At 41.0% G+C, this 60,948-nt stretch overlaps 2 protein-coding genes across 6 annotated transcripts in view; one reads left to right on the top strand and one right to left on the bottom strand.

Annotated features, from left to right (window-relative positions):
- Positions 1–3,372: 3,372 nt before the first annotated feature.
- On the bottom strand, positions 3,373–38,096 carry LOC127583506 (myo-inositol 2-dehydrogenase-like). Of its 4 annotated transcripts, none has more exons than XM_052039564.1 (10): positions 36,430–38,096; positions 29,710–29,775; positions 19,671–20,255; positions 16,050–16,120; positions 14,794–14,902; positions 14,031–14,158; positions 11,960–12,067; positions 9,350–9,468; positions 8,024–8,180; positions 3,373–6,365 (listed from the first exon to the last, which is right to left on the bottom strand). In XM_052039564.1, the coding sequence occupies exons 3-10, from the start codon at positions 20,225–20,227 to the stop codon at positions 6,217–6,219; spliced, it is 1,398 nt and encodes a 465-aa protein (XP_051895524.1). In that variant the 5' UTR covers positions 20,228–20,255; positions 29,710–29,775; positions 36,430–38,096; the 3' UTR covers positions 3,373–6,216. The 4 variants fall into 4 exon arrangements, with proteins under 4 accessions (XP_051895524.1, XP_051895520.1, XP_051895521.1 ...); XM_052039560.1 differs by lacking the exon at positions 36,430–38,096 and adding an exon at positions 33,580–35,315; XM_052039561.1 differs by lacking the exon at positions 36,430–38,096 and adding an exon at positions 33,580–35,315 and having other exon boundaries at positions 29,710–29,772.
- Positions 38,097–47,020: 8,924 nt separating this feature from the next.
- Positions 47,021–60,948, top strand: part of prkcz (protein kinase C, zeta) — a 303,127-nt gene continuing 289,199 nt past the window's right edge. For both annotated transcript variants that reach the window (XM_052039280.1, XM_052039279.1), the window contains exon 1: positions 47,021–47,442. In XM_052039280.1, coding sequence (XP_051895240.1) covers positions 47,369–47,442 — 74 coding nt within the window. In that variant the 5' untranslated portion in view covers positions 47,021–47,368. The remainder of the gene's footprint in view (positions 47,443–60,948) is intronic.

The following is a 60,948-nucleotide window of genomic DNA, read 5'->3' as shown; positions in this document are numbered from 1 at the left end:
CTTCTCATGGCACTTTCCCCGTAACCACAGGAGATGCAACACCTGTTCTTTTACCTCTTGCATTCCCACTTCCAGAGACCCAAGCAGTCCTTCCAGGTGAAACAGTGATTCCCGAACACCTCTTCAAAACTAGCATTTATTCCTCACGATGTGATCTCTTCTACACTGGAGAAACCAACAGCAGGTAGGGCGACCACTTTGCGGAGTACCTCCATTCAGTCTGCAAAGGCCACCCTGAGCTGCCAGTCACCTGTGACTTTAATTCTCCAACCCACTCCCACCTACTTGTCTGCGGCCTCCTGCACTGTTATAACAAGTCCCAACATAAAGTTGACGAAAACACCCCATTTTCTATCCAGGCACATTGCAGCCTTCTGAACTCGATATCAAATTCATCAACTTCAGATAATTCATTTTCTCTGCCTCAAAACCAGCCAGTTCTGCTGCAAGTCATCCATCTGTAATATTAACTCAGATTTTCTCACTCCATTTCCTGAATTTGACTGCCATTACAGCTCTGCATTTCACTGCTAATTACATTTCCATTTTCTTTCTCTGAACTCCTTCGGTAACTCTCTCGGGTACCTTCAACAGACGAAACCACATTTCAGGTTTGATGCCATCTCAGGTGCAAAATCTACTCAATGATAAAGCTTACATAATTTTTTGTTCAAACTCCTTTGAAATCCAGATTGGGACTCATGAAACAGCAGATGAGAGAGGGCCACAGTAAGGAGGTGTATTATTAAGTGGTTATACTAACCAGGTAATGCCATAACAAGAGCATTCTCAGAGGAAGCCAACTTTTTCTAACAATCGTAACTTTCAGGCATGTTTCTTTGTATGCGGTAATTAATTGTTCCAATAAATTATTTAACTGATTGAGGTTCTGCAAAATTTATATAATTTACAAGACTAACGAACTTGTAAAAAAAAAACAAAATAATCAATAATTGACAGACAATTTTAACACATTTAAAATGATCTTATGTGGGCTGAATTGTATGAATTCTTGTGTATAACCCTTAAACTCAGTAAGGACTCTGACAGTATAGAAGTCTATATAAACAGAAGGTTTCCAGGTTCCACCCTGATTAGACCTTAGCAGAAATAACCCTGGATTAATTAAAACCAAAGGAAACAAATGTGTCAAGTGGTCAAATTCTTCATTACTATCCAGTGATCCATGTTGGTTAAAGAGAAGGAAGCAAGGGGACAACAGGAAGAGAAACAGAACTGACTTTAGCTGTAATGCTCACTACCCTTTGACAGCTCAATCACTCTATGGGTTCATGTAGAAAATTTTACAACTTAAGCAAGCGCTGTGGGAGCAAACAGCGAGATGGAGCTTTTCACCTGAGTGGATGGAAAGGATGGACAAGGAAGTGGCTGGGTCACTTCAGGCAATGAGTGGCAGTTGCCAGGTTTGTAAATCCTGCAAGTTCCTCCCTTGCTACTAATAATACCTCTAGAATCCTAGCTCAAATCAATATCCGTTAAAGAAATATAACGGCGTAATTAGGTATACAAGCACAAAAATGAAGAACACTGATCTTTTAACACACAAATATACTCTGTGACAGTACATAAGAAAATAACTCAGCCTGGACATGGGATCAGATAATTAAGATGCCGATTTGATCTGGTTCAGACTAAAAAGACGATCACAGCAGGTTACAACACAAGCAGCCATTTGGCCAACCATATGGACATGCCAAATTGGGCCACAAGCAAAACTTCAATCAAAAGGCTTGGAGGAAAATTAAAATTATAAAATATAAAATAAAAGGAAAATGGTTTTTGATAGTAGATTGGAGGAGAAAAGATTATGGTTGGAAGAACCAGCCTGATGGAGTAGGGAACAGTTGTACAAGATTTTTTAAAAGAAATTGGATAAATGTTTGAACAAAAACATAGCAAAAATACAGGGAAAGAGCCAGACTGGATGGTGGGTCAAACAGGCCCCTTTTGCTAATCTGTGATTCTAATGTGGATTAAATAGAAGCACATATTGAAACATCTTAGTACATGGTGTAGTGCCTGGTGACAAATGATAAATCCGTTCAATATTTCACAAAGTCAATACACTTATAGAACCTACACCTAAAGTTGCTGAAACTCAGGCTAAAGTAACCTCAACAGATATAACAAGGAATATTTTGGAGGCAACCATGCTCATGGCTATAACATTTCTGTTACTATTAAACAATTTATTTTGAGCATTATTAATTAAAAAAAAACAATTTTTTTTTAAAGTGACCTCAAACTAGCTTTGTGAACTCCAAAGTGCTTACAGCTACAAAACATGAGTAAAAACAGATCCACATGACTTTAGCGCCTGGCAGCTGCTATACACTAAACAATGGCATGTTTACACTAGATTCCATTTTCCCTTCCTTATCTTCAGATTCAACTCTGAAATCAGATGAAAGTATACTGACTGGTTGCATCATGGTCTGGTACGGCAATCTGAATGCACAGGAACATAAGCAGCTGCAGAGAATAGTGGACTCCGCCCAATACATCACAGGCACATCCCTCCCCACCATCAGTAGTATCTACAGGAGGCGCTGCCTCGAGAGGGCAACATCCATCATCAAAGATCCCCACCATCCAGACCATGCCATCTTTTTGCAGCTACCATCGGGCAGGAGGTACAGAAGCCTTAAGTCCCACACCACCAGGTTCAAGAACAGCTACTTCCCTTCAACCACTTGTTTCTTGAACCAACCTGCAAAACCCTAATCACTACAGTTTAACACTACGATCATTTTGCACTAAAATGGACTTTGTTTTTTTGTTCTAATTGTGTTCTTTCTTGTAAAAAATTGTGTATAATTTATGTCTAATTTATGTTTTTCTTGTGAATGCTGCTTATGATGCTATGTGCCTGTGACAGCTGCAAGTAAGTTTCTCATTGCACCTGTGCACAAATGTACTTGTGCATTTGACAATAAACTCGACTGTGACTATGATCACAACTTTCCCCATTTACTTTATCTCTTCGCTTTCAACGGAGCTGCTTTCTGATATAAGGGAACCAGACTGCACCTCAAAGAACATCAGCCTGCGTACTTCTTCCCTTCGTCTCAAATGCCGTATACAAAAATGGGACAGTCAGCTTGGCAGCCCCACTCCAAACTATGTGAACTACGTGCAGAAGCAGAAATATCACAGCTCAACCATACCTGGTATTTCCCTTCAATAGCACTTTCTGAACTCATACAGCACGTCCACAGTAGAAATAGATGCTAGCAAAATTTGGTAACAGCTTCCCAGAGATGCTATTTTTCTGGATTTACTTACAACTAAAATCCAGACACACATACCCCACCTCCCACCTCCCCCCCCCCGCCCCCCCGAGATGCCCGATTGAAAAATCAGCCAACATTTGATCACCTTTAGACCTCCAACTGTGTCAGGTGTTAGTATCTTCAACATTGAGTGAACTGTTCTGCTCCATCAGTGCAGCTGCCTCATGCAATAAGAAAATGTATAACACAGGCACCAGTCAGCCCAAAACATCCATGGTGTTCATTAAATAAGTCTCCTGTGTGTCACAGCACTTCAAGAACTCATCCAAGTATTTTTTTTAAAGTGCGTTGAAGATTTCTGCCTCTACTACTCTTTCTGACAGTGAGCTCGTAACTCTTGCCACACCAGGTTGAAAACATTTTCCTCCCCTCTTATCTATTAATTACTTTAAATCTGTTTTTTCATCTCTCTGCTAATGGTGATAGGTCCTTCTCTTTTACTCTCGTCCCCTCATTACTTTTATACACATCGATTAAAAGCCTCCCATCCCAAAGAAAATGGCAGAAGCTTATTCGATTTTTCCTCATTGAAACAATTTTCCACTCCCAGTAACTTCCTTGTAATTCTCCTCTGCACCCTCTCCAGTGCAATCCCATTCTTGTAACGTGATGGCCAGAAATGAACACATTACTTAAACTGTGGTCTAAGCAGCATTGTCTGATTCCAGCAAAATCCCCCATGCTTATGTTCGACACCTTGACTCAGAAAGGATTGCATCCTATCTGCCTCTTCAACCACCTTAATGAGCAGTTCGACTATAAGAATCTGTGCACATTCACTCCAAGGTCACTCTGTTCCTTCACTGCCCTAAATATCCTCTCACTTACTGTACATTCCCTTGCCTTTCTGCACCTCCCCAAATGTATTCTCTCTCACTTTGCTGGATTAAATTCCATTTTTCCACCTGACCATCTATATTTTCCTCAGGCAACCAAATGGCCAACTTCTGTATCACCTGCCAATGTTTTTTCATCATGTTCCCTACAGACCAAATCATTACTATTACAGAGGCAAGGGACCAAGCACTGAATGTTGTGTAACCCCCACTTGTAACTGCCTTCTAGTCCCAAAAACATCCATCAATTATTCCCTCTGCTTCCTGCCAATGAACAATTTTGCCTTTCCCAGGATTTTACCTTTTTGACCAGCCAGCCACGTAGGACCTTGCCAAAAGCCTTCCCAAAATCCATGTGGACCAGATCAAACACACTTCTCTCATTGACCCTCCTTGTTAACTCCTCAAAGAATGCAATCACATTTGTCAGACATGAGATTCTGACAAAAAGTCCATGTTAAATGTCTCTGAATTACCTGTGCCCATACACCATCCCTCAGAATGGATTTGCCCACCACTAACTTGCCTATAGTTACTTATTCTACCTTTTAAAGAATGGTACAACGTCAGCAGTTCTCCAATCCTCTGGCATCAATCCTGCAGCCAGAAAGGACTGAAAAATTATAATCAAGGCATCCACAATTTCCTCCCTTGCTTCATTTAACTCACACACAGTATTGTGAAGATTCAAGGCAACTCTGCAATGTGTTGTGGGTCAGCCCCACGTTCTTCATCTTCCTTTTGTCAGCCATACAGTTTTGCTTTATCAAGGTTAAATGCTAATGTGTAGTCAGTGTTTTTGCACTTGAACAGAAACTTGGGTTGTTGCTGCCATAAACCTTGGCCAGAAAACAGGGACTTCTCTCTTCTCTTCTTATGCCCAATGAACTGTATGAACAGTGATCTAACACAAAGGGTGAAATTAATACTCAATGCATTGACAAAACGGTGAAACTATATGCATTTCACATAAGTGTGGCTGTCAAAAACAGGAGACAATGCAGTGCACATAATTACATCCATTAAAATGTTTACATTCTTTAAATAAAAATTGACTATTCTATTACAAAAGGGGTAACTTTCAAACTGTCCATCATCCCAACTCTACATTGTTGCTTCTTCACTATCAAAATGGATCTAGCAAGTATAATATTTATAAGCAATCCTAAATTGTCCAATTATTGCAAATATAAAAGCACATATTTCTAAATAAATTACTTCTTTGAAACTACAGCACACATTAGACCTAATTCAATTCAATAGAATTAAATGATTGTAACAAAGAATCAAACATCATTTCATGTAGAAGACAGCAAAAAAAATACATGTGCAATCTGAGCCATATTGGTTATACATACTGGTGCTGACCCACTGTCAACAAGCCACAAAATCAAATGTACATATTCTTCCATTTCACAGACAGAAAACTTTTATCACACTTCAGGGTAGTCTGAAAAATAGACACTTAACCCGACCCTTCAAACTCCTGATACATCATTGGGAGAGCCTCACCTACATCAGATCTAACTGAGTGCTTCACCCAGGTCGTTCGAGAGTTCAACACCTTGATAGGCAATAGCAGACAGAACAGCTGTTGATTGCACATGAAAAGGACAAGTGGTATACAATTTGAGGGGTAGGAACGGAGGGAGAGACAGTTTTTTTTTACCAATTCCTATGCCAGATACTTACAAGTACTTCTGTACGCAGGTTCCTGTGTTTCTTCCGCTAAACCGTTCACAATATTAGGCTCCACCAACTGCTGACTGTTGGTAGAGCATCAGGTTCTCAGTAGGATGGTACAGAACTGTACCACACAGTGGGTTAATTTACTCCTCCCACCCACCACCAAACCCCTCCCCTTACCAGACTATTATATTTGCTACCACTCTAACCCTACTTAGAATAAAATTCTTCCTTTACAAGTATCTGTCTTCTGTCCAAAAGAATACAAGTAGTATGTAGAACAGCTCTCTGCTCACTTCATTTCCTCTCTGCACCCTGGCAAGTTACTGTCACATTTTGTGATTAAACATGGTCCTCACTTCCCGCCACTTGTCTCTTTATCAGGGAACCTCAGTTTTAATAACAATGCCATCGAGTGGTTCATTCCGCAGGTCCACTGCCGAACCATTCCTCCAAGACTGCTCTGCAGCCGCAGCAACTTGAATCGTCCACAGGAAGTTCTCCTTTGTGATAAAGGGCTGTTCCTTCCCTGAGTGAGGAAGATCAGACAATTACTCAAAAGTAACAAAGCACTGCCTCCAACGTTTAAAAAAAAGCTGACAATTATTAAATCCAGTGTTCCACCTTAGTTCACACCTTCATTGGTATTTCTCCTTCCTACTCTCTCAGAAGCAGCAGACTCGTACTAGATATGGTTCCATGGGTGAAGGCAGCCCTCTGGACCCCAGAACTGTTCCTCTGTTAACTGTGATTCAGTTGCTGGCACTGAGTGAGAAGGTTGTTGACCTCAGTCCAACTCTGACAAATTGAACACTGAGGGAGTGCTGCACAGCAGGGGTGATGGCCTTTGAGAAGCTAATGTTAAATTGAGGAACTGTCCTTTTAAGTGGAAATGAAAGTTCTCATAGCATCAATTCAATGTAGGGCAAGGGAATTATCCCTGGTTTTGAGACACCATTTGTTCCCTCACAGCTTCAGTAAAACAGATGTCATTGAAACACACAGCATGGAAACAGGCCCTTTGACCCACCGAATCTGACCAACCATTAACCATTCATTCACACCCAGCCTACATTGAAATAGTGTCATCGTTGTCGGATTCATTGATTGCCACATTCCTACATTACAACACTGTTAACACTTCAAAAAAAACCTTCATTGGCTGTGAAGCACTTTGGGATGTCCAAAGGATATGAAGGGCATTGTGGAAATGCAAGGTTTTATTTCTTTTCTCTCCCAGTGGTACAGGTGGTTAAAAGGTAAATAGGTATAATCCCAAGGATGAAAGCAACACCTGTTCTTAATGTGAGAATTTAAACAGGGAGCATCAAAGAATATATAACTGATGTAGTGGGATTAATTACATCACCCAAGACAATTATTCCAATCAAGGGCAATGGATCCAGGATTCCCTGGACTATAGGAAGCGTGTGCACAATGCAGCAATCTGGGATTTTGGTAATGCAAGTAAGATTTGTGATCCGCTTGAAACTTTGGAAACTGCATGAAAGTAGTGGTACAAAGCTCAGCTGTGATGCTTTCCTGGCACTTAAAAAAAATCATTCCCTAATGCCACAGCTTGCAGGACTCAACATTTACAAGGACAAGGGAGAAAAAAATTGGGAATCAAGCGTGAGGGGTGGGGTGGTAAGGTGAGAACAACAAGAATTTTAAAATTCAGACATATTTACTCAACATTCCCCACATCCTAAGGAAACCTCAAGAGCTTCAAAGCCAATTACATCCTATATTGTACTCAACATTCTTTTGGCAAAAAGAATGGAACATTTTAATCATAGAAAGGTCCCTCAGTGAGATGACTGACCAGTTAATCTACTTGTTATGACTGTTACCCAGGGTGAATTCTTAATCTTCTTTGAAAATGAATGAAAGTATCTTCATCCATCTAAACCACAGTTTTAGACCTCAAAAGTACCTCTTAAAAAAAAAGTAACACTTCCTCTGAATATCACACAAGTCGTGTCATGGGCCTTGGTATGACAAACTGAAACCAAACAGTCAGCTAATACAGTTTCTGTAAATGGCAATCGAGTCAGCACCAACCCTACCACAGCCCCTGACCTTCGGATAATTGGTGAGCTAACCATATTCCAATGCAATATTTTAAAAATCCAAAATGGAAATGTCGATCCAAAGCATCTGCAACATTTCTTCCCTTTTACTAACCTTTCAGAGTCTTGAGGAAGTGTTTCAGCAGCTCTCTGTAAGCATCTCTATATCTGTCATTATGCAAGTGGGAGCAGACTGGCCTGGGTGTGCCCTGTTCAGTTATTCCCAATGCATTTTGATTGTCCATCTTTAGTGTTCCCTCAGACCCGTGAACCTTGAAGGATTTAGGAACAAAAATGTGAATGTACAAGTACTGGGAATACAGATCCATAATTCCTTGAAAGTGGCATCACAGGTAGATAGGGTTGTAAAGAGCACTTTGGCACATTGGCCTTCATAAATCATGGCATTGAGTACAGGAGTTGGGATGTTATGTTGAAGTTGTATAAGACATTGGTGAGGCCAAATTTAGAGTATTGTGTGCAGTTCTGGTCACCTAACTACAGGAAAGATATCGATAAGCTTGAAAGAGTGCAGAGAAAATTTACACGGATGTTGCCGGGACTTGAGGATCCGAGTTACAGGGATAGGTTGAATAGGTTTGGACTTCATTCCCTGGAGCGCAGGAGAATGAGGGGAGATCTCATAGAGATACACAAAATTACGAGGGGTATAAATCAGGTGAACGCATGCAGGCTTTTTCCCCTCAGGTTGGGTGAGACGAGAACTGGAGGTCATAGGCTTAGGGTGAAAGGTGAAATATTTAAGAGGAATCTGAGGGGAACTACTTCACTCAGAGGGTGGTACAAGTGTGGAATGAGCTGCCAGTGGAAGTGGTGGATGCAAGTTCAATTGTAACATTTAAGAGAAGTTTGGACAGGTACATGAATGAGAGAGATATGGGGGGCTATGGTCTGGGTGCAGGTAGATGGGGCTAGGCAGAAAATCAGGCCAGCATGAACTAGATAGGCCAAAGGGTCTGTTTCTATGCTGCAGTGCTCTATGACCCTAATACTTGAACACACTTGAAGGAGAAATTGGTTTTTGGACAGTATATATAGAAACAAAAGTGACAAACAGATCAGCCATTCTAAACACCTCGAAACTTTCAAAGGAGATTTCTCATGTTTTCTATAAGCAGTCGCAACCCATCTCTTAATACCAGTGTCTGAATGTCAGGGTAGGCCAAGCAAAGAACCGATATGTGGCATTTCCACTAAGCCAGAAGTACATTGGGGAGGCTGGTGTTATGGAATTTTTACCCCAGGAGGAGCCAGTGGTTTCAGAAGTGGAATTGTGGAAATAGATAAAGCTGATAGAAAAGGGAGTTGATGGGAAAAAAGGATCTGTAGAGGATAGAGAGCGAGAACAAAGGGAAACAACTGGGGGTTAAAAAAAGCATAAAATGATCACTATTAATTAAGTTGTACTCTGGACACTTACCTCTAACCTCTGGTCACTGCTCCGTGTACAGTGCTGACTGACATCAAGCGTGACTATAGCCCCACTGGCAAATTTCATACTAACGGAGACAGCATCAGCATCTTTGAGGGCTGCAATTTCTGTCAGTAGAGAATAGGTGAGGGGGCACAATTTACAAAACTGTACTAACGTCAACTTTCTTCCCTCTTGAAAAAATAGTTGCATTCTCTTTGATTCATTTCCTGGTAAGAATTTAGAGTTATTTGATGATTTACTTTTAATGCTTTCCTTGACCAGATGTGGCAGATGCAGCACACATGAAAAACACGTGCACAGAGGAATTTAAGAAAATGCTACAAATGTTGCAACTTTATGGAATATGGGATTTGAAGGATCATGCACAAAACCTACTGTCTGAGTTTAGTGCCAAAGCAATGTGCAGTAATTCACTTTAACCAATACCAGCAATATTCCCATTGTCCCTCCTGAAAACGTTGATTCTCACTATAAGTCAAGATCCAAGGGCTGCAGGCACCAGATGTCAACTTACACCCATGGCAATTCTTCTGTACCCTCAACCTAACCGATAAGCACCAGCAGGCTATATCCCTGTGGGGAACTCACACCCATGTCCAAATCTGTTCTCTCTCGATGTCTGTACACATCAATGCCAGTGAGGGCAAGCTGTAAGTGATCAGCATCAAAGCCCTGAGTGTTTCTCCTTTGGTAATAGTAATAGCTCTATCAAATCTTTATTTTATCAGTGATTCACTGGGTCCAGAGATAAGAGCACAAAATCTAGGCTGATTCAGTACTGAACGAGGGCTGCATTGTCAATGGCACCTTCATTCAGATAAGACTAGAACTCGCACAAACAGATATAAAAGATCCTAAGGTACCATTTCAATCAAGAACAGAGGCATTCTCCACAAAGACTTGACCAATATTTAAGCTTCAATCAATTTAATTTTATAATCTGATCAAAATGACATTGCTGTTTGTGTCTGCTGTGGCTCAGGTGATAACACTTTTGCATGAGTAATTGATTGCAGGTTCAAATCACAATTTAAAGGAGTGGGGGGAGGGGTGCTTAAAATCTCTGCTGGGACTCCAGTACAGTGCTGAGGTGGTGCTAGATGTTGGAGGTGGCATCTTCAGGACAAGATGCTGAACCAAAATCTTGTATGTGGATATACTGATCCCACAAGATTATTTCAAAGAGCAGGGGAATTATCTCTGGTGACTTGACCAATACTTATTCTTCATTCAACATGACTAAAAACAGATTGAATCCACCTTGGCAAATTTATAGAAGGTACCAAATAAATACAAATTATTTCTCTTACTGGTTTTAATGTCAGGATATAGTCAGGTTAGTTAAATAACCTCTCTCTATGTTGAGGATTAAATCATTGTAGTGGCTTCATGTCCAAAATCCAGCACTTTTGGGACTGAGACTGTGCCAGATTTTTGATTTTGCCATATTGTGAATAATGTATACATAAAGCCTTGGGGGTAGAGGAAGACAATCTATTTTGTACTTAAATAAATAAACAGCAGATTCTGCTTGATGGATATAGAGATGGCAGAGGTCAGGTTATTCAGGCTGGGTTGGATTGACTCAAGAGCTTGAGAAATCGATCAACAAGCCATGTAAACGAAATGCCCAGCCAATAACTAATCTGGGACACCACAAATAACTAGCCAGATTGCTCTGGTATTTGGATATTGTCCAAATTTCATTTAACTTATGGAACATTAAACAAAAATGTCTGTTTTTTTCCAATGGCCAGATTTTGGATAAGCATCTTGTCCTTAAATAACACTCAAAGGACATTCTTGCAGAAGTGCCCAACATTTTTCTGGTTCAGAGAGTATAATAACTGCCAGTTTCCTCCATTTGTTTGTCATGTTCCATGAACACTGTATTTACTGTCTATCCCATGTTCTTCCAAGGGCAATAGAAATGAAGCTCACCAATGATTAGCTCACTAATGGGCCAGATTGAGCTCATTTTCATGAAGGGAATTGGTGAACCAGTTGGGTTTTTATTGAGAAAACCAATGGCTTTGTTTTTTGGCCCCAGGCCTCCAGTTGCCTGATGTATTAAAGGATTTAAGATCAACATGTACATTCATAGTTCAACCACTAGGTTGCTGTGACACATCTATTCTATAATTTTACATGTGAGATTTGATCAAAGAGAAATATGATAAGAAACACACCTACAAAGTATACCTTCCTAAACTGAGGGAGGCAGGGAATGCACAACGGGGACAATAGAGGGTCAAACATATTATTCTTCAATGAAAAAACTTAGCATGTCAGGCAGCATCTTTGACTTGAAACACGAACAGTTTCTTTTTCCACAGATGCGGCTAAGTTTCTCCAGCATTTTCTGTTTTTATTTCAGATTTCCAGCATCTGCAGTTTTTAACAATTTTCATATTATTTTGATTTTCATATATTCTTCAAATTCCCATCCACACCACTGGTATATTCAATATTAAATCAGAAGTTTATTGGCTAGATTCAGAGGTGTGAGGTTTTCTACTAAGATTTACTAACCCTTGTCACCTGCAGATATGGTCTTTGTTACAAGCACTAACTAAATATTCATTTTGTTTCTACCTTGGCAGAAGGCATGGCCCAAGGAGAATATGGTATCTGGAGCATTTTCTCCAAGTATCCAGCAGACTGTATCCAAGTCATGTACCACGCCATCATAGAATATTCCACCTGTTTAAAAGAGAACATTTCAGACAGTTTTGCATATATGAAACAGCATAATCAGGGAGCTGCAATTATATTACAATGCAAGAGACAGTGAACAGATTCAACAACATTCAAAACATCCAAGCATATTCTAAACTTTACAGTACACATTAACTTGTATAAGAAAAATCATGAAATATAAGCAAGCTCATTAAGCCTGTTCTACATCTATGATGGCTATAGCATCATGAGTAAACTCCTGCAGCCTTGTAGCCTTGAAAGGCCAAATTAATGAGAAGGAGAAAAACTCCTTTGAATACCTCAGAAGTACTATCTAAGGGATTACATGAGTGAATGGTTTACAATCTGGTCATCCATTTACCTTTAAATGATTAGATCTTTGTCCCCAACATGTTTCAGCTCAGTTATTGTACAAAACGTAAAGGCAATAGCTCTCACTTTTCATTACTCTCCAATTTAGTTTTATTTTATTGGTGAGCATTGCAATCGATAGTGATAACCAACATGGTACTGTACCACGAGAACAGAATTTAACAGAAGCACCTTCACACTCACTGCATTCTGCATGACAGGGATTTTCAAAGCCTGCATGCATTATTCCAAAACTTATTGGGGTAAGTAGATATTTATAAACACTATGAAGCACTATACTATTGCAACATTGCACCTCAGGCTGTATGTTAGGCCACCAACAAGACTGGTACTGCACATTTCCTATCCTATTTTTAGCTGGGAACTTAAACTATCATGGATCCTAGAAATCTTAATGTTTTGTCAATTTTAATGATGACTCAACCACACTGAGCTGCAAGCTAACAGAGACATTAATGGACAGCATAAGATAAAAATAACTAGTGGCCAAGGTAAATCTTGGGTTACCATGGATTGAGCAAGTCTGGCAGGCACAACCTTACGATAAGCTTAGAAACCGGGACATTAGTGGACATTGCATGTCAGACAAAGGCAGCTGGCAGGCAGGGATAAGGCTTTAGCTGCCACAGAATGAGGAGGACAGGCAGGCACCGTCAAGTGATCCAGCATCTACTGAACTTCAACAAACTTCAATAAGTGAACCCACTGAACTTTCAACCAATCAAGAACAGCACAAATATGACCATGCTTCAAAGGATAATTCATTAAGTTGGGCATGTGAGAAACATGAAGGACTCTAACTACAAAACTAATTAATTTCTAGTTCTTTCACTCCAGTCAACTTGGACCAAAGTGGAATGATTTTAACAGACTTCAGGTGATGATCAGTTCTGTCAACTATGAACTTGAAGACTTCAGGACAGGGCAAATTACATTCTAATAGTGGTTAAATGTAGGTTATCTCTGCACAACATTGGGAATCTGCACATTCTTCATCAAGGTGTATTCAGGTCCACGAATCTCACAAATAATTCTTACATTAACACTTGATAACTGGAACATGCAGCTCCCCAGCTATTATAATTGCTATGAACACACCAAAATCTAATTAAGTAGAGTGAGATCATGATGTAACAGAATAACGCAATAAAGGTGACAAAGGCAATCCACAACAGAATGATTTCTGTAATAATGGAGGAAATATTCCACCTGAAATAGTTGTCCAACATCAGGTGAAAACTGATTATTTAAGTTTGTACAGACACGTTTACCAAAACTCAGGTTTCAGAAGTGTTCTGATGAAGGGTCACCAATTTGAAACTTTTAAACATGTTTTTCTCGCTTATAGATGCTTTCTGAAATGCTGAGTACTTCCAGCTTTTTGTGTTTTATTTCAGATTTCCAGCAGTGGCAATATATTGATTTTAGAAGTTTCTCTTTTTAAATGTTGACACACTTCCTCTACATCTAATATTCTTTATTTTTATTTCCAACCTTTTTTTTAGCCTCAACTTGACTCTCCAAATCACCTATGCACATAAAGTGACTCTAAATATCAAATCAGTAAACCAAATTTGCTTTTGAGAGGTCATACCTGTCTTTTTAATATAGCTTAGAGACGGAGAGGGGTAGGTCTTACTGACACTGACAATTCGCTGAATTCTTCCCAGAGCCTTATTGTGAACCTTTTTGTATAAGAACTGCACAGCAGGATCAAAACGTCTGCATGGAAACAGAAAATGATCAAATATATTAACTAGCAGAATTTTGTTTTATTGTGAAATGCAATAGATAATAATACCAAAAGAAATTTATCCTGGCATAAGAGAATCATTGTTCAAATTGGGATTTTGGAAATAGGGAATCTATATAGACTCCCAAGTAGATGGCATTCCAAAACTGGACTCAAGGGCTTCACGATGGAAAAGATGTTGTATCACCCATACCATGTGTTTTTTGTACGTTTAGTAAAATATAACACTCGACCCCTTGCTGTATTTATTTTTTAATTTTCTCCCATCTCCATCCAAAATATTTTTCAAATGACATAGCTGCTCAGCCAAATGGGAGCGAAATAAATGCAAGGTAACAATCAAATTCAACCAAGTGTTTCGGCTGAACCTGTTCATTAGATTCAAATGCAAACAATTCCCAGCTGTGGGCAGATTCAGGATTCTTCGCTGATTTTGCTTTCCCTCTCTCTTCAGCCAGCTGAGATGAAATAGCGACAGAGGATCAAACACAAGGCCTTCCTAGTCTGTACTAAATCAAACAGTACATTTACTCTGACAGAAAGCAAAATATGTTACCAATGTAATATTCTAGACCTCTAATTGCACCCAGAAGATTCTACTCACTTATACAGTCCACAGACCAGAGGTTTCCCAACTCTTGCAGCTTCATCAAAGCATGATTCAGCAACATGTTTGTCTAAACTCAGTAACTTTTCACAAAATACTCCTTTACCTAAAACATAAAGAAAATAATTGATTCATCTCAAAGTACCAGATACAAAGAAAAACATTTTTATTCAGTATCTTGGTAAATGCTTTGGAGTAGAATATCTGTTTTAGGGTGCAATTAGGAAATTAGGGTCTTCAACCTGAAATGCTGACTCTGTTTCTCTTTATACAGATGATCTGTGACCTGAGTGTTTCCAGCATTTTCTGTTTTTATTTTCTGTTTTTATTTCAGATTTCTAACATCTGTAAAATGTTTATTTTCAACCTATTTATTACACCACAATCTGGAAGATAAATGTGCAGCTCTATAAGCCAACTAAGTCTAACTAATATTAAACAAATATTTAGTTAAGTGAACATTGAATCATTCCAGCTGGGGTTGAGAGACCCTAGTTGTTTGTGACAGGATCAATTAAGCTGACAGGGGCATCTTGGCTTTGGTATTTTCAAAATATGACGTGTACTTCTGCATTTTGAAAATACCTTTTCTTGATCCAATGGGCAGCATGAACAGGAACAATGCACCTTTTAAAAAAATAATGATCCAAGGCACAGTTACTTCCTTCTGTAATCTCGATTTACGAACCTACTTAACTTCGACTTTACTAACTGCACAAGAACGTAACTCAACACTAAGACTTAAATATAGAAGCCATTCAAACTATGTTTGTTTCCACTTGCCACCCCTCTGATTCTTCCTCCCCTCCGTGACAATGCTGATGAACAGTTTGCTGCAGCCACACAGGTGACAGCAATTATTCCAGAGTCCCATTTAGTTGGTTACCCTTTACAATGAAGCCAAATGCTTCACCATCCAGAGCATCACTGAGAATCTTGATCCTTAAGAAACATCCAGAGGAAAAAAATCCCAACAGAATTCACTCATTTGCAATTTAGAAAAACTGACTAATTGCTTCCAACTTCCTAGTCCAAGAATGTTTACAGAACTCACTGTTGTTCCACTGGTTGAAATAAACTGAGGCAACATATAATTGGCAAAATACATGATATTTGATTTGGAATGCATAACCATATCACACAATGTATACTCATGTAACCTTTATAGCAAACTGTCAGAAATTAGACTTTCAACACCATTCTTCCCTGTCCCACCAATTCCCATCAGCATTTATCCAAAGTGCACACTATACCTGCGCGTAAAGCATCCAGAACTACTTCTGAGCCTTCTTCTGCCAGCGAGCAAATAATGACTCCTGAAACACTATACAAATGGAAAAGGAAATGATTAGTAACTTTTATTGGTTAACTTGAAAAGCATGATGATCACAATACAAGATTATCACTGCTAATCATGTCAAAATATGAAACCTAAATCTTCTAATGTACAAAGGGAGACCATTGCAAGAAAATTTCAGCTAAACCAAATATCAGTTGTAGTAAACAAAGACCAAGAAATAAAATAATACAATACATGCTGGTTTTAAACATTACCAATAGTATTTTTATTGTTCAACCCGATTAAAGAAAAGGATCTTCCTCATACAAGAAAGAAGAAAATCTTCAAATTTAGAAAATTCAAACTTAAGAGTATCCGGACTAATTATTACAATGAACCCAAAACATTAACTCCCATCCATTTCAAGTGTTTTGTCTTCTTCAATAAGCCAGTCCTTCCTGTCTATGCTTTTTGACCTTGAACTAAGTGTCTTCCAAGGACATCTCAAAAAGGCAATTAAGAACCAACACATTCTCGTGGGTCCAGGAATCGCGTCTCAATCAGTCCAAGTAAAAGAGATTTCCATCCTCAGCAGGAATTAACAAACTGGAAAGGTTTTTATGACCATCCAGTATTTCATTATCATCCTTATTTATATGAGCTTTTTATTCCACATTACTTATTTAACTGAATGCTTAATTCCCTATGTACTGCAGTGGGATTTGATCAAGCCTCCCAACTTCGTGTAAACCCATGGATTGCTTGTCCAGTAATTTAACCACAATGCTAGCGTACCTGTTTGATATCTAACACCATTTTTGTTTAAATCAGAAATGTTCACAAATCTATAACTCCTGAAACAAGCAAATGTTGTAAATGAATAAACAATATGATATACAAATGGTGATAACATCCATCTTGACATTCACCCATTTGGATTGAGCAACTGCAACCGATACAACTAGTGTGCTGCAATTTAAGTTAAATAGATAATGATACTGGTCAAGGTACCTTCTAATGTTCAAATAGTACATCTCGTTGAAGATTGATGTTGCTGTAGAGAAAATACCCAATTATGCTGACTGGTGGCTTTCATTTATTGATCCATTAACAAAACTACAGCATAAAAAAGAATCTGCTGAAGAACCCCATCAGACACAAACTACAGGTTCCAATGGTATTATGCAGAAAAAATACATCAGATGGAACTCCCTCTCAAGAAAAGGTTTTGACTTAGTCATTGAGTGAAAGAAAACATGGATGACTTTGCCAGTTTTTCCTCATTCTCGTTAGACCACTGAGCCTGCATTTGCAAAAGGCAAATAACCCGGGTTTTTGCTTCATTCTGCTCCATTGATACGTGGATGGATGCCAGGCAGAGAGGCAAAGACAACCTCTTCACCAGCAGCTCCCTAATACTGACATTCTGGACTTGTAGATGATGAATGGCTACTTAAACAAAGATTTAAGCACAGCGGTCTGCAGAGGAGCCTTCCCTTAAAGGGAGGTTAATGAAAAAAAAATTATAGGCAATAGTATTCAAATGAATATACAAAAGAAAGGTAACATAAAGGTCATCTATTATCATCTTTTCCATCAGATGATGCATCTCCTTTCTGCACCACCAGAACACCAAACCATGCAAAAGGGTAAATAAAATAAACTGTAACCAATTTAAAGGGAACAAACTCTGGGAAAGTCTTCTGTGAGCCGTTCAGCAAACCGCGGTGCATTTACTGAACCTATTCCAACAATCCTGCAGGCTCAATAAAAGGCAGATGCTTATTAATCAAAGTTATGACATAAATAAGCAATAGCTGACATTTAAAGAATACATAGTTTGCAAATAATGTATCTAACTGAGTCATAAAAACTCATCAGAGAAAGTGGTTTAGCATGTCTTTCAAGAGAAATTAAAGATAGTATTAATTTCAAAATAAAAAGCTTTCAATGATAGAAAGAAAAAAAACAGTAAGGCTACTTGGGAAAATATCAGAATTTAACAAAGGCAATGACAAAGACAATGAAAGTAGAAATGAGAGTTACCCAACGAGAAACAAAATCAGATTACATAATCTATAGATGCAACCAAGTCAAAAGGAAAAGACTAAGGCTACTGTGACCTTACAGACCAAGTCAGGAAAAATTTACATTGGAGAATATAAGAGAATGGCAGAGAAATTAAGCATATATTTTATATCTGTCACAAGAAAACCCTCATAAATAGTGGAAAACTACAGGTCTGGAGTAAATAAATTCAAAGAAATTAACATCAGGAAAAAAGATTAGTTCTGGAGAAATTAATGGGCATAAAAGGAGATATATGCCCAGAATCCAATGAAAATCATTTTATGATGCTGGCTATGGAGATCGTGGATTCACAGGTGGTCATTTTCCAAAATTCCACACATTTTAGTAAGATTCCTACAACTTAGAAGAAAGCAAATTAAGAAAGGAAGGAGAGAGAAATTGGGAGGCTGTGACTTGTGGGATGCTACAGGGATCAGTGCTGGGGCTTCAGCTGGTCACAATCTATATCAATGATTGGAATGCGGGGATCAAGTGTAATGTATCCAGGTTTGTTGATGACACTAAACTGGGTAGCAAGGTGGGCTGTGAGGAGGATGCAGAGAGGCTTCAGGGGAAGATATGCAGGTTAGATGAATGGGCCAGGGCTTGGAAGATGGAATATGTGCAAAAATAAGGTCATCCACTGAGAGATTAACTAGAAACTGGTATTTTTTAAAAATATATAGCAAGACATAGAAAGGCGTTGCTGCTGGGTATCTTTGTACATGAAGCAAAAAGTTAACGTGCACGTAAAAGTAAGCAATTTTGAGGCAAATTATATGTTGGCCTTATTCTAAGAGGAACTGTTAACAAGGAAAGGACATCTTGCTCCAATAATTCAGCAATCTGGTAAGACTACATCAGGAATGTTGTACACAGGTCTAGTCTCCCTACCCAAGGGAAGATACTTGCATTAGAGGGAATGCAGCGAAGCTTCATCAGATTGATATGGCAGGTGTGTAGTATGAAAAGAGATAAAGCAAACTGGTCCTAAAATCTCTATAGTTTAGAAGAATGAGAGGCAATCTCACTAAAACATACAAAATTCTTTCAGGCTCGACAAAATAGAAGTAGGAATGATGTTTTCCTTAGCTTGCGTATCAAGAACTAGGAGTTGATCAGAACAGAGATGAGAAGAAAATTGTTTCACCCGGAGGGTAGTGAATCTTTGGAATTCTCAACCCAAGAGGGCTTTGGAGATTCAGTTGCTAACTATATTCAAGGCATATATCAATACATCTTTAGGCATTAAGGGAATCACAAAATACGAAGTTAGTGCAGGTAAGTGGGGTTGAGGTAAATTTGAGAACCATGATCTGAAAGAATAGCAGAGCTGGCTCTAGAGGCCACATGGCCAACTCCTGCTTTTATTTCTTATGTTCTTATAATGACTTTGAGCCTTCGGACAGCTGTGGAACTGCACAGAATATCTACCATGGAAAGCAAATAGGTAAATTCCCCAAAATACACACAGCTCCAATGCAGGAAATTCTGTGAAGAATTGATAAAAGGCTTATAACCATACCATTGGTCATTGAGCACAATGTCAGCGTCCTGCCCACGTACCACCCTGGTACTTGCAAGAACATCTGCGCTGAAGGCACATTCCACATCCTGAATGCAGTCCTCCACAATGTAAAGCAAGCTGCAGCCGCTCTCCTCTTGGATGCTTTTAAACAAAGCTCTGTTGCCACTGCAAATGCCAAAAAGTGCCAATCCGATGCGACTGCCCATCAAAGCACCGTTCCCATATTGCCCCATTGTCACATTGGAAACAATATTATTAGAAGTTTCTGGAATTATGTGCCTTTGGCCACTAGATCTCGAAGAGTGGGAATGACCGAGGACTTGAAGGCCGTTGAATGGAGGTGTCGAACCTGAGGGAGAGTTTGAGGTAGCCATGTCATGGCGAATAGTCACTGTGTTGGTAATGGAGTTGGATACACTTGTTCTGAATGAGATCATGTTCTGATTATGAGACACTGGAGAAGAAGCATTATTGTTGAAGCTGGTGGGACATGGGTTGGGTCGGAATACAAAAGATGACGACTGTGGTAGAACAGATTGATCGAGCATAGACATCCCAGCAGAGAGATCCGTAGGGGGAGACCTAGGAAAGAGCAAGTATCAAATAAGAATAGATAATTAGGTGTGAACAAAAAATCTTCAGACTTCTATTACTTTTGTCTCTTCCAAATTCATTCAATAAATGAACAGCTTTAAAAGAAAGCTACTTAAGAAGGTACCAGATATTCACTGTCATTTCCCAGTTCAACAAAATGGAATTATTCCATGGCATTGTCAAATAAAAACAACACCTTTTACAAACTCAATGTGGCCCAAACTACTCTACAGCCAAGAAGTATTTTTGTTGTGTGGTCACTGTTGCAGTTTTGAGAGAAGACTCAATTTGATGCCCCAATCCTACATTAGTACATTCAGTTACATCCCCAGATGCTAATGGGTGATTTATTTCTGAAGCCTTGCTGTTATATGAACATTCAGAGCCATTGTCTCTCCCAAACACTGCAACTACTGAGAAAGAAAAATATAAAATCAGATTGTGAAACTCAACTTCAGACTGCATTTAACAGAAATGAGATCAATCCTTCTACTGCATAAATGTGCAGCAGTTAGTGCTGCTGCCTTCACAGACCCGGACTAGATCCTGACCTTGTATGGTGTCTATCGACACAATAGAACACCGAACAGTACAGCACAGGAATAGGCCCTTCAGAAGTTGTGCTGAACTAATTAAACTAATAATTAAATGACTACTCGTCTCTTCTGCCGACACAAGTCCATATCCCTCCATTCTCTGCATATTCATGTGCCTATCTAAGAACCTCTTAAATGCCTCGAACGCACTTGCCTCCACTAGCACATCTCCTTTGAACTTACCCTCTCTGACCTTAAATGCACACCCTCTAGTACTAGACATTTTGACCTTGGGATACCGGCTGTCTATCTATGCCCCTCATAGTCTTATAAACCTCTATCAGGTCTCCCCTCAGCCTCAACCCCAACCCAAAGATACACTGGTTGATAGTTAAATTGGCTACTGTAATATTAGATGGGGGCAGTTAATTGGTATGTGAGAGTCAAAATGGGATCAGTGTAGGACTGGTGTAAATGAGAACTTGATATTCAGTGTGGATGCAGTGGGCGAAGTGGCCTATTTTTATGCTGTATATTAACCAAACCAGACCTTCCAAGAAAACTATTGGATAATACCAATTGGGGATTGGGAAAACAGTGAAACTATTGGTCAGCAGCTTAGCTCAACCAATAACATTTCTCCTTTGGTCAACAGATTCAAGCTTCCAACGTCATGGCACGACCGTAGCATATACATTAGACTGATATTCAATGGAGATGGAATACACCATTATGCTATTCCTCAAATGAGAAGTTAAACCAAGGTCCCTCATACCTAACCTATTGGTTCAGGCGTATATTAAAGATACTGTGGAACTACTGGAAGAAAAGGAATTTTCCTTGTGTCCTGGCCATAATTTTCTCCTTGACCCATCATCACTAAATAAACAAAAAGTAATAAATCATCTTTAATGTCCTCAGGGTATTCCAAATTGCTTAAAAACTGACCAACTGTTTGGTCAGTTTCCACCACAATGTTGGAAACTGACCAAACTGAAATCTGTGGTACTACATGTTCCTGTGTAATTTATTCATAAATTAGTGAACTCATTATTGCATGTGGACTCTTGATAAACAGCTGTTATACTTACCCACATAGCAACTATCACTGCTCTTCAAAATATTTTCATCATATCTGAAATATTTTACAAAGTTTCGAGGAGATAGAAAACAATAGAACAAATTTAAGCCTTTGTTTCTTCTCTTTTTTACCTTTGTAACATCGTGCTCAGGAAAAACTACCATGCTAGGTTGATCCTTTACTATAGTGGGTCTATCTTTAAACATCAAATGAGCAAGTTCCACATTATACAAATTATATTAGCAAATTGCCCAGTCATTTCTCCTCCTCGGTTAATGAAAAGATTATAAAAGTCTGTGAAAGTTGTAAGAACCATTCTGCTAAGTCAACCACTGATCAGAGTCCAGAACTACATTGCAAAAGTTAACAATCGCAAAACTTAAAGAAAACCTTACACTGCAATGCACAATATTGTATGTTAGCTCGAGTGATTTTCAAATGTGACAACAGGAAGCAAAAATTGTGTGTATGTGGACAGAATTTTTAACAATAGCTTTTATTATGATACTGTAACATATTTCACAAGTTCACAATAGATGCCCAAGCCTAACACGTATTAAGTAAACTGCACTGGGATGTTTTCACATAATTAAAGACACAGTATGTGCAAACAAAATATTGAAAGCTATTAAGAAATACACCATAAAAGCACTGGTGACTAACAGGAGACAACAGAAACTGCAGATGCTGGAATTCTGGAGCAACACACAAAAAATGCTGGAGGAACTCAGCAGGTCAGGAAGCATCCATGGAGGGAAATGAACAGTCGACATTTCGGGCCGAGATCCTTCATCAGGACTGGAAAGAAAGAGGGCAGACACCAGAATAAAAGGGTGGGGGGGGGGGGGGGGGGGGGGGGGGGGGGGGGGGGGAAGGAGCATGAGCTAGTGGGTGATAGGTGAAACCAGGTGAAGGGGGAAGATAGCTGGGAGAAGGGGAATAGAAGTGGGAATGCGAGAGCTGGGAGGTGATGGCTCAATAAGATGGAAGCTGATAGGAAAGGACAGTGGACCATGCAATAAAGGGAAGTAAGTGGGGAACCACACACGAAGTGCTGGAGGAACTCAGCAGGTCAGGCAGCACCTATGGAGGAAAATGAACAGTTGACATTTCGGGTCGAGACCCTTCATCAAGACTGTAAAGGAAGAGGGCAGAAGCCAGAATGAAAAGCTGGAGGGAGGGGGAGGAGCTAAACCATGTGTTATTCCATGGTCCAGTAACCTCTCCCATCAGATTCCATCTTCTTCAGCCCTTTGCCTCTTCCACCTATCACCTCCCAGCCTCTCACATCATTCCCACTTGCCCCCCTCCTCCACCTACCTAACTTCCCCCTCTCACCTGGATTCACGTATATTTTATTCTTCCTACTTTTTCAGAGCAAAACCCCAACCCAATTCCACCACCCACCTAAATTAGGGACAATTTACGGAGGCACGTCTTTGGGATGTGGGAAGAAACTGGCGCACCTGGAGAAAACCATGGGAGAGCATGCAAACTCCACAGAGATGGCATCTGAGGTCAGGATTGAATCCAGGTTAGTGGCACTGTGAGGCAGTGACCCCACGAGCTGCACTAACCATATCACTCCATGCTGATAAGGTGAAATGCAGCAAAATGGGAGATGACTTGTGGAACTAACAAATGGACATGGACTACCTGGTTTGAGTCACCCACTTACTTTCCTGTGTAATTAATTTCCTAATATAAAAGACAGCCACAACTTCTATTTGATCTTTCAGCTACTAAAAATGTTATGATTTGATCTCCTCTCAAGCTGAGCTGATAGGCGTTCATTTCTACAAGTGCTACCTTTACCTTTGTCACCTCTTTCCAAAATGCATCAATCCAGAACTCCATGACCTTACCCAGTTAATCATTCGCAGCATTCCCACTTTCTCAAAGCCTCACATCCTGTTTGTGCTTCCGAGCAACTCAGTAGTTTTATAAGCTGCAACCTTAAAAACTGCAATTACAGTGGATCCTTGGCCACTACATTTTATCATTACGAGCCTTATAAAAAGTTTTATAACCCAACACTTGGATACTCTTAGACTTCGAGATTTACAGCACAAAAAGAAGCCATTCAAAACTTATGTCTATGGCAGTCAAAAATGAACTTAGGTTAATCCAACTTCTTAGCTCCTGGCACATTGCCCTGCAGGTCACGGCTCTTCAAACACTCATCTGGGTACTTTTAAAGAGAAAGATTTCTGTATCTGTTTGGACCACCAAGTTCCACACCCCATCTTTATTGAGTGAAACAGATTCTTCTCACTTCTCCTCAAGTCCTTCTACCAATTAAAGTCAATGCTCCCAAGTTACTGATTTCTTTGCAAAGAGAAATATTGGTCTTTTCTACTTACACTGCCAAAGCCTTAGAATATGGACCATGGGGGAAAAACCTGCTGATGAAGAGTAAGATCAAAAGACAGAATGGCCTACTCCTGTTGCTATGATGTCAACTCGAACTGGTCCCTGTATCAAACAGCTCTACTGTGTTAAGTGAACCCTGAAACCAGTAACATCTGAGTGATTGAAGACACTGAAAGGAACACTAAGTACATCACAAAACAAGGTCTATGCCAGACTAAATCAATTAAATGTAATAAAAAGAAATTGAATCAACACAAATTGATAACTGTCCTGGATAAGGTCAGTGCCAACATACAAGGAAAAGCAGTGTACATAGATTTTATCAATGCAGCCCCAGAAACTGATCTGCAAAACAAATTAAACCAATTCTCTTTTATTTTTAGTCATTTGTTTGTTAGTCAGTTATCTCATCTCATATACTGGAACTGATATTGTCACTGTCAATCACAACCCATGAGTATCTGCATAGTTCGTGGTCAACACTGATATAAACATTAGGTTTTTACAAAATGTCATATAGTCATAGCTGGACCTTGATGTCAGCACTATGATGGTGGGGGGATAATTCTTTTTTATATAGAGATTCTGCCCAGAACAGTTTCGAGCTCTCAGAGCATTCCCACCCTTCATAATCCCCCCACTCATTTCCCTGTAATCTATTCTCGCTCTCCTGCCCTCAACTCTCCAGCCACCCTCTTGTGATAATTTATAGTAGCAGCCCAATCTTGGTCTTAGTTTTCATGCAAGACCCAAAGGAGCTTTCGATTAATCACCTCAGTCCTAAGGGGGCTATCAGATTAGCAACTATACTCACACAATACTCCATATGTAACTAGGAATGAATTCAGATAAACTTTTTTTTAACCATTTTGCTGCCCAGAAAATTCTTGTTTCTTTTTCTTATGGCAAAGGAGGAGGCCATTTGCCGCATTGAGTCTACGCCAGCTTTCAGAGAAATCCCATTAAACATATTCCCCCACTTACTTCCCTATAACCTATTCTTTCTCAGGTGCCCATTACTCTACTTAATACTCCTACCAGCCACCTACACCAGGGATAATTTACAGTGGCCAATTAACCTACCTGCCAGTGAATCTTTGGGATCTGGGAGGAAACTCGGGGTGGATGAATTGGGGGAACCCATGTGGTCACAGGAAGAACGTGTAAACTCCACAGACATAACATGGAGGTCAGGATCAAACCCCAGCCAATGGAACTGAGAGGAAGCAGCACCACCTGCTGCAGCCCTGCAACACCCAGTGAAAATCATTAAAAATGAACTATAATTATAGAACATAGAACAGTACAGCACAGAATAGGCCCTTCAGCCCACAATGTTGTGCCGACAGAGCTAATCCCTCCAAGCTACAGAATACTCATATCCCTCCATTTTCCTCTGATGCATATGCCCATCCAAGCCCCTCTTGAAAGCCCCCAATGAATTTGCCTCCACCACCCTATCAGGCAATGCACTCCAGGCATCCACCACCCCGAGTAAAAAAATTTACCCTTCATGTCTCTTCTGAACCTACCCCTTCACCTTAAATGCATGCCCTCTGGTATTGGATCGCTCAATAATGGGGAAAAGATATTGCTTGTCCACTCTATCTATGCCCCTCATAATTTTATACACTTCCAACAGATCACCCCTCAGCCTCCACCACTCCAGAGAAAAGAGGCCAAGTTTGTCCAGCCTCTCTTGATAGTACATGCCCTCTAATCCAGGCAGCATCCTAGTAAACCTCCTCTGCACCCTCTCTAAAACCTCAACATCCTTCCAAAAGTGAGGTGACCGGAATTGCACGCAATACTCTAAATGCAGCCTAACCAGAGTTCTATAGAGATGCATCATAACTTCTTGATTTCTATACTGAGTACCTCGATTAATGAAAGCAAGCATTCCATAAGCCTTCTTAACCACCCTATCTACCTGTGTAGCCACTTTCAATGAGCCATGGACTTGCACCACAAGGTCTCTCTGCTCTTCAACACTGTTAAGGCTCTTGCCCTTAAGAATGTACTGCCTCTTGACATTATTCCTACCAAGGAGCAACACCTCACATTTATCTGGGTTAAATGCCATCTGCCATTTCTCTGCCCACACCTACAACTGATCTATATCACACTGTATCCGTCGCCAGTCTTCTACACTATTCACAACTCCACCAATCTTGGTATCGTCTGCAAACTTACTAACCCACCCATCAACATACTCATCCAGGTCATTTATGTACATCACAAACAGCAAAGGTCCCAGTACAGATCTCTGCGGAACGACTCACAGGCCTCCAGCCCAAATAAGTCCCTTCAACCACCACCGTCTTCTATGGGCAAGCCAGTTCTGGATCCGCACAGCCAATTTTCCACTGACCCCATGCATCCGAACTTTCTTGATTCACCTATTATGTGGGACCTTGTCAAATGCCTTACTGAAGTCCATATAGATGACATCCACAGTTCTACCTTCATCAGTCTCTCTCGTCACCTTGTCAAAAAAACTCAGCCAGGTTAGTAAGACACGACTTGCCCCGCACAAAGCCATGCTGGCTTTCCCTAAATCAAGCCATTAGATTCCAGATGCTCGTATATCCTATCTCTAGAATTTTCTCCAGCAATTTCCCTGCAACTGACGTGAGACTCACTGGTCTATAGTTCCCTGATTTTCCCTTATTCCTTTCTTAAATAGAGGAATGACATTAGCTACTCACCAGTCCTCTGAGACCTCACCTGTGGTCAAAGAGGACACAAAGATACTTGTCAAGGCCCCTGCAATTTCCTCTCTCGTCTCCCTCAGTAACCTGGGGTATATCCCATCGGGCCCTGGGGACTTATCCACCTTAATACTGTTTAGGAGACCTAACACTATCTCCTCCTTGACCTCTAAATGCCCCTAACATGTTTCTGCCCTCAGTTCCAATTTCTGCGTCCTGCATGTCCCCTTCCTGGGTAAGTACTGAAGAGAAATACTCATTCAGAACCTCACCTACATCCTCCGCATCTAAACATAGATTCCCTTCTTTATCCTTAAGTGGTCCTACCCTTTCCCTCGCTATCCTCTTATTCCTTACGTAGGTATAGACTGCCTTTGGATTCTCCTTAATCCTACTTGCTAAGGACTTTTCATGGCCCCTCCTGGCTTTCCTAATTCCTTTCTTGCGTTCATTTCTAGCTTCTTTATAGTCCTCACGTGCTCTTTGTGATCCTAACTTCCAAAGCTCTACATATTTGCCCTTTTTCTTCTTGACTAAGTTCATCACTTCTCTGGACATCCAAGGTTCCCTTACTTTGCCATTCATGTCCTTCCTTTTAATCGGGACATACCTATCCTGTACCCTATGTATTTGATCCTTAAATACTTTCCACATGTTCAATGTGGGCTTGCCAGCAAAAAGGTGTTCCCAGTTTACTCTACCTAGTTCCTGCCTTACTCCTTCAAAATTAGCCCTGCTCCAATTGAAAACCCTCCTGCTAGCCCCATACCTATCCTTATCGATAGCTATCCTGAAAGTTAATGAGCTGTGGTTACTGTTCCCCAATTGCTCACCCACTGATAAGTGAGTCACCTGGCCAGGTTCATTACTCAACACCAGGTCCAGAATAGCCTCTCCCTTTGTTGGACTGTCAACATATTGATTTAAGAACCCCTCCTGGATACACCCAACAAATTCTGCCACATCTAACCCCCTTGAACTAAAAGGGTCCCAATTTATATTAGGAAAGTTGAAGTCTCCCATGACCACAACACTGTAAATTTTACACATTTCCCTAATCCGTTTGCATATCCGTTCCTCAATGTCCCAGTGGTTATTGGGAAGTCTATAGTACATCCCCAAAGGAGTGATTGCACCTTTCCTATTCCCGAGTTCTACCCATACAGACTCTGTATCCAAGCCCTCCATTATATCTCCCAGGAGTGCAGCTGATATATTATCTCTAATTAGTATTGCAACTCCTCCCCCTCTTTCACCTCTCTCTATTCTTCCTAAAACTTTGAAACCCTGGCACATCGATCACTCATTCTTGTCCCTCCCTCAACCAAGTCTCTGTAATGGCCACACCATCATAGTTCCATGTACTGATCCATGCTCTAAGTTCATCACTCTTGCCCATAATACTCCGAGCATTAAAGTACAAACACTTCAAACCATTCGTACCATCATGTCTGTTATTAGGAATCTGCCGAATACGATATTCCCTGACATCAGTCCTCCTGCCCATTCCCTCACTTACTGACCTGTTGTTCCAGTTCCTATCCCCCTGTGAAGCTAGCTTAAACCTTCCCCAGTAGCATGAGCAAATCTCCCTGCCAGGATATTGGTTCCCCTCCAGTTCAGGTGCAACCCATCCCTCTTGTACAGGTTACCCCTTCCCCAGAAAAGGTTCCAATGATCCAAGAACTTAAAACCCTGCCCCCTGCACCGTCTCCCCAGCCACCCATTTGTCTATGCCATCATCCTGTTCTTTCTTTCACTAGCTTGTGACACCAGGAGTAATCTGGAGATTACTACTTTGGAGGTCCTGCTCTTCAGCCTCATTCCTAACTCCCTATACTCATTGCACAGGACCTCTACCCCTCTCCTGCCTAAGTCAATGGTACTAATATGCACCACAACCTCTGGCTGCTCGCCCTCCCCCTTAAGAATATTCTGCAACCACTCCGAGACCTCCCTAGCACCCGGGACGCAACACACCATCCTGGCATCTCTTTTGAGGTTGCAGAATCTCCTGTCTGTGCCCTTGACTATCGAGTACCCTATGACTACCACTCTGCCTGACTTCACCCTTCCCTTCTGAGCCTCAGTGCTGACCACAGTGCTACTGGCCTGGCTGCTGCTGCTGCCTTGCCCAGATAAGTCATCCCCTTTAGCAGTATCCAAAGAGGTATACTTGTTGCTGAGAGGAATAGCCACAGGGGGATCCTGCACTGACTTCTTTTTCCCCGACCTCCCTCAGTGCTCACCCATCCACTACCCGAATCCTGCACTCTGGGTGTAACCACCTGCTCAAAAGTCCAATCGATGATTTGCTCAACATCCCGGAGAATCCTTATTTCATCCAACTCCAGCTCCTTAATCCGGTCTTTCAGGAGCTGAAGTTGGCTGCTCTATCCGCAGGTGTAGTCCTCAGTGAGACCATTAAATTCCATGAATTCTCACTTCCCACAGGAGGAGCCATTGCCGTATCTGCCATCCTGCCTACACTGTACTAAGGGAATCTAAGACCAAAGCAGCAATAATAAAAGGACAAACTTACCCTTCTTACCTGTTCTTTTGCCTCGGCCTCTTTTCATCGAAGCCTCTCGAGTCAAAGCCTCTCGAGTCAAAGCCTCTCGAGTCAAAGCCTCTAATTTCCCACTCTGACTCCAGCCCACTCCAACGATAGCCACTCCGCTAGACCCTACCTCTCATTTTATGGTTAAGGACCCCAAGCAAGGAGAGAGAAAATAACTCACCGGGTCAGGTGACTCTCCACTCTCTTCCCGCTGCTGCCACTTCCTGCACCTGCGCACTGGCTTCTGCTGAGGGGAAAGGAAAACTGTAATTATCCCATATTATTCTCACCTGATGTTAGAGGGTTGCAGATTCAATAATATGAGCAGATAATCTACGGCTAACGTCTCCCTCCAGGATTTGAAAATTGAGTGCCATACTATTGGTAGCCCCAGTGAAATGGCTAACATTTCCACCACAAGCATTGCTAATAGAAAACAGCATTTTTAACACTGCCACGGTCTGTAAGATCTTGCAGTATACCAAACAAAACTTCCACGTTTTCCCACATTTTAATAACTGTTGTATTTCAAATTCAGCGGACAGCACTTTGGGAGGTTTCTAGAAGATCTCTGGCAGGTATTTACCAGCACTATTCAACCATGGACATCATTGTGATAAGACTCAAATCCCTTACTGTGATTTTCATACACTGCTGGTCTCTAGTGGCTCCTACTAAAAAACATCTAGAACAAGATATGACAGCTGTTTTATTCCCTGCCTTTCACTTTCAAACACAGAGGGCAAATGCCATTTCTGTACTGGTGCTCCAGCTGAACTTCACGCACACTCGAGGAGGCATCGGGGCTCCATTTGGTTTATTCAGTTCCACTTGTCACTAACAGACATTTTATCTTAAGGTCCTAAGTCTACACACCTCCAAATGAGACAGAGCTCCAAGAACAACAGAGGACTGCAGTGATCAGAATGCGAGACTTTGAATTATTCTCCTCGCAAAGATAATTCTAGATATGTCCAAAGGTAGTGGTTTCACAAGCTATTGCTGACACTTGAGCACACAACTCAACACTCCAAAGCAGTACCCTGATGGAGACATTGGCTTCCAAATGAGATACCAAACAGAAGTCCCCTCTGCCATTTCATTTTAATGTACAAGGATCCATGCCATTAATCAAGACAAAGCAAAGGAGTTCTTCCCCCAGTACCTAGCCTATCTTTACTCCTAAATTACTAAACCTGATACAAGAAAGAAAATACTGATGGTATTCAGCAGGTCAGGAAACTTATGTGGAAAAAAATTAACATTTCAGCTCAATGAGGTCTCATCAGAACTGGAAGATTACAGTACCTTGGATGGTTTTAAGGTGCCGAGAAAGGGAGGAAAAGAGGAGAGAACAGAAGAGGAAGTCTGTGGAGGACTTGCAGGAGGAGATAACTAACAAAAGAGATAGGGCAAGGCAAGAGTTCTAATGGAACAAGAAACAAAGGAGTGGTCCAGAGGAGACGCAAATAGGAGAAGCACAAACTTCTGACCTCCTAAATACTGCAGATGTGGAAAGTCTGAAAAAACAATGTGAAATTACCAAATTTTGCTGTTAGCTTGATAGAAGACAGACATTTTCACACCACACACAAAGAAAAGCAAAAGCAGTCATTCAAGACATTCTGATTCCTGGGTTTCTTGCAAGCTGTCCAAATGTGATCTCATTCCCAGCTGACATCGGCCCACTCAATACAGACTAAAAATTCAATCTGGGTTGTTGAATAGTCCCTTAACAAACTCAGTACTAGTGTAAGTAAACCATATGTTTGATAGCACTGGCATAGAGTCAGAGTCATACAGCAAAGAAATGTCTCTTCAGCCCACCGTGTCCATACAAGCAATCAGGTACCTATCAACACTAATTCCATTTTCCAGTACTCAGTCCATAGCCTTACGTGCCTTGGCATTACAGGTGCTCACCCAACTGTTGAGAAAATACCTGTCTCCACCACCCTCTTAGCAGTGCATTCCAGATTTCAACAACCCTCTGGGTGAAAAAATTATTCCTCAAATCTCCTACCCCTAGAGTTAAGCAGAGGACATAGGTTTATAAACACCTCTGTTAAGGGGAAAAGTTTCTCACTGTCTGTCCTATCTGGGTTCTTCGTAATTTTGTAAACATCAATCAGGTCCCCATTGGTTTCCTCTACTCCAAGGAATACAAGCCCAGCCTATCGAGTCCTTCGCCATAGCTGAAATATTCCCTCCCTGGCAACATCTCCTCTTCATCCCCTCCGCTGTCTGTTCCAGAAAGGTGGTGACCAGAACACAGTAATCCAGCTGTAGCTTAACTAAAGTTTAACTTAATTCTACCATAACATCCCTGTTTTTATTTTCTGTACCACAGCTAATGAAGGCAAGTATACAGTATGACTAAGTACAACTACTTAGGTTGTATTCAGGAATCCCTGGATACATACACCAGGATCCATTTCTCAGTACAACTAAGAGTCCTACCATTCATTGTGCACATCCTTGCCTTTAGTCCTCCCAAAAATGCAGCAGTTCATATGTTTTGAGATGAAATTCCATCTGCCTACCCCATGCCCCTTTTACCAACTCATCAATATCTTTCTGCCACCGAAGACTAGCTTCCTCACTAGCAGCAAAACCTCCAGCACGTCACAGGCTTCCAATTGCAAAAAAATCAAACCATAACCATCATCTACCTCCTATCACCAAGTCATTTTCGGATCCAATTTGTCAAATTGATCCAGATCCCATGGGCTCTTACCTTTTGAAATTGAAACAGGTTTCTTCAAAAATTCATACTATTTTCATCCTGCTCACATCTTAGAATCTTCATTTTGATGTTGGCAAATTTCCACGGGCTTTTTATCTGAAGAGATTTTATTTCTCTGCAAACACTCCTTCAGTGATAGTTCAAAGCCTCATTGTGCGATCTTTCTTACCTCAATTCTGTTCTCAGTCTGAAGGTGAGACTATGGCTAAAATGCAAAAGCCACCCCTCCCTCCTTCCACCCCGCACCCCCACCCCCCAGTTCACCTAACTGGTCATTCTCAGAAGACAAGATAGCAAACACAGATGGAGCATTCAACCATAAAGTGGATGATTGGGGGGGGGCTGGAATTCATAGTTGAGCGTCAAGTACAGTAACTAATTAGGAAGGCTGATAGAGTGTTGCCCTTTATTGCAAGAGGTATGCAGTATAAATGCAGGGAAGTTTTGACTCAACTATACAGGGCATTGATAAGATCACACCTGGAGTACCGTTTCTTCGTATGCAAGGAAGAAAGCATACAATTGCATTGGAGGCAGTGCAGACAAGGTTCACTTGGTTGATTCCAAGGCTGAAGAGGTTGACATATGCAAAAGGTTGAGCAGGTTGGGTCTATATACATTGGAGTACACAAGAATGAGAGGCAATCTTATTTAAACATGCAAGATTCTGAGAGGGATTGACAGAGTGGATACTGTGAGGATAACCTTAGACAGCCTTGTTTGGGTATCTGAAACTAGGGGGAATCATTTCAGAATAATGGGTTACCCACTTCAGACAGAGTTGAGGAAAAATTTATCACAGAGTTGAACCTTTAAGATTCCCTCGCTCGGAGAGCGATGGGGGCACTCATTAAATGTCTGTTAGTCACTGTGCAATATAGTCAAAAGTTCAAGTAGTATGGATAGAAAGTAGGAAATTGGTGTTAAGGCCAAAATTGGATCAGCCATGATCTTCTTGAATGGAGAAGCAGGCTCATGGAGTTGACTGGCCTGCCCCTGCTTTTTCTGTTCTTAAGTTCAATTTCATTCTGCACTCACTGCTTGCTTTTACTCCAGGTGCTACTTTGCTGTCAGACTGGAGGGTCATGCCTAAGAATAGGACCCTGCTCAGATCACTGAACTGAATGAGATCAAACTCAGGACTTTACAGTTCCAATTCTCATTGAAGTACTTATAGATATCTAAAAATAATGATCAATCCAGTTTTAATATTCCCTCATTTCAAATCAGCCTGACTCATCCCACCCGACACCACTGCGAAGCTGCTGTACTTTGCACCATCTCTCAAGCCTTTGTTTCACTTACATGAGTAAGGTGGTTGCATGAAGTCTGGCTGAAGTATGCTTCTCCAACCGTTTGTTGCGATAGTGCCTGGCCGACCCCAGATGCTCTAAAATGCGATCCCTCCGAGCGCTCATTGGAATCTCACAGGACTTGCAGTACAAAATCTCCACCAAACCCCTCTCCCCACCTTCCTTTTGCTCGACAATGTGTCTTTTTACCGACAGGTCACAAAATTCAGCTGCATAATCATGCAGTGATTTTTTCTTCCTCCCCATGCTGGAGATACTATTTTCTTTCTTAACTTCAAGATATTTCCCCTATTACTATTTCTGTCCAACCACTTTCTTCCACTAACTCTCAATCATCCTAAATATGACTCATTTTTAAACTTCATTCTCCATGTGTTTTCTGTTACTGATATCTATTTGTTGCTTTCAATTTACAGTATTTTCTACACAAATTGTCGTCTTCTTGGTATTTTATGACTTTACTCCAAATGTTTATTTCTTCTTTTTATAGTTCTGCATTAGCTACCCTACATTAAATTTCATTTGTCCACCTATTGTCTCAAACCACTTTGTTTTACCCTCCTATACGCTAACTTAATTCTGCTTATTCCACAACAAGCATCCTCTTTATGTGTTCATTTCTACAGCTGCTCTTCAGTCTTCAATTTCTATAATACGTTTACAATTCACTCCCCTAGTGTCTTTCCCACCCTTGTTCCTTTCCCTGCAACGACGGCAATATATCTTCCTTTCACAAGGTGAATTTCTGTGCCTAGTTCTCCAGTCAGTTATTCTGGAGATTGTGTTTGTTCCGTCTTTTAGCCATTCATTCTTCCCCTGCAATTTATGCTAGTCCTTTTCCCCTCTTTATTATTTGCTATTTCTACAAGATTCCCCTTTTCCCCTACTTGTATTTCTCTCATCAGTTTCTGCTGTCCTCACTCTCAGGTACTTAATATTCCCTCCCCGTTTAGTTTGTTATAATCCCTTCCAAGTCTGTTGTTCTCACTTTGCAATCTTCTCTCTTGCTTATCTTTATCAGGTCTCCCTGCATTAATCCTCAATTTACATCTCACTCCTTCCCTGATATCTCATTTCCCTTATCCCTTCTGTATTCTCTCCCTCCTCCCCCTTCCTTTTGATTTAATACCCGCTGCCTATCTCCCTCTTTCGCTGGCGTCCATGTCCATCTCCTTCAATGTTTGCTGGTTCACCTCCTGTCCCCTCTTCCCTGTCTCCCACCTGTTACTGGCCCCCTTCTCTCTCTCTTACTCGTTCCAGCCCCTGTTTACCTTCTCCTATGCCTGATGTTGATGTGTTCTCTCCCCCTGCCTCTTCCCCCAATGTTTTCCTCTCAGGGGCTGACTTCCCTCTTGCAGCCTGTTCTATTCCTGCCTCTCGGTTACCTGGTTTATTCCTGCCTCCTTGCAGCCCGCTATCTCCCTGCGCTGGTCCTCCACTCCCTGAGAACTCAGCCCCAGTCCTACCTCCAACTTCCTGCTGCCCCGCCGCCAGCACATTAACAACCAAAGCAGCTGAAGGCCTCGGGAGCTGCCGTGACCCGCCCGTCAGCTCCTCAGCCAGAGGCACACATTGCCGGGCTCCCAAAGCACATCAGCCCCCCTCAACCTGCTCCCGGATGTGAACCCGGCCACAGGAAACACAGCCGCTCCTTCGCAGCACCGCCCGCCGGCGGGGAGGGCCAGCCGCAGCGCCGCCCGCCGGCGGGGAGGGCCAGGCTGACCTGGGCCGCCGATTTGCACCCGCCCGCCCCGTCCCTCCATAGGAGATTGCAGCCGCCTAGCGGATGGGAGGACTGGTCTGCCCTCCGCTCTGGAGGGAATTACAGCCGCCGGAGACACAAGAGAGACTGCAGATAGAGCAACACACAAAATGCTGGAGGAATACAGCGGGTCAGGCAGCCTCTATGGAGGGAAATGGACAGTCGACGGTTCGGGTCGAGACCCTTCCTCAGGACTGAAGTCCTCTGGACTTCCTCAGGAATTACAGCCACCCGTCGGATGGGAGGACCGGTCTGCACTGAGGGAAATGCTGCCACCCGTCGGATGGGAGGACCGGTCTGCACTGAGGGAAATGCTGCCACCCGTCGGATGGGAGGACCGGTCTGCAGTGAAGGGACGAGTCTGGGCCCCCGCCGGGGACGGAGAGCAGCGCCGCCTGCCAACAAGGGGGTCTCATTAACGTCTGAGCGGCGGGCGCAGAGTCCACCGCAGTCCCCGGCGGCGGGATGGTCCCTCACCTTGGGGAATAAATGGCACTGCCATCGCCGCCCTGGGGCACAGGTTCTCAGGTTACCTGAAAATAGCTCCCGTTAACCCTGTGCCGTTTTGGCGCGACCGGCCGCAGAAATGCGGTCATTTTTGGAAATCCTTGGGAAATCCTGAGTTTTAAATCGTGCTGAATATGTCTGTTTTACATCTTAGATCTTTATACATCGACCTGTCGCTGAAAGGGACGGCGGTAATTGCTGCTGTTAATTTGCAGGCTGCGGGCACTGCAGCGTTTGCCGTCCACCCCGAATGGTCCCCGGGGAAGGGGGTGGCGGGTCCCCGCCTTGTTTTGCGATGGTAGGTTTGCTGAAGGCAACACCCGCGATGCTGTTGGACGGGGAAGTTCGGGATCCAGATCCATGAAGGAACTGTTATATTTTCAAGACACGGGAGACGACAGATGCTGAAAATCTGGAGCAACACACAAAGGAACTCAGCGGATCAGGCAGCATTTGTGGAGGGTCGAGACCCCTTCATCCAGACCCAGTCCAGGTGCCTGACCCGCTGAGTTCCTCCAGCGACTTTGTGCGTTGTTATATTTTCAAGTCAGGATGGTGCGTGACTTCCAGTACCTGTTCCTCTGTTTCTGATGTACTTGTCCTTCTGGGTGGTTGGGTGGAGTTGCTGGACAAACCCCAAGTTGCCACAGTGCATTTTGAAGCTGGCACACCGTGCAGAAGTCTTATGCCAAGGACGGAGTGAAAACTTAGGGTGTTGGACTCTGTGCCAGTCAAGCTGTGTGCTTTCTCCTGAATGGAGTCAAGCTTCTTGGATGTGGTTAGAAGCTATGCACATCCAAGCAAATGGAGCGTATTCCATTACATTCCCGGCTTCTGCTTTGCAAATAGTTAAAGTGTTTGGGAAGTCAGGAGGATTTGGCTGATCTTTGGCATCAGCTCGAAGATCCAACAGCTCTGATGTCATTAGGGTGGCTGAGCAGCCAATCATATTAAAGACGTCTAAGATAGCAAACAAGGAAAAACCACGATTTTTATTCAAGGTTTTTTTTAAAAACACTTTACATTGTGCCAAATAAAGATCAAAATGTACAACAACGATTAAGCTGAAGTATAATAATAAAATAATTGAAGAAATATATTTTAAAATCCAATCCAATCCATGACAGGCAAGGAAATCACAACCCACATGTAAAGTTAAGACTTTTAGGGCAGAGAGTTTGATCTGTGGTAACTATGTATGCTATTAAAAATCTTATACACCACACGCATGACAATTTCAGTTTTAAAAGGGTGGGACTGGTTCGTGTGTCAGTACCATAAGTTCATGTAAATTGAACTGATTCTTCCTGTTCTTGGGAGAAGGCTACAAAACAGTGCAACATTGTGATTTCTTTGATAAACTACAGAGGCGTGGAAATTCCAAAGTTGATGTTCACTTCAGTGTGTGATAATAGTGTGCTGATGATTTCATCATTGTAAGATTCAAGCATTTGACATCCAGAATGCCCTTCACAAGGTCTTTCTAAATGTTCACCGGATTAAGGGAAGAGATTGCCAATTGAATAGAAAATTGTTTTGGCACAAAAAGTCATCAGTCTTCATTGGGAATTACATAACTTTCTGCAGCAGCATCTGAGATTGTCTCACAGGGGATCTGTGGGTGCCCTTTCCTGCTCTTTGTACTATTTAGTCATTAACTTTGATAAGAGGACTATAAACAGGTGACAAAGGTTGCCAGTCCAAGAAATCGCAATGAAGGATGTCCAAAAGGAATTTCAATTAACTAAAGAGTTGTATTCCTGCCTTTGGTTAAAAAAATGAACGGAATCCCTATTTTCTACTTAATTAATGGCTGCCATATTAAGTGATTTTTAAAACATCCAACTTCTGAGAATGTGGAAGTAATTTGGGAGAAAGTCAAAAATCTTCCTGATTTTTTTGTTGAAGAGATTAGTTTCAAATCTTGGAGTCAAGGTAAGAAATGTGGCAAATCTGCTCTATCTGATGTAATTAATGTGGTGATCACATATTGCACAAATGTGCTGTATAAATGGGTACACTGGAATACTATCTAGAGGGAAGGGCAAGAGTTTAATTCCTGTTATTGTAATATAAATTTAAATGACTAAACAATTTTGGAATAGAAAGCTGGTATCAGCAATGGTGACCTTGAAGCTATCAAGTTGTCCAAAAACCCATAGGATTTACCAATTCCCATCAGGAAAAGGAATCTACATCCTTACCTGGTCTGGCCTGTGTTATGTTCTATATGTTCATTCACATGGTCCAGATGTCACTACCAAGCTGAAATTTATTGCTCATCCTATTATTACTTCCTTAACGGGGTTGCTTGCTTGGTGATAGTTAGTTGTTGGGGGGGGGGGTGCAGTTAAAAGTCAATTGCATTGGTGGGTCTGCAGTAGGTAAGGATGACATATGTTCTTCTCAAAGGATGTTAATGAATCAAATGAGTTCTTTTACAGAAATCCAGTACTTTTATGAATATAATTACAGACACTAATGTTTTATTTTTACATTTATTTTGAACTTAAATTCCCCAGCTGTTCTGGTGGGATTTAAATTCACCTCCCTAGCTCAATGGCCCAGGTCCCTAGATATCAGCCCTATAGCTTCAGAATCAGGTTTATTATCACTGACATATGTCATGAAATTTTCATCAGCAGTACAGTGCAAGACATAAAAGACATAAAAATTACTATAAGTTACAAAAATAAATAAATAGTGCAAAAAAAAGGAATAATGAGGTAGTGTTCTCTTATGCTGCCACATTCCAAAACCCACAGCAATGTGGTTGATTCTGACTCTCCTCCGAACTGGCCGAGTGAGCCACTCAGATGGTCAGCAAGTGCTGGCCTTACCACTGATGTCTACACCCAGGGAATGAAGAAAAGAATCTGTGCATCTATTTTCTGAAATCTGAAATGTTGACTAGTAACCGGCAGAAAACAAAAGCAATCTATTTCACTCTGCCTCTTTATTTTACCAAACAGTGGTGGACAGTTTTTCCCTACTATTCCCCACTGACTTCAGTTTGGGAAGGTGAAATATTCCAAATGTGATCATCCATTTGGTAGATGCATATGAATAGAAGAAAGAAGAAGCAAGAGTAGGCCACTCAGCCCTTCAAGCCTGCCCTGCTATCTAATATCATGGCTGATCTGCCCCAGACCTCATCTCTTTTTCTGTGCCATTCTCCTCAGCCCTCATTTCCCAATTTTTCATAAAGTTATGTACTTCCTCTTTAAATACTCTCAAGGATTTAGCCTGCACAATCCTTTGGGTAGAGAATTCCAGAGATTCACTGCCCTTTGTAAGAAGTTGTTCCTATGAACCTCAGTTTTAAATGATCACTCCACTAGCAATGCCAAACCTTGGTTACCTTATCAGGAACTGTTTGTTCTCCCAAACTATATCATGTTTAAACTTGAAAAAAATTAGGAGTGGTACTGTTGATCCTTCACTTAAATTTGAAGATATCCCCTTTCAATAACTTTCCAACTTAGAGGAATGGAGTTGATGATGTAATATTGCTCTGTTTCTACTGAGAAATTTTAGTCCAGTCTTCTTGTTTGTTTTTTTTTGAAATTTTTCTGTTTAACTTAGTTTGGTTTGATATATTGTTTATAATTTTTCTTATTGATTTGGGGATTTTTTTTCTTTTTCTTTTTTTATTTATATAATAAATCTTTTACTTTCTTTTATATTATATTCATTTACTAAGAGATCATTGGATCTACAGATTTTTTATATTTTATTGTTCTTTATGATTATCTAGGCCATGATTGTTCTCCTGATCTCTTTGTATTATATGTACAAACATTGATGTTATATATTAATCTGTATTAATTTGAAAACTAATAAAAAGATTGAAAAAGAAAGGAACTGTTTGAGATTAACACCTATTTGACTGCACTAACGATGAACCCCAATGTCCACCGTCAGTATATTCCACTAAAAGCAAATTCCATTCGAAGAACAAAGGCACCCCTTTGCAGTTTTGTTGGGAATTTGCCTACATGCTCACAATGACTAGAGTTTGCTATGTCAAGTTGGTTTACTCTTTGAGAGCTAACACTGTGTTTTCCTCACTTTTCCAGAGCAAGTTAAAGAGATTTAAACTGAGGATGAGAACTTGAAATGAGAAATGTTGGTGCTCTTGCAGAAAGGGCAGCCTCAAGACAGGTGTCATAGAATATTAGCCAGAGGCATGAAATGTTACTTGTGATTGCTGTCCCATTGGCAGTCACTGAGACAAACAGTTATTATTCCTGATAACCCAATTAGATTTTTTTTAATATGTATTGGGAGATGTTTATTCAGAGACATCCCAAGATTACTGGAGCCATATATGAGCTCAGCAACACACTTACAGACCAAAGAGCTAATGTGACAGTGAATGGGGGCCATGCTTTCCTTCATCAGCTTTTAAATAGATTAAAATGCAAAATAACTCTGCAAGATCTATCTCAGAAAATAGTTCATTATAATTGTTAATGTTAACATGTTCCTGTTAGAACGTTCTTGTTTGTGTATACTTATATTTTAAACATAAAAGCAAATGTTTAGTAGATTCTGTGGCGATAGCTTGTCATTGTTTGTTATAGTTTGCTTTCAGAACTGTAGAATGATATCACAGTCTATTCTTCTGAATATCACAATGGGAATAAGTTTCATTGTACACCTGGAAACTGCTATTCTTGTTACTTGGATACAAGATGAAGTCCTAATTATTAGGAAATTACTATACGGGAAATGATTTTGTGTTAAGTACATGGGTTAACTGTGAAACAATTGTCTGTGCCCACTTTAAAATTAAACTATATATTTATAACTGCATTACAAATATCTTTTACTTATGAAGATGCCATTTATGAACTTTTAACTTTGAACATTCGTGGTACTGTGGCTGGTCCTCACATTTCTGCAGCATAACAGCTGTTATTTTGTAATGAGAATTTATCAATTTGCCCACTAGGTTACTAAAGACAATGAAATTTCTTCTTTAAAAAAAAATCAGCTTTTTTTCTAAGTAACTTAGTTTTCAAATTATGACTAACACAAGTATTTATACTATTCTTTAATAATCACAATCTTCTGTGCCTTGCAGCTTTCATTAAAAAGTTTATTTGAAAATTTCAACGACTCCCAAGAGACCAGAATGGAAATATGATTTCCACTGGAGTTCCCCATTCCCTCACATTAACTTTTGCCTAAACCTAGAAGTAAGTAGCATGAAATATGTTTTATTTCTGCCAGATTTTCCAGGCTTTTATTCATCTTCTGCCAATACAGTTACAGTGAGAGGCCAAAGAATCACCAAAGAAATGCTCTTCTTGGCTATTAGAAAATGTAAACATTTTGGTAATTAATAGCTGTCAGTGAGACATACTTGATGTGCAAGAGGATGAGGAAAATGAGGAGCCAGTACCCGTCAGCACTCGGCAGAAGCACTTTTGTCTAAGTCAGAAGATTGTGGGTTTAAGTCCCATCCAGAGACTTAAAGCACAAATGCTGGACTATCAAAGGTGCCCTCCTGAATAAAGTGTGATGGGGGCTGGGTGTTGGAAAATAGGGCCAGGTATGCAGCTATGTGTGCACTCAACAATGTGTCAGCATTAATACCCATGAAATAGAGCCTAATTTCCAGTTGTTTCGGTTCCCTTTGCCACTGGATTAAAGCCTTGCTTATTCGAGTTTGTGTGGTAGCTGGTGTGTAGCGACTCTGCAATGTTAATAGAAACTACCCATGGGTAACTCCCACTCCAGAATATGAACTTTGGGACCTGGAATGTTAGAACCCTCATGGACAATTCCAGCTAGAGACAAACCTGAACCCAACTGCTCCATCTGTGGAAGAATCTGCGATCCCCACATCGGCCTCATTGGTCAGTTCAGAACTCACAAACCAGAGTGGAAAGGAGTCGTTCTGAATCCCAAGGCACTTCCCGAGGAGGAAGGAAAAGAATGAGAAATCACACCTTAACACAAACTCCAGTCTGGCTTCTTGGGAAAATGAGTGTGAGGTCCCATGGCACGATTTAGAATGTTACGAGCCAGGTTGCTATTTGGTGAATGTCCCTTTAAGGCACCCGGACAGTAGTGTAGTAGTGTGTGTGTGGTGTTATCTGACTTCGGCAAGTGAAAAAAAAGACTATAACTGGAGCGTACTGGCTGTTGCACAGAGAGAGAGAGAGAGAGAGAGAGAGAGAGAGAGAGAGAGAGAGAGAGAGACACTGACTGCCATTCTCTGTATTTATGGATGAAGAACAATAGCTGTAACTGTCACTTTACAATCCATGTATGGATTTTTGGAGCAATCTGTGGAGTCCACTTTGTTGTTAACCTGTACTGGAAAGCAGGTATATTTGTGGGCGGCCACAAATTGAGTGCCCTCGGTGTCGCAGATACTTTGGAACAAAGCAATGGAGATCATCGGTGATTGAGGTGTCGTATGGGTTCCATCGTGGAACTTGTGGATTTCGTAAATTTTCTGTCTACAATCTCTCTACAATCTCTCTACAATCTACTGTGGTTTTCAGAAGCTTTTGCTCATCGTTCTACCTTATGACTTGCTGAACTGAACCTTGAGGATTATTCCTAGACTTGGGGTTTGGGAATTTGCCACACACACACTTAGAGTTTTTTTTGGGGGTCAATGTTTAATAATTAACGTTTTTATTTCTCTTATTATTACAAGTAGTTATTAATAAATAGATTCTAACACATACATGGCTCTTTATGTTTCTATTGTTGTTGGTACGTAACAAGAAACAAAACTTGAAAAATATTTATCCCTCCATTGACATTACAATAAAAGATTATTTGGTCATAATCAATATTTCGTTTATGGGATCTCACTGTGCTTAAACTGGTAACAGAGTTTACAACAGGTCGAAAGTGAATGAGGAACTGAAAGAAATTAGCATTAGTAGAAAAATAGATCTGAAAGCAAATAAATATCCAAAACCAGATGACCTCTATCTCAAATTTTTGAAGGAGGTGGTTTGGGAGATAGCGGACGTATTGGTAGTCATCTCCCAAAAATCTTTAATTTCTGCAATGGTTCCCACAGGTTGTGAGGAAGCAAATGTTACCTCCTACTTAAGAAAGGAGAGTGAGAGAAAAAACAGACTAGTTGGTAATAAGGATAATGCTCGAATCTATTGTGAAGAAAGTGGTAGCAGAGCACTTAGAAAGCTAGTAGGGTTGGGCAGATTCAACATGGATTTATTAAGACAAAATCACGATTGACAAATCTGTTGGGAGCTTTATACAGGACAGTTTAATGGAAAGCAGAGCAGGAGTGAGAATATCATTTTCAAGTTGAGAGGTGGTGACTGGTGGAGTGCCACACAGATCAGTAGTAGGACCCCAGGTCTTTATAATTTAAGTTAATGATTTGGATGAGGGGACCAAGTGTAATATATCCAAGCTTGCTGATGATGCAAATTTAGGTGGTAATGTGTGTTGTAAAAAAAAAATGCAGAGAGGCTTCCAGCGTCATCAAGTCATAAAGCACAAAAGTAGGCCACTTGGCCTACCATGTCCATGCTGATCATCAGGTACTCATCTACACGAATCCCATTTACCAGCACTTGGTCTGTTGCCTTCAGGTGATTTGTTGCTCATCTGCTGACTTCTTCAATGTTGCAAGGGAACCTGCCTCCATCATCCCCTCAGGCAGTGTGTTCCAGATTCCAACCACTCTTTGGCTGAAAAAAATTCTTCCTCAGATCCCCTCTAAACCTCTTACCCCTTCCCCTAAACCTATTTTCTCTATTGTAGATGCCTTTGCTATGGGAAATGTCTCCTACTATCTATGCCATCATTGCCCTTCATAATTTTGTATACCTCTTTCACTTTTCCTCTTAGCTCCGCTATTCCAAGGGAATCAAACACAGCCTTTCCTCATAACTGGAATGATCCATTCCAGGCAACATCCTGCTGACTCTCCTCTGCACCTTTTCCAGTGCAGTTATGTCTTTCCTCTTGTGTGGCAATCAAAACTGCACACAATGCTCCATTTGTGGCCTATTGTTCTCTAGCATTGCATCATAATCTCCCTGCTCCTATATTCTATATCCCAAGTAATGAAGGCAAGTGTCCCATAATGCCTTCTTCACCACCCTATTCTACCAGTGCTGCCATTTTCAGGAATCTATGGACTTGTAGTCCAAGATCCTTCTGTTCATCAACACCCTCTGTGGTCCTGCCATTTACTGTGAATTGTCCCACCCGAATTTCATCTTCCAAAATGCATCACTTCAGAATTAAGTTCCATCTGCCATTGCTCCACCCAGCTGATCAATATCATGCTCTAGCCCAAGACAATCATCTTCTGTCTTCTACTACCAAGCCAATTTTGGATCCAATTCGCCAAATTGCTTTGGATCCCATGGGACCGAAACTTTTGGACCAGTTTCCCACATGGCACCTAGTCAAAAGCCTTTCTGAAGTCCACGTAGAAAACTTCAACCACACAGTCCTCGTCAATACATTTTGTACCCTCTTTGAAAAATTCAATCAAATTGGTCAGATAGGATTTATCCCTAACAAAGCCATGCTATCTTTGATTAATCCTCACACTTCGAGTGTAGGTTATTCATGTCCCTCAGAATGTTTTCCAATAACTTCCCTACCAATGATGTTAGACTGACATGCCTGTAATTATCTGGCTTTTCCCTGCTGCCCTTCTTGAATAAGGGTATCACACTTGCTGTGCTCCAGTCCTCCTGCACTTCACCTGAGCTCAGCAAAGATTTAAAATTCTTTGTCAGGGCCCAGCAATCTTGTCCCCCTTTTCTCCCACAGTAGGTTTGGATACATCTCATCAGATCCTGGGGATTTACCTGCCTTTAAGCCTGCTAAGATATCCACTGGTTGTTAATGATAAATATCCTTTCAATACCATATTCTAGAATTCTACCACGACCCTCCCTAGTTCTTCAATTACAATCTTCTTCACATTTGTGAATCTGATGAGAATTGTTTATTTAAGACACCTACATCCTTTGGCCCTACGCCCAGATTGCCCCTTGGATCTTTAATGGGTCCTACTCTTTCCCTAAGTGCTTTTCAAATATTTATAAAATGCTTCGGGATTTTCCTTAATCTTGTCCACCAGTGATATTTCATGCCACCTTTGTGTCCTTCTAATTTTTTTTTAAGTACTCCCCTATACTTACAGTAGTCCTGAAGGGCCTCCCTTGTTTTCAGTTCTCCATACCTATCATACGCTTCCTATCTTTTCTTTCTCAGCCCTTGATAAACCCCTAACATCCAGGATTCCTTGGACTTGCTGTCTCTTCCTTTCATCTATAAGGGAAAATGTTGACTTTGAACTCTCATTATTTTCACTTTTGAAATGACTCCTGCTTATTGGATGTATACTTACTTTCAAGTAGTTGTTCCCAGTCTACTGTTGCCAGGACCTGTCTTACAATATTGATATTGTTTTCCCCCCAACTCAGGACTTTAATTATAGACCATCCTTTTTCCTGTCCAGAACTACCTTGAAACTATAGTCATCGTCACCATCTTCAAATGCGCCACCCCCCCCCCCCCCCACCGACACTTCAACCACTTGCCTGGCTATATTCCTTACGAGTAGGTCCAGAACTGTTCTTTTCAAATAGGATAATCTATGTACAGGCTCAAAAGGTTCTCCTGGATGCACTTCAAAAACTCCCTGTAAGCCTTTCACAGTAAGGTGATAATGACAGGCTCTGTGAATCGGCGAGGACATGGAAAATGGAATACAATGTGGAAAAATATGATGTCATCCATATTGGTGGAAAAAATTAGAAAAGTTGAGTATCTTTTAAATGGTGTTGGTGTTCTGAAGAATGTGAGTGTCCTTATGTACAAATCACTGTTAGTTAATCTGTAGGTACAGCAAGCTATCAGGAAGTATCATTGCAGTAGGACTTGTATATCGAGGTAATTATATCTTACTGCATTATATAGGGCTCCAGTGAGACTGCATGTTGAATATTGCATACAGGTTTGGTGTCCCTAACTAAGGAAGAATATACTTACAATTGATGAAAGGTCTTCATCCTGAAACGGTAATTGTTTTTCTCTCAACAGTTGCTGCTTGATTTGATGAGGGTTTCCAGCATTTTCTGGTTTTATTAAATATTTTTACAGGCTTGACAACATATATGCAGGAATGATGTTACCCCTGGCTAGGGTGTCCAGGGCTGGGTTCATAGTATCAGAATACAGTGCAGGACATTCAGTACTGAGATGAGAAAAAAACTTCATCTAGTATTGTATCTTTGGAATTCTGCATCCAAGAGGGCTGTGGAGGGCTATGGGCAGCATAGTGGTGCAGCTAGTGGAACTGCTGCCTTACAACTGGAGCAACCTGAGTTCAGTCCTGATTTCTAGTGCTATCTGTGTGGAGTTTGTGACCATGTGAGTTTTCTCTGCTCTGCCCCCACTTCTTCCCACATTCCGGATACACGCAGGTTGATGGGTTAATTGGCCACTGTAAATTGCCCTGAATGCTAGAATCTCGGATGGGGGGTGGGGATATAGATGGGAATGTGGGGAGAACAGTTGACAGAAAGTTAGAGAGGGAATGGGATTGCTCTAAGTTGGTACAGGATCGATAGACCGAATAGCGTCCTTCTCTGTCACAAGGAAACTGAGTGTACTCAGGTTAGATTTTCATAGATCTTTGAATAATATGGGGATGATGAGATGCTGGACAAGTGCAGGGAGGTCGGACCGATGTGAAGGATCATGATCCCATTGGATGCTGGCGCAGTCACTGAGGGCCAAGTGGCCGACTCCAGCTTATATTTATGTTTTTGTATCTCACCTTTACCGAAGTGACTGAGCTTCACAAGTATCAATTGGGCATAACTTATGTCCGACGAACTGCGATTCCGAAGGACTTGGTCTGTCGATATCGGTGACTGCTGCCTCCACTGTCCCATACCGTCCCCACCGGGCTCATGACATCCTTTTGTCGGCAGCGGAGAGCGCCATCCTTGAACCGATTGGCTGCAGGTGAAACCCTCCTTCCACCCATTGGACAGAATGCCCTTGGTCGTGGATTGGCCGCGGGATGTTTTTTTTCCTCGCTTTCCCTCGGGATTGGGGGAAACAAGGTATGCTCGGAGTCGGTTGTGATTGGTTGTTGGTGAGGAGCGCCCTGGGGGGTGGGGCGGACGAGAAGTGTCGGTTAACCTGGAACCGCCATTTGTTTATCGCGGGCGGGCGACGCCGGAGAGCTCGGCAACTACAAGTCGGAGTGGGACATAGTTGGAGGAAAGTGGGATTGGTGGTCACAAATTATTACCGAAAGAGCTTTCATCCTCTGTAACTGAATTATCTCTGAAATAGTGCGGACTTTGGAAGAAAATCTGCTGAGGTGAAATTCATCATCTGAGGCGAAGCGGGAAGTTTTGCTGAAATTAGGCGAGGTTTGGTGTGATTGCACTTTTCTGGGTTCCCAACTTTTCTATTCTTTCCCTGGTTTGCCCCGGAGCGGGTCGCTGGTGGGATCTTTGCCTGTGTCATGCCGACGAGAGTGGACGACACCATGGAGTATGGAACAGGTGACTCGATCAAAGTGAAAGCTCACTACAAAGGGTGAGTACTCAACCAACTCCCCACAAGGATTTAACCACTACTCTTCCTTTTAACCGCGACATGTGGTAGTAATTTATTTTTAAAGGAAATTGACCAAAGGGAAACAAAACTTTTTTTGAATAATCAGAACTTTCATGATCGTTGGATTGAAGCATTATTTGTTGACCGTTTAAATTCTAACTATTTTTAATTGTTTTGAATAGCATTTTATTTTTTAATATTAGAACTGTGCTCTGATTGCAAGAACTGTTCTGCTGTATAACACGTGTGTATGTACGGTAGTTAAAATGTACTGTTACCGTCATTTCCGTGTGGTTAACTGATTACTTTTGGTAATCCTCTGGTTGGACGTCATTGTATTTATCCGATTCGTGTGAATGTCATTAGACATCAGCTTTAAAGCTTATTATTATGGCCATCGTTGTTCACTTGTAAAAGCTTTGATAAAAATAAATATTTCTAGAAATGGCAGAAATCGTGGGAATCGATATTTTTATAGCAGTTAGTAAAATGTATTACTACAGAATTACTTCTCTACTACAAACTTCTAGTTGACTCCTGGGAGAACAGTGTTTTTCAACTAATTCAGGTGTATAAACAAATATTCCACGAGAAATAGTTAAAATGCCAAATTTTAGCCATTATTACTTTGGCTTGTTTGATCAATCTGGACCAACTAAATTCATTTCTTTGTTTTTGTTTAAGGGAAAAGTAAATTTAAGTTAGAACTATACTACTGCTGTTTCATACCAACAGTAAAAACAGTCTGAATCCAGACACGCGTTTAGGATTGGTTGACGCCCACAATATATGTAACATTTGAATTAGGAGCAGGAATATGCCACTTGTCCCCTCAAGCCTGCTTCACCACTATTTAATATCATGACTGATCTGATTTTAACTTCATATTCTTGCCTCCTGCTGTCACCTTTTCACCCCTTGCTTATGAAATTTGTTTATCTCTACCATATATATAATGAAATAGTCAAACTACCTCCATTACCTTTTAAGGGAGAGGATTCCATAGAATAATGACTGTTGAAGAGGAAAAAATTCTCTTCATTTCACTTTTAATGGGTGACCTCTATTTTTAAACAATGACCTGCTATTCTAGGTACTCCCATAATAGCAAACATCTTCTGTCAAGATTCCTCAAGATCTTTTATAGTTTCAGTCAAGTCCCCCTCCCCCTCTACTCTTCTAAACTCCAACGATCCAAGCCCAGCCTCATGTTTCGCCTGGGAATTCTACAACCCGACGGCATGAACATTAATTCTCCAATTTCAGGTGACCTGCTTCCCTTCTGTCCCTTTCTCTCTCTCCTCGTCCACTCAGTTCCTCCTACAGACACCCAAACCCCCCGGTCACCCGACTTCTTTGTTCTTGTCCATTACTCCACCTTTTTTTCCCTTCTCCCCAACATGCTTCTCCCACTTTGTCCCCTCCCTCCACTGTAACCATCTACTCACTCCACCTCCCTTATTTGGCTCCGTGCTCCACTTTCCTATCAGCCCTTTATTGCCTACATATGTTACCTCCCAGCCTCTGCTATGTCCAGTCTTCCCTCCTCCATCTGCTGTTCACCCCTCCTCGCCAAGTTCCACCTATTGCTTGCCAGCTCTTGCCCTACCCCTCCCTTCATCTCTTTATACTGGCTATCTCTCCTCAACCCAAAACGTCGACTGGCCATTTCCCTCCACAGATGTTTCCTGACCTGCAGCGTTCCTTCAGCAGTTTTTTTTGCTCCAGATTCCAGCATCTGTCGTCTCTTGTCTCCAAGCCTAGCCTGTCCAACTTTCCCGACAAGGCAACTCGTCCATTCCAGCTATTAGTCTCGTAAACCTCTTTTGAACTGTATCCAAGCACTAGCACCCAGACACATAGTAACGAGACTCCAGAGATCATTTAAGTTCAAGTCTGCTTCGCTTCAGTGGGATAGAATTTAATTCTCAATTTTATAACCATGATCCAAAAGTATTTTGTGCCACCAGACATTTAAAATGTGATTGCTTCAAAAGTTTTTTAAATTTGTAATCTGTAGAAATCGAAGCATAGAAACTGAAAAGTTAATGATGGCTGCAGTTTCCTACACTGTCATTTTGCATTTTATGATCCTCAATCCTATCATCTTACTACTTGGATGTCTTCTCAGAATTTGCTGTCGATCATTAATTTTGCAGAAACCTTTTGAACGAAGATATGCAAGGTTTTGCAGGTGATGTTTTAGATAAGTTAGAGATTATTTCTATGCATCATTCCTAAAACAAAAGAATAGACAAGTACAATGCAATATTCAACAAACACTTTCTTGAAGGAGGAAAATAAATTTCCTGATTATACTTGAGGGGGAGAAATACTTGTCTTTTCTTTGTTTCCTCAAGGAACAAGGTGTTTTGGATATCTGCGAAAGCATAGTTTTTTTAAATTCGCTACCTTTAGAAAGCTAGACTCTTGTTCTTTGGTATTCTTGATTGTGCATTAAAGTTTATGAATTGCTGTTGTTAAAATTCTTAGGTGCACATAATTGTATGTAGCCATCCAGCGTCATTGTGTTTTTCATCTATAGTTACGTGCCTTTTTTTTTGAATTGTGGCCTGACATTCGGTGTCTTCCAATCTGCCAGGACCTGCCCAGATTCCAGAGAATTTTGGTAAATTATCACAAACGCCTCTACTGTAATTTCTGCAGTTTCTTTCAGTACCCTGGGATGCATCCCATCAGGACCAGGGGACTTGTCTACTTTAGACCCACTAAATTGCTCATCACTACCTCTTTAGTGACAGTGATTGTATCAAGGTCCTCACCTCTCATTGCATCCATAACATCTCTCTTTGGCATGTTAGACATGTGTCCGTCTTCATGGTGGAGGAAAAAATAGCTGTTCAAGGCCTCTGCCATCTCCACATTACACAATATTAATTCCCCCTTCTCATCTTCCGAGGGACCTACGTTCACTTTAGCCACCCTTTTCCCCTTTATATAATTATAAAAACTTTTACTATCTGTTTTTATATTTTGTGCTAGTTTACTTTTATAGTTTATCTTCCCTTTCCTTATTGCTTGCTTAGTGATTCTTTGGGATTTTAAAAAGCAACAATCTTAGTTTCCCACTACTTTTGGTGATTTTTGTAGATATGTGCTTTTAGCTTGATGCCTTATTTTATTCAAGGCTGGCTCTCCTCACCCTTACTGTCCTTGCTTTTAACTGGAATATACTTTTGTTGAGCACCATGAAAAAGTTCTTTGAACGTCTCCCACTGTTCCTCAACTGTCTCACTATATACCCTGTGTTTCCAGTCTACACTAGCCAACTCGTTTAGGCATAATACACTGGTTTTCGATGGAACTATTTGCAGCTTCCATTTTTGAGAAATTCAATCATACTATGATCACTATTTCCAAGAGGATCCCTAACAACAAGATCTGTAGTCACAGTATTTGGAATCGTAAATGTTTAGAATAATCTATGGCATAGAAGAAGGTCATTTAGCCCATCAAGTCTGAGTAGAGCAGTCCTGACAGTCTCATTTCTCATAACAATGCAAATTATTTTCTCAAATGCCAATCCATTTCTTTGTTGAAACCCTTGATTAATTCTTTTTCTTTCATTCCTGTAGTTTGTAGCTGGACAATTAAGTTTTGAAGTACAGACCAAAGATTGACGTAGCTAGTTCTTGAGTGGCCTGTTCTATTCTACTGGTGCGCAGTGATTTCAAGAGTAACGCCACAAAGTTGGGTCAATTACTGTAATGCTTTGAAGAATTCAGACTGTCTTATGATTGTCAAGAGGAAATGTGTGAAAACTACAAAGATCTAAAATGTTAAAGGAAGTTGCACTTTGGAGGTGGGGGGGGGGAGGGGTGATATTTGGGTGTATTTGTAACAATGGTGGTGATTGACCAGATGAAGTAAAGGATGAAGAGGTAAAACTGCCTTATTTAGAGATTGTACTAATTCACACAGATGCTCATTTTAAGCAATCAGCGGGGTAAGTATCTCAATCACAATGTTGAAAAGCCTCAGGGTTATGTCACCAATTCAGCGTTGTAGTTCTATTGACATCACGGGGATGTTTCAATCAAGTCATAGTCGTACAGTATGGAAACGCGCCCTTCAGCCCAACTCGTCCACGCCAACTGTGTTCCCCAATGAGATCCCATCTGCCTGCATTTGGCCCATAGCCCTCTAAACCTCTCCTACCCATGTACTTGTCTATATGGCTTTTAAATGTTGCTAATGTGCCCACCTCAACCACTGTTTCTGGCAGCTCATTCCAAATACGCACTGCCCTTTGAATGAGGAAGTTGCCCCAGATGTCCCTTTTAAATCTCTCGCTTCTGATCTTAAACCTATGCCCTCTTGTTTTTAGCACCCCCTCCCTGGGAAAATGTCTATGTGCTTTAACTCTGTTTATGCCCCTCATGATCTTGTATACCTCTACAAGGTCACTCTTCAATCTCTTACATTCCAGGGAATAAAGTCCTGGTCTACGCAACCTCTCCTTGTAACTCAGGCCCCCAAGTCCAGGCAACGTCCTGGTAAATCTTTTCTGCACTCTTTCTAGTTTGGTAATATCTCTCCTTATAACAGGGTAACCAAAACTATACGCAATACTCAGTGTGGCCTCACCAACGTCTTGTATAATTGCAACATAACTTCCCAACTCGTATACTCAATGCCCTGACTTACGAAGGCCAGTGTGTCAAACACATTCTTCACCACCCTATCTACCTGTGACGCTGCTTTCAGTGACCTTTGCACTTGTACTCCCAGGACCTTCTATTCCATAACACTCCTCAGGGCCCTGCCATTAACTGTATAAGTCCTACCCTGGTTTGATCTCCCAAAATGCAATACCTCACATTTTATCTGGATTGATAGCCATTTGCCATTCCTCAGCCCACATACCTAGCTGATCAAGGTCCTCCTGTAATTTTTCATAACCTACACTATCTACAATGCCACCTATTTTAGTATCATCTGCAAACTTATTAACCATGCCTTGTACATTCACATCCAAATCATTTCTATAAATTACAAACAACAAAGGTCCAAGCACCGATGCCTTAGGCACACCATGGGTCAGGCCTCCAGTCTGAGAAACAACCATCGACCTCTGCTTCCTACCACTGAGCCAATTATGAATCTAGTCCACTATCTTCCCCCGGATCCCATGCAGTTGAACCTTCCAGACTAGCCTGCTATGAGGGACCTTGTCAAAGGCCTTGCTAAAGTTCATATAGACAACATCCACTGCCCTACCCTCATCTAGCCTCTTGGTTACCTCCTCGAAGAACTTCAAGAGATTTGTTAGACACGACTTGCCACGCACAAAGTCGTGCTGACTGTCCCGAATCAGACCCTATTTCCCCAAATGTTGGTAGATTCCGTCCCTCAGAATTGCAATTTACCCACCACAGATGTTAGACTCACTGGTCTGTAGTTTCCTGGCTTGTTTTTGCTACCCTTTTTAAACAATGGTACCATATTAGTCACTCTCCAGTCCTCTGGAACCTTGCCTGTGGCCAGAGATGAAGTAAAAATCTCTGCAAGGGCTTCCATAATTGTTTTTCTTTAGCTTGCCACCAGGTCCAAGAATGCACTAGGTCAGACCCTGGGGATCTGTCCACTCTAAGGCCTCCAATACCACCTCCCTGCTAATTTGTATGTGGTACAAGACAACACCACTCATTTCCCCCATTCCTTTAGCTTCCATCATTTTCTCCACAGTAAAAACTGAAGAGAAATATTAAAAATCTCACCCATTTCCTTGGGTTCTGCACACAGACGGCCATGCTGATCTCTATTCTCTCCCTAGCCACCCTTTCACTCTTGATATACCTATAGAATCTCTTGGGATTTTGCCTCACCTTGCCTACTTGATGAAGTAGTTAAATGTTAAATAAATGCAAGATGTTAAGTTTTTTTTATTGATGGTTTTAATTTAAAGAGCTAATACTTCCAAAACTGCCATTATAGTGCTACAAATCTGCTTCAAACTTGAACAACTGTTGATGTACAACAAAATGCTGTGTAATTTGGCTAGTGAGCAGTTTTACTTCAAAATTCAAATAGTAATTAATCTTCCTAAATTGATGGTTTGATTCAGAATGTATGTTGTCTTTTTGCTTTTGACCACCATATTATTATCTTCTGTTTTTTTTTCCCCTTGTTGCTTTAATTTAATTTATTTCAAAGGCATTATGTCAATCTAGGTTGCATGATGCCTGAAGCAGTATATATAGAGGTGAATGGGTAGAAGACAAAAAAAAAGAACGTTGCTTTGCAAACTCAAACAAAAACAGATTTCATTTTGGAATTTGCAGTAGATAATTTTTTCAATTGAGCACTTTTTTTCCCAGAGAAGCTTCATTGCAGGCTTAATCATTCCAGCAGTTTATTCCAAATTCAGACAAATAATGGTGCAGATGAGTGGCGGTAAGTAAAAGTTAATATTTGATCTGGCATGTTTTTAGATTCAGAAACATAAGATGGTAAGAAGTAATGGAGGTCATGATTTTATTGATTAACCTGAGGGATTGGGTGAGCTTTTTGCCCACCTCCTTCTCATAATTTGTATATTTGTGGGTTGTGTGGCCCTTCACATCTGCTGCACTTAATATCATGGCTTATCCTGTGCCTCAAATTCACTTTCTTGTTGTTTCCCTCATCCTGTGGTTCCTAAGCATTCGCGCACCTCTGAGTGAGAGAATACCAAAGATTTACAAGCTTCTGCAGAAAGGAATTGCCTCTTAACTCATTAAAATGGCTGATCTTTTATCCTGAGACTTTTCTAGCTGGAGGAAATGGCCTTGTTACATCCAGCTTTTTATTTGCAAATTTTAATATGTTACAGGATCTACTCATCCTGTGGTTACTGAACCTCTTGGATGATTTGTGGCTGTCATTTCACTGTGCTTGATAATGCTTTGCACATGAGAGGTGATCATGAGGGCACATGCTCAAGCTCCTCCTCATTGATTGGCATCATCATAGAAGATAGTCACAAAATTGCCACCCCTACCAAAGAACTGCTTGGTAGCATGTCTAGTGCATTTGTGCATTGACAACTGTGAGATCCTGAAAATGTCTCCAACAGATTCCTAAAAGGATATAGAGGTAAAAATGTTGAGGGTGGCGGTGACTTTGAAAACTACTGGATAAGTGCTGCTAGCAAGTCTTGTTCAGCAGTCAACATGTCTGCAACATCTGATGTTACCCAAGGCAACATCTGAGCTTGCTGGGATGCTGATTTTCCAACATGTTGAGGAGCAAGGAACACAGGGAAATGGGACAATGTGGATTACTCTATAAAGGGCTAGCACAGATGGTGGGCCAAATAGCTGCCTCCTGCGTTGAACAGTTCTATAACTCCCTTGTGTCCCCTGCAAGTTATGACCTCAGTTTTCACTTCGTAAAACTTCAGATTCTGTCTCAAGTACGTGATTTTCTACATCTTGATTGATTAAAAGACTTTACTGATAACATGGAACAGGCTGACAGTTTCTTTTTTTCTTCTTCATCCTTTTTCATCAATAATTGTATCTTGTAATTTACTGGAACTATTTCAGAATCTCAGAAGTTAATGCATACAGCATTTTAAACAATTGTTGGACTGAATGTACTTTCTGGGGGAAATAAGTCAGGTTAAGAGTCACAGAATAGTTTGGATAATCTAAATTGGATCTGCAACATCAAATTTGAATGAATATCATGTGAGGCATCATTTAAAACACGTGACGGTACTAGAACTTATTGATACAGAGAGTGACATTTAGTGATTGAAAACCTTGTATGTCAAAAGTGTAGCTGGTATCAAGGCATTTCTTCAAACAGGAAGGCAGTGTTTATAAGACTGATGGCAAAGATGTACAGTCGTACAAGATGATTTAGTGCTGTGAAGTAGGTGAACAGATCGGATCAATTGGATGATAAAATTGATCATTATTATAGATCATTTCACCCGTACTTTATTCAGCATCTTTTGAAACATAGACTGGAAACACTTCAATTTAGTTTATGAACCAGTTTGAGTAATTGACATAGTGTAAACTTCTTCCACTGGAGAATCTAATCCATTAGACAGTGTGGCACTTGATTTGCAGATTGGATGCATATTCAATAACATGTTCTTGTACATGCAATTGGAAACGTCCAAAACCCAGAATTCCACAACGTGGAGGAGACTGATGTAGGACTGACTGCATGTATTAAATGTACTGAACAAGTACAAAGAGGAGATAGGGAAGTAAGTGGAATTTGCCCCTATATTGCATCAAAGTAAATTTTGAAATAAATTACTTGTCACAGGTGTTGGACATGAGAATAAAAAGCAGAAAATGGCGTAAGTGCTTAGCAGGTTAGGCAATATCTATGGAAAGTGAAAAACAATTAATATTTAAGTTGGTGACTTTTTATAGAACCAGGTAAAGTTAGAAACTAAGCATGCTTTAAATTGCAGAGAGGGGGTAGGGGTGGAGTGAACCAAGGGAATATCTCTGATAGGATTGAGACCAAGAGTGAATGAACTGATATGGACTGATGTTGGTACTGGCTAGATGAAATGGATACTACTGACACCAAATTGAAACACTGGCTGTTTCGGGTTTTCAACATAGAATTTCAAACTTGGCTAAATTGAAGCAATTTCCACTGATTGTTCACATGAAATTGGAAGAATTTAAAACACATTGGTGCTAGGTGGGAAAGGAAGAGATGTAACATATTGCATCTCCTGTGGTTGCATGGAAAGGTGCTTGTGAGAAGTTGGTGGAAATGGAGGAGTGAACCAGAGAGTTGTGGAAGGAATAGACCCCAGGAAATGATGAGCGGGAAGGGGATGATGTGTTTGGTGGTGGTATCATTGAAGGTGGCGGAAATTACGGAAGATAATATGGACGCTGACTGGAAGGTGAGGACAAGGGGAACTCTATCCTTGCTCTGGGTGGGAGGAGAGGAAATGGGGAATAGAATTGTGGGATATCGAACAAACTGGGATTCATAAGCCTTTTGCACCCACTCTCTTGGCGAGCACCATGACTATTTGCACGATCTGTCTTGGTCCCCAACCTATCAGACACATTCTGTTTGTTTTTTCCACTCTTTCTTCACGCACGCACGCACACACACCCCGCACCCCCCACCATACCCATCCCCAAACCTTTCTCTGCAACTTAAATGTGCTTGATTTCTAACTTTTCCTCATTACAGTGGAAGGTGATCAACCTGAAACATGACCCATGTTCACACACATCTTGATTGTCAGGAGTATTGTATATGATGCAAGGGGCACATTGATAAAAAGCCTTTGTGTTCCAGATGTTTAGTGTGAGGCTTGTCCACTTGTATACATCATATCAGAGAAAGAATAAACAATGATTTGTACCTTAGCCTCTTGTTATGGACATGTGCAAGCATATTTGTGTATTATCAATCAATAACTGAAGTTGGGGTGATCTTGATTCTGTTGTGGAGACGAACAGTTTTCTGCTTGCCCTGGAGATTAGCTCCACGGCAGTGGAGAGTTGTTTGAAGTGAGGTGAAATACAGCAAGAAAGATTAAGAAGGTTAGTGTGATTCCACTCAAGTTATGGATCTTTGGTTAGGATCACAGCTTGCAGTATAGGCCAGTGAGTCTTCCTTCAGTGGTGGGCAAATTACTGGAGAAGATTCTTAGAGACAGGATTTATGGGTATTTGGAGAAGCATAGGCTAATTAGGGACAGTCAGCATGGCTTTGTGAGGGGCAGGTTGTGCCTCACAAGCCTGATTGAATTCTTTGAGGATGTGACAAAGCACATTAATGAAGGTAGAGCAGTGGATGTGGTGTACATGGTTTTTTGTAAGGTGTTTGATAAGGTTCCTCATGGAAGGCTCATTCAGAAAGTCAGGAGGCATGGGATCCAGGGAAACTTGGCTGTGTGGATTCAGAATTGCCTCACCCATAGAAGACAGTGGTGGTAGATGCCTGGAGGTCGGTGACCAGTGGTGTTCCACAGGGATCTGTTCTGGGACTACTGCTCTTTGTGATTTTTTTTTTATAAATGACTTGGAAGAGGATGTGGAAGGGTGCGTTGGTAAGTTTGCAGAGGACACGAAGGTTGGTGGTGTTGTGAATAGTATAGAAAGTTGCTGTAGGTTACAACAGGACATTGATAGGATGCAGAACTGGGCTGAGAAGTGGCAGATGGAGTTCAACCCAGAAAAGTGTGAAGTGATACACTTTGGAAGGTCGAATTGGAAGGCAGAATACAAGGTTAATGGCGGGACTCTTAGCAGTGTGGAGGAACAGAGGGATGTTGGGGTCCACGTCCATAGATCCCTCAAGGTTGCCGTGCAAGTCGATAGGGTTGTTAAGAAGGCGTATGGTGTGTTGGCCTTCATTAGTCAGGGTATTGAGTTCAAGAGCTGCAAGGTAATGTTGTAGCTCTATAAAACTCTGGACTACACTTGGAGTATTGTGTTCAGTTCTGGTAACCTCATTATAGGAAGGATGTGGAAGCTTTAGAGAGGGTGCAGAGGAGATTTACCAGGATGCTACCTGGATTGGAGAGCATGTCTTATGAGGATAGATTGAGTGAGCTTGGGCTTTTCTCTTCGGAACAAAGAAGGATGGGAGGTGACTTGATAGAGGTGGACAAGATAATAAGAGACATAGATCAATTGGACAGTCAGAGACTGATTAGAGGAAGGTATCAGGGGGATGTCAGAGGCAAGTTTTTTTTGCACAGAGAGTGGTGGGTGCATGGAATGCACTGCTGGCAGAGGTGGTGGAAGCAGATACATGAGGGACATTTAAGAGATTCTTAGCCACATGAATGATAGAAAAATGGAGGGCTATGTGGGAGGGAAGGGTTAGATAGATATTAGAGCAGGATGAAATGGTGACACAACATCATGGGCCGAAGGGCCTGTACAGTGCTTCAATCTTCTATGTTCTATATGTAGGATGGGAAATAATTACTGAAGACAGCCAAATTTGGATGGATTCTTCATTACCCCCTTGATTGACAGGATAAAAGGTTTTTGTTTGAAGTGGATAGAGGGCATCTACATTGGTGTGGCTCCCTGTTTTTCTTGGAATCTGCATTATGACTCTGAGGAGGCACTTCAGGAGGATTCTTGTGATATCCATCCCTGTGGCTGACATTGTGGAGAACCTTTTGTAACTAAGGATCTAGACCAACCATTTTAGGTTGTTTCATCAATGACCCATCTTCATAATGTCAGAAGTGGTGATCACTGATTGGAACTGAACATTGCACATTTGTGCATCTCCATAAAATGAAGCAATCCATGCCATGTGCAATGAGGCCCAGGCATGTGCTGATAAGTGGCATGCAGTATATGAACCTCAAAAATGCCAGCAATGACCATCTTGAACAAGAGAGTGGTGGTAGTCAATGGGTTAAAACAACCATCACCGAACAAGTGAACTTGTGTTTTCAGTTTGAGTCAACATTTAAAAGTTGCAACATACAAGGATGGTTAATAGACTGATTTTCTATGAGAATGTTAAGAAGATACAAGCTGGAAGATTGATAATAAAAAGAGTGAATTTGCACAGGATGAACTCTGTTGAGATAAGGGACACTAATCCAATGTAAAATTCTGAGTTTCACTGAGCAGCAGCTATAAATGGGGAAGTTATCTCACTTCTGAGACTCAAGGGATCAGGGACTGAATCAATTGGGAAGTGGCCATCTGGTTGATGGAAAATAAGAAACAATGGGTTCTATGCAAGGCATCTCCAATGGCATCCAAGTCTTCAAAAGGGGGCAGCAGAGCGATCTTTTACTGTAGTGAGAATAGATAATTAAGAGGCCTCGTTTATGACAATGAAATATTTAAGTCAAGACACTTGGTCATCAGATGTGGTAATGAGGTCTTTTAGTTACTGTCAGGGGCACTGAATACCACACTCCTGTAACCACCAACCTTGTTGGTGAACCTGAGTCATACAATTGGTTAAGTAGAAAATGGAGGTGATAATGTAGTACCCAACTGTGAAGAATAATGAAATAAGTTGGGATTAGACTGTCATACTTGTGTTCTCTTCAAATGAGACAGTAATAAAAGGGAGATAGTTGAAAGCTGAGTGCCTATGACAATAAACAAGTACGTGTATGCATAGGTGCAATGAAAAACTTATTTGCAGCAGCATCACAGGCATATAGCATCAGATACACAACATTCATAAGAAAAAACATAAAACATTATACAAAAATTATACAAGAGAGAACACAATTAGAACAAGAGAAGTCCATTGTAGTGCAAAGTGGTCATGTGTACAGAAAACAGGATCTAACTCCATTCTGAATGGAGGAAAAGCATGAGACTCTAGCACTAACACAAAGAAAGAACTCTGAATATGGGATTCAGAGAAAGCTGGGTGCCACAAGTTTAAGACTAATCAACTCATGTTTAGATGGCAGTATACTGTGCAAGTTGTGAGTGCCAGATAGCTTGTAGTGTTATTCATCTACTTGCACCCAGAAATCTTTTTGCCATTTACTTATCTATAGTTCATATCATCTACAACATGCAGTGTACTTACTCACCTAGGCTACTCCAATCACTCCTTCTAAAACTGCGACTTCTACCACCTGGTAGGACAAAGGCAGCAGGTGATCAGGAGCAATGCCACTTCATATTCCCCTCCAATTTGTGCACCATCCTGACTTGGAAATGTATTGCTTTTGCTTCTTTATAGCTGCATCTCTACACTGAAACTTGCTACCCAACGGCATTGAGATTGCCATAACCAGAAAGACTGGAGAACTTACAGACTTACAGAAGGTGGCTCGCCACCACCATCTTCAGGGTATGGATGGACAATAAATGCAATAAATGGTTGTTTTGCCTGAGACACCTGTATGTCAAAAAATGGGGTGGGGAGGAGGAAGAGCTTTTAAATCTAGGCGCATGGAATAGTTCATGGTCATAGATATTTAACAATACTTTTGCTCCTGCTTTGTTCTGACAGTTTTATTTTCTTTTCTTGATTATTTTACTGCTGTTCCTAAACATGAGCTTTGACTGATGCTTTTTACCTTTGACCTTAACATAAAATTCACACATTCATTGCTAATTGTTTAAATCTGCTGTGTTTCATTTAAGTATGCTATTTGTAAAATGGAAATGTTTTCACTCAAGATGGCATTTTGCAATTAGTGGTGAAGTGACAGCATTCGTTGCTTATTTTCTAAGGAAACTGACTGATCTCTGGTGTATTCCCACTTTTCTGACATTAATTGCATCAGTCAGGGCTTTGAGTATAGAAGTTGGGATGTCATGTTGCAGTTGTACAAGATGCTGGTGAGGCTGCATTTGGAGAATTGTGTCCAGTTTTGGTCACTCTGGTATTGGAAAGATGTTATTAAACTGGTAACAATGCAGAAAAGATTTACGATGATGTTGCCAGGATTTGAGGGACTGTGTGGTAGGGAGAGGTTGGACCGGCTTGGACTTTTTTTTCCTTTGGAGCATCGGAAACTGAGAGGTGATG

This window comes from Pristis pectinata, chromosome 26, assembly GCF_009764475.1.
Source record: "Pristis pectinata isolate sPriPec2 chromosome 26, sPriPec2.1.pri, whole genome shotgun sequence".
Lineage (NCBI taxonomy): Eukaryota > Metazoa > Chordata > Chondrichthyes > Rhinopristiformes > Pristidae > Pristis > Pristis pectinata.
The sequence above is the reverse complement of the archived record's forward strand: the minus strand, read 5'-3'. Positions and strand labels throughout refer to the sequence as shown.

Coding starts and splice junctions, on each gene's coding strand:
- LOC127583506 (XM_052039560.1), bottom strand. CDS start 33,833: ATGGGGAGGAAGAAAAAATCACTGCATGATTATGCAGCTGAATTTTGT. Junction 12,068..14,030: donor AAGCTATATTAAAAAGACAG/GTATGACCTCTC, acceptor TCTTTTAAACAG/GTGGAATATTCTATGATGGC. Junction 9,469..11,959: donor GGGCCATGCCTTCTGCCAAG/GTAGAAACAAAA, acceptor CTCTACTGACAG/AAATTGCAGCCCTCAAAGAT.